This window comes from Protomyctophum bolini (assembly GCF_963924005.1).
Source record: "Protomyctophum bolini genome assembly, chromosome: 13".
In the NCBI taxonomy this organism is placed as follows: Eukaryota; Metazoa; Chordata; class Actinopteri; order Myctophiformes; family Myctophidae; genus Protomyctophum; species Protomyctophum bolini.
In genome coordinates this window covers 29,530,768-29,602,856 of record NC_137874.1, presented here as the reverse complement: position 1 = coordinate 29,602,856, position 72,089 = coordinate 29,530,768, and the positions used below count along the sequence as shown (strand labels likewise).

General features: G+C 42.7%; 3 protein-coding genes across 7 annotated transcripts in view; 2 read left to right on the top strand and 1 right to left on the bottom strand.

Moving 5' to 3' along the window:
- Positions 1-11,391, bottom strand: part of nrg2a (neuregulin 2a) — a 132,405-nt gene extending 121,014 nt beyond the window's left edge. The window contains exon 1 of one of the 2 annotated variants that reach the window (XM_080780846.1): positions 10,329-11,391. In XM_080780846.1, coding sequence (XP_080636972.1) covers positions 10,329-10,737 — 409 coding nt within the window. In that variant the 5' untranslated portion in view covers positions 10,738-11,391. The remainder of the gene's footprint in view (positions 1-10,328) is intronic. The other variant, XM_080780847.1, reaches the window with a different exon arrangement.
- Positions 11,392-13,311: 1,920 nt separating this feature from the next.
- On the top strand, positions 13,312-26,268 carry puraa (purine-rich element binding protein Aa). 2 transcript variants are annotated; one of them, XM_080780147.1, is made up of 3 exons: positions 13,312-13,531; positions 18,760-18,819; positions 22,079-26,268. In XM_080780147.1, the coding sequence occupies exon 3, from the start codon at positions 22,151-22,153 to the stop codon at positions 23,009-23,011; it is 861 nt and encodes a 286-aa protein (XP_080636273.1). In that variant the 5' UTR covers positions 13,312-13,531; positions 18,760-18,819; positions 22,079-22,150; the 3' UTR covers positions 23,012-26,268. The 2 variants fall into 2 exon arrangements, with proteins under 2 accessions (XP_080636273.1, XP_080636272.1); XM_080780146.1 differs by lacking the exon at positions 18,760-18,819.
- An 8,788-nt stretch (positions 26,269-35,056) lies between these two features.
- On the top strand, positions 35,057-68,213 carry LOC308327292 (uncharacterized protein). 3 transcript variants are annotated; one of them, XM_080780603.1, is made up of 7 exons: positions 35,057-35,211; positions 36,255-36,817; positions 46,529-46,679; positions 49,815-49,932; positions 51,898-51,939; positions 53,883-54,240; positions 65,270-68,213. In XM_080780603.1, exons 2-7 carry the CDS (start codon positions 36,643-36,645, stop codon positions 65,491-65,493), a joined length of 1,068 nt encoding a protein of 355 aa, XP_080636729.1. In that variant the 5' UTR covers positions 35,057-35,211; positions 36,255-36,642; the 3' UTR covers positions 65,494-68,213. The 3 variants fall into 3 exon arrangements, with proteins under 3 accessions (XP_080636729.1, XP_080636730.1, XP_080636731.1); XM_080780604.1 differs by lacking the exon at positions 35,057-35,211 and adding an exon at positions 35,935-36,135; XM_080780605.1 differs by lacking the exon at positions 35,057-35,211 and having other exon boundaries at positions 36,144-36,817.
- The last annotated feature ends 3,876 nt before the right edge of the window (positions 68,214-72,089 follow it).

Sequence of the window (72,089 nt, the reverse complement as noted above, 5' to 3'; positions counted from 1 at the left end):
TATCGGCAACCACACCAATTAAAGTTAAATATTTGAAACAATATAAAATATAACTGTGAAAAAGAATTCAGATTGGCAGTCACAAACAGACCCTCTGCTAAAAAAATCATTCAAGTTACATGAAACGGAACTGGGAACTTATTTCTCGACAGAAACAGAAAATAAAAAAACCTATCATTTTACAGCCACGTTATATTACATATTAAATACATTTTGGCTGCCTTTATTCTGGGCAGTACTCTAGTGATCTCATTAATACCAATGGGCCACATTGTTGAACTACAGCATGGAAATGTATAATCATGCTAAGCATTGCTTTGGTGTGTATGAAACCAAAAGGTTATTTTTAACAGACATATGAGATCACGGAAAATATCCTTCACAGAGGAGAAGTTAAACCACTCATAGAGAGCTAAACTGGTGCTTTATGGTGCTGCAAATTAGAGCAGAATTAGTGAAGAATACAAGCGTGACGTTTGAGTTCCAAAGTTGTTCCAGGGCTTGTAGTGCACTGGCAGTATAGAGAAAGATCATACAAACAAACACAATTTTATTATTTTAGTTAGAGATCAGAGGGAAAAATGTTTTCTTAAGAAAGAATGGGTGGTTAACTTCTTGGTATTTTCTGTTGTTGTTGGTGGTGGCATAAGAGATAAGACTCTTCTTTCAATATTGATGGGTACTTTCCCATTTCTTTAAATCCTTTCTGTCTATAGCAGAAACCCTCGGTTTGATCTGCAATGGAACCCAATTTGAAACGGTTTTCGATCGCTGGGATCCCCAGACCCCATGTTGAGAATGCCAAGTGCTGCAGACATCAGACTTTTAAATGTTGGCCTTACTTTATAGACTTACTGTATAAGTCTATGAAATGAAATATTGATTGAACCTTAATTAGAGGCTTGTTTTCCAAGGTTCTTGAAGCAGCAGGCCTCAAGGACGGAAGGATGCAGAGTGTGGAAAACAGGATGAGACCAATGCACTCTTGTGGAAAAGTTAAAAATCCTTTAATAAGTGGCTAATGCATTGCAAGAATAAAGACTGCACCTACGCGTTGTAGCAAAACTGATTTCATCAGGGTGACAGTCAAGTTGAAGGCTTTTTAACTTTTCTACAACAGTGCCTTATAGTCTCATCCTTTTTTGCATCAATTCTGTCACCCAGTTGTACCAAAGAGCACCTTGTTGTAAATATTAACAGGAAGTAAGATCAATCACATGAAGGTCTTAAAAAAAGACTAACTGTACAAAAAAGTCTGAAAATACATGGAATACTAAAGGCAATTGTATTTCAGAGGCAATACATCACTGCAACGGAAAAGAGTCTTTGGACATCTTGGAGTCTGTGCCCTACCTTGCAGTCACATTTCACTATAGCACTTAGTTCAGACAACACATTAATGGACATTTTTAAATAAAGTCATAAATTCATGACTGGAAAAGTACAGAATTGACAAATGTGTAGACACTCTGGATGGCAGAACATGACGGTCTTTGCTGAAACTACTACAAGGACAAATGTTGGTATAGATCAAAGATTGGATTTAAATCAACATCAGGCCTGTGATCCAGACTGCAGATAACACATAACTCCAAACAGCCAACTTACAAAACAAAGTATTCTTGTAAACATTTCACCACTAATCTGCATCAATTCCTGCACAACAAGCCCTGTCTTCCTTTCACTGTCCATTTAGTCAATCTGCTTCTTGGTGATTAAGAATCATTTAATGTGGAATGTTAGCGTCTTACTAAACAAAAAAAGAATGCAATGCTGTTACTACTACTACTCTATAATGCTGGACAAAACAAATATGACAACAATACCATATATACTATGAAGTATTTCTACTATGAAATATGTGCTTTCGTTGCTTGCACTGAATCAGTGTTATTTATTTCTCCTTTTTTGTTTTTTGTTCAGTGTTATTTCAACTATACCAAAAATCCGAGAACAGAATGATGGGGACAAGAATGCAGAAATTTAATTTAGTTTTCGTTTACTTTTGTAGGACTGTTAAAATGCCATTTACAGGACATCACGATCCATTAAACTTTTGAGGAAATTAAACTGGTTTAATTTTGTTTTGATTAAATCTATGAAAGCTCAATGACTGTACCACGCTGGCTTTAATTATACAACAACTCTGTCCATCCACAGTGGCAGGAAACAGCGCTGCGCTCCAATCAGCTGACCAAAAACCTCTAATTAGCCACCTTATCTGTCAAACTTTGCCCGGAAGTAAGAAATATAGGCATACACGAGACTTTACGGTGCCAGCCTCTTTCTATCATCATAATAATAACCTGTATAACTGCATGTCCTCTGAAATGACAGGGAAACTTTTTGGCAAGAAAGAGTATGCCGTAATTGGACAGGTAAATGAGGGAGCAATCACAGAAAATGTCCCTGTACCTATTGTAGTACATCCTCTGCATGTCGTTGCTGTCGGGTGGAAATCTTTTATGTACAAAACCTTAACTTTTCAGGAGATGTAAAGAAATATATATTACCGGTGTTCCAATCGATCCAATGTAGTTATTATGTAGTCACAAGCTCATCTTTAATACTCACTGATTACACCAAAGACACAACTTTCTCAAACTCAACTGCATTCATGCATTCATCATTATCGGCCCCAACTCCCTTACCCGCTCCACCCAGGACTCCCTTGTCACAACCTCCACCCACGTCCGCAACCTAGGTGTCATTTTAGAGTCAGACCCTACCCTTTAACTCCATCTTCACCTCAGGAACATTGCCCTTCTCCGGCCCTCCCTGACATCTTCTGCTGCCGAAACACCTACGGTATCCACGCTTTCATTACATTCCGGTTAGACTACGGCAACAGTATCCTTCATGGCATCACGTCCAAAAGCCCTCAATAGACTCCAATATGTTCAAAACTCAGCTGCCCGTCTATTCAGAGTACATGATAAAGCGCCATATAAATTCTAGGTATTTATTAACCATTTTCACTTCAACCAATAGCCGATCTACGCCAAATTGAGGCATAATAAATGTATGAAGAAATATGAAAAGTTGAAATATGGAGATACAAGATTTGTGTCTGACAGCAACAATACGCATGAAATGTGCCTGTCAGAGCAAAGAGAGAGCACCAGTGACCCAGGGAACAAGGAAAATAATTCAGCCCAATCTCCAGAGAAAAACAAACTGGCCATTGTGCGTTACTGCAAAACCATTGATCCGTTGAATCTCAACGTTTCAAGGCCTTCACACCGGCACCGTTACAAGTAGAGTTGTTCCTTCACACCAGCACCGTTACAAGTAGAGTTGTTCCTTCACACCAGCACCGTTACAAGTAGAGTTGTTCTCATCGGGTGAGTATGCCAGTCTATGTCATTCCGATGCCACACATTTATCACATGATAATGTAATTTACAGTAATCGATTATTTTGTATTTTGAATGCTTCAGTTGATGTTGCACTACTGTTTTTCTTACTGTGCTTATTATTTTGTAAATTGTATCTGCACTTTAACAATTATTAATGGAATGTATATTCATTCCTCATTTTTATTTCAATCAAAGTCCTGTCCCTGTCCTGTCCCTGGACCCCACTTTGAGAACCACTGTCCTAGATTTGTTTTAATTACACACTGGTATATGGGATAAGTACTCTACTCTACGATATGCAGCGGGTATCAGACTTATCGGGAATAAAACCATGACTATGAGTACAACTACTCAGTGCCATTTAAGGTGAGACTGAACATATAGTACTCAACTTGGAAATCTGGGACTGAGTTGACATGGTCTGCATCCACAATTATTTTGGTTTCAATGGTTACGATTCCGCATCAACATTCAATGCATCTTGTGGTTGAGAGAAACATTGTACTCTTGGAGGGTTTTACAGTGAAGATTGGGATCACAGCGTTAAAACAAATCGTACCAAATGGGGGTCTGTGGCCTAATCATTGTGCATATCAAACTGGGAGGTCCTTACATTTTAAATGTGTGTGAACTGATTCTAGCTGGTGTCCCTTATCCACAGTGACTTGCAGTTAATGAGCAGGGAGAGGTTCAGTGTTTTGCTCAGGGACACGATGACAACATAGTGGATGCTGATAGTCACGCATTGTTTGCTGCAAGAGACCGGCATGGACCTCTCAGTTATGGAGCTGTGTCTATAACAAGACCAGACTGTCAAATCCTGAGTGATCATTACACTCAGAGAGTGTAAAAATCTAATTATTTAGCTAGAGGGAGTTCTAGGAGGGTTCTCAAAGTGGGGTCCTTGGGGGATTCTAGGGGTTTAAGCACTAACCCAATGTTAGTGAGATGCGTCGTGAGCTTGTAGATCTGCTATTTTTTTTTTTTATCATTTTAAATATTGTTTATACATTTTAACAACACAAATCTAGGCACATGGTATTTTCAGATGGGGGCCAAATACACAAATGTTGGGGTCCTTGTCATGAAAAGGTTTAAGAACCACTGAGCTAGTAGGGCCCACCTGGAATGCTTCTGGATTTTCCCCACCCGTCAGCCGTCACAGAGCCTGCTGCCGGAGTGTACAGACTCTTTAAAAACACCTCATTGGATATAGCTAATATGAGTTTCATGCAATTCATTTAGTAACACTTTCTACAATGCAGTATAGACTTCAAAGGGTTTTGTGCTTGGTGCTGAGCCAACATAAAAGGAAGGCTACAACATATACAGCACTTTCATCGACCGACATACATATACATATACGTATATACTAAGTGAACTAAAATGAAGCAATACCTGTTTTACATGCTGTGTGGTTGGCTAATCTAGGTTTATGCCCTGCTGTGTGCGACTTGCTAGTAGTAGCTTAGATTTAAAGAGAAAGCTGATCCTTTTAAAACTGCACAGGAAGGAGAAATGAATCTGCCAATACAAAACAGATCACACACTAAATGAAATTGCTGTCACAATGAATTTGACAGTGATGTAGTAACTAATGAATATATTCATCGCTTTTTAAAAGTCTTAAAAATACCATAACACTCTACTTCCGAGCATTCATTGATGTTACCCAATTAGTCAAACAGGCTCCAAAAGTGTCTTGAGGGATTATCTAATTTAACAGATCACAGATAAACAACTTCAATAGAGGAATATTATATTATATTATTTAATAGGTAGTTGTGTTATTTAATATATGTAATCCTGATTTGGGGTTCTCAATTTTAAACATGGTACAGTACCATTTCATGCAGTAATTTAACTAATGACATTGCTCCTCTTTGCAAAATTTAGACTAGAATTTAGACTAACATTCATCTGAAATAGCAGATCTACAAGCTCACACAGTGCATTGAGCTTGTAGTCTGGCTAATTTTGGAGAAGATATTTTGTGTAGAGCGAACCTTTTAGGGATCCTAGATCCTATTAAGTGTAGAGTTCAAGTGGTTAAAAAGCGATATTTGTTCACACAATTAAAATATTGGTCTCCTCCATGGGATCTGTGGACCCCACCATCAAACTGGATTTATTACACAGACTTTTGATCTAGGTTGAACCATATGGGACGAAAACACTATTCTTATGCCAAATAATAAGAGCTAACAGGCAGATGTGACCACAGTCATGAGTATGACGACTCTGATCTCTTGTAAAGCACCATGTCCGCCCAAATAAGAATTTTCTGCACTATTTTATTAAAAGTAGAAACAAGGGTATAAAAGTTAATCAAACTAATCGTTTTTGTTTCTTTCAATTTTTCAAATAGCAAAAATAGCAGATCTACTGTACAAGCTCACAGCGCATCGTGTTTCAACTTTAGTGCAAAACTGTTGTACAATTAAGTATAAAATAGGGCATTCATTTATGAAAAAGAGGAAATAGACAAGATTTCTGCCAAACAACGATGATATGAACCAGTCCTACAAGAAACGAGCTGGACCAGTTTTGACAGAATTCCTCAGGCTAGGCTTGTGAATTGTGTCAAAAGGAGATTTTGTACTGCCTCAAGGGAGGGAATTGAGGGCAGCCTAAAGATGTGGGATGTTGAGGGGGGAGGGGGACGCCTTATCGTTTGTGCCAGTCACCAGAATCTAGAGTCTAAACTCTAGTAACCACTTGGGTGTTTCTAAACCAGTGGGTCGCAACCTAAAAGTGGGTCACAATAACTGAGAGGGTCCCAAGAAAAATATAATTTGAATAGAGGTATACAGTATAACATGTTATGCATTTGGCTTGCCCATGTCAAATCGGCATCCCCCCATTTCTCTCACCCCTAAAATTATCCTTTTGGAAAAAATATGTTTTTTGACTTGTCATTTACTTTTATGGATACGATTAAACATTGTATATCCTGTTTTTAAATAGGCTATACATGTATTGCATGTTGTGTGTCTGCGCGGATTGCTGCAGCCGTGCACAGCTGCACGCAAATGCGCGTGCCTGCACGTGTCTTATGGGGCTTCCCCCCACTCCTAAAAGTAGCATTACAACACTGGTGATATCCAACACCTTCTTCATCCCTGTACTTCTTGAGTATCATGACTTTGTACTTCATTTAAACTCTTTCATGTTTGCACATTGCTATGTACAGTACAACGAAAAGATCTAGACAGATGGAACGAAGTAAAGTCTTGAAGTTATCTCGCGATAACTCTGTTCTCGTTAGATACCTCAATAAAAGTATAAAGTGTGCACATAGAAATCCAAGACAGTATGTCTTATTTAATTTTCCTTAAATGGTTATTTTGCAAAGGTTGCAATCATTCAGAAATAGTGTTTGTTGTCCACCCACCCCACTGACATCCATGCATCCCATCAAATGTTCAGCTCAAGTTTGCCTACCAGTGCAACCAAGAAAGTGACCTAGATGGCCTTGCACAGATCCTAGGTGACACCTCTCAACTGAAAAAAGTGAGGTATAGCTCTGTCATTCACCTCACATTATTACAGTGTTATTGCTAATAGTGGTAGTGCAGAAGGTGGAGCTTTGTAAGACAACACTGTCTCACTCCCTAAAAGGCAAATTGCGCCGAGTGAGCTTAGGCTCGAGTCACCAGCTCGAGTGTTGCGTAGTCTGCCTCGAGCCGACTCAGTGCCGTCCGAGTTATGTCACAGGCACAGAATCTTAAATCATCCATCCATCCATCTTCAACCGCTTATCTGGAATCGGGTTGCGGTGGTAACAGTTCCAACAGAGATTTCCGGTGTTCCCTCTCCTGAACAAAATGATCCACTTCCCCCTTGGGGATCCCCAGGCGTCCATCTGGTCTTTGGTCTGCCAGGGGGTCCGCTAAACCCAGTGGGACGGTCTTTGGTCTGCCAGGGGGTCCGCTAAACCCAGTGGGACGGTCTTTGGTCTGCCAGGGGGTCCGCTAAACCCAGTGGGACGGTCTTTGGTCGTCAACAGTGCAATTCAGCGACTGCAATACCGCTCCTGCTGCTCCGATTCTCCGGCTGATCTCCTGCTCCGTCCTCCCCTTTCTCTCATTCGTGAACAAGACCCCAAGATACCTAAACTCCTTCACAAAATATGCCTTTTTTGTGAGATGACCATATGTTGTAGTGACCAGGTCTAGTTTATTTTAGAAAGGGATAGGTTGTGACAGAGCTAGGTGATGGGGTTGCTGGTGTTGCAGTTGATTGAGAAGAAGAATAGGTGTAGTGCTTAGTGGTCCAGGGATCCTTAGGTTGGCGTTCCTTGGGGGGTTCCAAATGGACACTTGCAGGTCTGTAACTTTGACAGTTATGAGGGACCTTGAAATTAAAAGGTTTGAGAACCACTGGCCTAAAGTATTTGGCTTCGTTCCAGGTGATTCAGAAGGGGAATGGGCCACGCTGTCAATGATCAGGATGAGCAATAGAAATGAAGAGTGCTAGTGTGATGTGTTGTCATGGAGCTCAGAATACAAAATAACTCCCCCATGATGTGTTTGTAATTCTGGAACCACTAGGTGATTTCATTAATTAGCACACCAACTTGGGGGGCCAATTAGTGAAAACACCTGGTGCAGTGTTTGTCTGGTAAGGAAACCTGCATCTCAGCTCTCCATGACACATGGTTCCACAACACTGCAAGGTCTATATTTTCCATTCATCCAACCACTATGCTGTGAGTACCTATCAGCATTTACAAAACTATCATCACCTCCATTCACATCAATTTTCAGATAAATGATGCATTAGTCTAAACTGATCTCTCTCTCCTTTCTCTCCCTCCTTTGCCTCGTCATCAGTGTGTGTGTGTGTGTGTGTGTGTGTGTGTGTGTGTGTGTGTGCGTGTGTGTGTATGTGTGTGTGTGTGTGTGTGTGTGTATGTGTGTGTGTGTGTGTGTGTATAGTACTGCATTGACACTTGCACTGACTGAGGCAACACTGCACTGATCTGTAGCAGCTGATTTGATGGACCTGCGAAGAGATACAGTTTGATTGCGGGTGCAGTACTTAGTTTAGACAGTTTTTGGTTTAGACTAGTCATTGGTTAGACCAGTCATAAGTCCTACAACTACAACCTATCTCAAACCCTCACCCTAAACCTAACCTCCCACAGGGCAGCACACATAAACCTATACCTTAACCTATCTAACCAATGACTAGTCTAAACTAAGTATGCACCCTTTTGATTGCTACTGTATTAATGTGAATATTAGGCTATGTCATGATGATACTCAATGAGAATGCAACATCTGCTGCCCAAAGTGCATTCCCCAGCTAATTGAGTTTTTTTGTATTGGTAATGTTGCAGTCATCCCTGTTGAAAACCAGAAGAAGTATACCGCAATGCAAAAAGTAAAACAAATCCTTGGTATTTTAATCCCCCCTCAAACATTTCCAGTTTAAGATTATCGCATGTAATCCCATGCAGGCCTCCTCCTAAGAGAAGATGCACATGTGCATGAAGAACCTAGCCGACAGAAGAACAGGCTAATGCCAGTGAGGGATTAGACAGCACCATTGAGCCTTTGTATATAGTATAGCCTTCTGGTAATGTGCAGGGTAGCGTGATTACATTAACCACTTGAGTCCCAGTATCCCAATTATTCTTTTGGTTACGAGTGCAGAAAGAAACTAGTACAGTTGCAACTCGGTTTTACTATAAGTCCTAGATCTTACCCGTTTGAATATGATATGAACACCAAATGATGTACAGTCAGTGTGGGTAATGTGCTGTCGGGCAAGTACAGGAAATGGTGAATTCTGGGTTAATTGCAAACTGTGGTTGCCCACGCAGACGCCTTCGGAAATATAGGCCCCTCCCACAGATTTTGCTATAGCCAATTACAATGTCAAGTCACCTCCGCCTAATTTAGGACTATCAAAATGCCTGTGGTGTTTCAATCTAGGTCCAGAGCTCACCAAAATCTGTAGGTGGAAGAGCAAAAAGTGTTTTGAAGAAGATTCAAAATGGTGGAAAATCTTTCTAGACGCAAATGGGCGTGGCCTATATGGGGAGTCACTCATGACCCAATTAATACAGAGAAATTGTTTTATTTTATTGTATGACTTACGGTTCAAGAGTTATAGGGCAAAACGTAAAGTGGGCTGTTATAGCACCAAGTGAGGCCGAATGCTGTAATTATTAATTACAATTATTAATTTTCGTAATCCTCTCCAAGTTTTGTAAATATAGCGCTTACAGCCTCCAAGTATTAAATACTTGGGAGTCTTCGATCTTCCCATTGGAAGTTTTAAAAAAAAGTATTCACTAATAAATGTAATAAACAGCAAAATGTGTTAAATTGAAGAAAGAGCTTTGCATGCCCTATAAAATTAAATGGTCAAATGTCTGTGTGCAAATTCAGATCAACTGGGCAAGCCACACACACACACACACACACACACACGTAATGTTAGATAGAGGGTTTAAGACAAGTGGTTATAGGCTACCCGTCGCAACAGGCCGCTGTCCCTGGTGCTGAAATTGTGCGAGGCCTCGTGTAGTTCAATGCTCGATCATGCCGCGACTCATGGCAACAGCATCCTTCTACAAGTGAAAACTATGTTTCCGAATGGTAAATGGTACCAACGCTGAGATTCAAACGCATAGAGCACAATGCAGATATAGTTCAACACAGGACTCAGACAAAACTGCAATTCCTCAGAAGCAACAGTGCGAGGCGCATGTCTGTTGCAGAGAGAGAGAGAGAGAGAGAGAGAGAGAGAGAGAGAGTTTGATTGATCATGTGAGGCTATGGGAGCTTGCGAGAGTTGTCGAATATTGCTGCATAGACGCCCCGATAGGCCCCCGTGTCTGTTACCCCACTGACTAATACATGCTGTTGCCATTCAAACTATAACCCATGCACCATGGCAATGAAACAGTGGACACATTCATTCTTCCGGGTTCTGCTTCACAAAGAATGAACTTACCGCAGTCCTCACATAAGATCTTCCCAACATCCTTTTTAAGGTTCTTTCCACTCGTATCTAGGGGCGCGAACGATGCCTTGAAAACCAAGGGCTCGTCAGTTGGGTCCATGAAAAAAATGTACTTGTGGTTCTTTTTTACTTTGGTGCACGGAGCCTCCGATCCGAATTCTCCCACGGTGACGAGCTGCTCGCGTTCCAGCCCCCCGCTGTTCAGCGGCCACACGTCCAGCACTCTGACATTCACACGGTACGGCTCCGCGGAGACGTTCAGCGGCGCAGACTGCACCTTCCCCTCGATCACCACGGCGGATTTGTAAGCCTGGTCCTGCAGGGAATTCAAACTCGGGGAGTAGCAGGCGAAGGAGACCCCGATGACCAGCATGGATAAATGCACTGAATCAAGCCTCATGCCGCCTGCTTTGGCTCGGTGGTCGCAGGTCGCGTTGCGGATGCAGGGCTCTTTGGGCTGCGGGGCGATGGCGATGGAGAGACAGCAGAGAGGCTCCAGTAGCACGGCGGCAGCGCGGCAGACCTTGCATAAGTGTCCATGCCATCGGGATCCGCTGCTTTTTTACGAATAATTCTGCAATGGTGTAAATAGCAGCTTGAAACAGGAAACCGGGTGACGATGCCGGGTTTAAAATCCAGTCAAATTAAGTGCTTCGCGCTAATAAGGCATCTTAGATAAGCCAAGACATTCACGGATTCTCCCCTCCAGAATATCCCCCTGTTATGCCATAGTAGCCTAACTGCAAAGACGACGCCACTCTCTATCTTTGCCCCAAAATTGCAGTGGTAAGATAGCAGCCTACTGCTCAGCTGTGATGGTGTTCCACGCTATCATCTGCAGCAGAAGAAAAAGGCGCAAAATGCTGCAGTGAACCATAAGTTTTGTAGTCCAGTCGCAAAACATGCACTATACGATTCATTCCCCAAAAATAAAAACAATATTAGATGTTAGGCGTGTAGGGAAAATACACCGCCTTCCACCACAATCCTCTCTCCGCCTCCCCCAACTCACCACAGACGGAGAGAAAAGATGCCGTTTGCCAGGGGCTCCGTGACTCCGTCACAAAACGCACGACTGGAGCACCGAGAAATAGGCTACAGATGGACCAACGGTCGATCTCCCAACTCCCAAACCCATTGAGCAGATGACAATCACTCCATGGTGTTTGTCAACAGTGATCTCACGTTCGAATGAAATAAACCAGTGTCAGAATCCATCACGGTCCCTCCTCTAAAGCGCCTCTTACAGTAGCCAAGGCATTACTCCCCCAAAAAATCTAATCGGCTTAAATTGGAAATACAGCTGCATACAGTGTAGCAGGCCTGGAGGAATCATGTGGCTGCGATGACTAACCCTGCGAAAGCATTTCAGTGTTCTCCACCAGACTATATTGCCAAGCAATGAGTTTTGCGTCTTATTCCATTAAGTCATGCCCTGCATTCAGCTCACATTCGCTGCTCTGCCTCTTAAAAAAAGAAAAAATAAGAAGAAACACCGCATAAAAATCCACGACTGTGAAAAAAACCCTACAATATCGATTCTAATCAGTGAAGGTGTAGCCTATGACCTATATTGACAGTAAGTTATGTTGTTATAATTGTCTTGAAGTTATGCATTTGTGCCTGAAAAGAAGAATCGGGGAAGCACATAAAACATTTCTGAAATCAAATGAAAAGTATTCGATCTGCTATATAAATGATTCGATGGTTTCAAGTTTTGACATTAAAAGCAACATTCGGTGTAGCCAAATCGCCGAATATATATATAATGCGGATATATTAAGATGTGACTGTGACGCTGAAAGCATCATAAATGGCGACATCTGCTGACCAAAGTGCCTCATCTTCTCAGAGCTCACAAACGCTCTGTAAACATTGTTCTAAAACAGATATGACCTCTTAGCACCAATCTGTTGATTGTGACCAATCAGTTGATTCAACTGATGGACCAGATGGACTAGACCCACAAGATCCGTAACTCTGCATGAGACTGTATATACAAATGGAACCAAATGGACCCACTGCAGGGTTCCATATACACTCTCAGAGTTATGGGGGTCCTTGGAATATAAATGTGTTTAAGAAGCACTGGTTTTATAGAATGGTCCGTGTCCCCAGATCTGGAATAGAGAACAGAGAACCATTGTCGTATACTCGTGCATATTCATTCTGTAGAATATTTATTTTAAAATAAATACAAAATATATGAAATGGTGGCAATAACATTACGGGTGGTATAAATTACTGAAATCATTCTCATGTTTAATTTTTATTTATTTAAAACAAATTAAATAAATAGCGTATATACGTTGACGAGTCGACGACTGATTCCATTATCAGTTTGTCACTGCAGATGAGACCAAATTAACTCGTGTTATAGGTTATGCTCTCTGTGACTCTGTCAAAGTGAAGCATTGAGTCATACCATTAGATGGCATACATTTACAAGTCTATTTAGGAGTCAATGAAGACGTGCGTCTTCTATGGGCTGCTGTCCATGGTGCTGAAAGTAGGAAAAGACGTCGAAAAAGGTTGTACCTCCGACCTAGACTGACTGACTGAGAGTCTATATACAATCTCGGAGCTACAAAAGGGATGTGTGTGTGTGTGTGTGTGTGTGTGTGTGTGTGTGTGTGTGTGTGCGTGTGTGAGAGACTGTGTGTGTGTGCGCGCAACGCGTTAGGCTACTTTCAGTCGACAAGTGACAACCGTGGCGCGCCGGAGTATAGCCTATATAGGCTACATAAAATAGGCATATTATTAGCATATTAAGCCTCATTTTAATAGGATACTTTGTAATGTATGGTCTGCTATACTCGACACCGCCGCTACGACAAAGTACAGTAGCACTAGCAGGCTAGCATAGATCGGGCTTTAGGACTATGTGGAAGAACAGCAGCAATTCCTGGTGGTGAAGCAACAGTGCGATGATGCGCATGTCCGTTAATGGGTTCACTCGGTGCGTGTTGACATCATAGGTGAAGCGTGAGCTCGTGTGCGTGCGTGAGTTCGTCTCTCTCCCTTTCTCTCTCTCTCTCCATGCCACGACGCGCTGTTTCGTTCCATCTTTGAGGTGAATGCGTGTTGACAGACAGCAGGCCCGACGTCGTCATTATTGATCTTTGGAACGTTATTTCTTCTCTCTGCAAGACGGCACCGGGGCTGTAAGGCTTTCCGCGTGCCGTTCCAGCAGGGTAAGATATTATTATTGCGTTCTTCTTGCTTGCCGGGTATAGGCTATATATAGACGACGATGTGTTTTAAACATGTCATTCTCAATGTTACAGTTGCAATCAAAAAGTGTCCTTAAGCTGCAGCCAATCGTGTTTCATTGCTATGCCAGGGTCGCAGGAACATGCCATCGTGTAATAGCAGTGTGTGAACACGGCTGACATTCGACGGCGGAGAGACGCGATAGGCTCGGGCGCTCGGCTATATAGCACAGCACAGCATTCCTGTACCAGGATACGGCGCAATACATAAATAAATAAACAAATCAAACTTTCGGATGTGGTCAAGCTGCAATGACATGACATCTCTGGAAACATGCGTCCGTAGGCTATATGGGGCCAGTGTTTCTCAGCCTTTTCAATATTATTTCAAAGGACATGCACCAGTTGCATTGCGGATGCTTTTTTTTTTTTTTATCTCTGAAAACCTGTGAAACCCCAATGGAACCCATTTGGTTGGCTGACCCATATCAAGTTAATTGGAGTGATTCATATAATAAATAAACACTTTAAACATCATGCCCAATTAGTTATAAGTATATAGGCTACATTTAACTAATTGGTCATATGTTGAAACTGTTGGATAACTGTCAGTATCACGTCTTTGTTCAAAATAAATAAATAGCCTACACACACACACACACACACAGTGACACACACACACACACACACACACACACACACACACACACACACACACACACACACACACACACACACACACACACACACACAATTTAGCCAGGCTATAAGGCTATGAGCTCAAATATGAGCCAGCCAGCCAGTCTAATAGGAGTTAGTTAACTAAATGTATAGCCGCTGCCTATTACAAAAATCAATAACCTCCCCAAACACACCGTTGCAACACGGACCATCAAATTGCAATGAATCTAAAAAGTAGCGGTAGGAAAGTCGCAGCAGGTAACCAACCACGAGGCCCCGTCTCCACATCAACAATCACGCATTCCTGTCAAAACCCCGACCGAAAATGTGTCGAAATTAAAATAATACCATAAATGCTACACGTCCAACAATATATGCACCTATATCCAACAACTCAACGATTCAATGAATGATTGTATATGGTGGCATGGCCTATAGCGCAGTTTTGTGGAAGATTAGGCGTTATATAGAAATACCCGTTATAGGCCAGCCGCCAGCCCTTTGGATCTAAAGTAAGCGTTACAATATACTCGCCCTAATGACAATTTCAGCACAAGACTGTAATTTTATTTTAAATAGGCAAAATTTTACATTTACAGAATATGTATTCTTACAGAAATATTTGCGTCTCTATTGTGTTGCTATTTATATGGCAACGGACATTTTATATTTGTTTATGCCTAATATGCATATAAAAAGTTTTGCGTTAATTCAGAATGTTTGATGTAGACTATATCAATTGAATATAGCCTCAAGGATATAAAATGTAAGTTATGCCTGTCAAGTTTCTTGCTATGGCTTAAGACATAATTTTAATTTCTTTGTGCTATGAATTCGTTTATATATCTTAAAGTAAACCCATGCTTTGAGAAACTTATAAGGCATTAAAAAATATATAAATATAGCTTTCAAAATATGTTTTTATACCGGTAGTTTATATATAGGTTATAGGAAAACGCAGTCAAAGGCCGACATTTTTCACTATAAACTTTGGGATTAACTGTCGGGCCTTTAAGCCTATATCTGACCTTTTAGAAAACGCCAAAGAAAGAAGAAAGTCTTCAATGCTGGTTAAATAGATCAGGATATTAATTAATGATTAATTAACAAACTGTTTTCAACATGCATATGCGTCTAATTTATGGTTTACTATACCCATGCATCTGTTTTCATCAGACCTATAAGAGCCTCCTCACTCAGCAGCCCAACGTCATGGGCGGCGCGGCGGCCACCGGTCTGGTTCATATAGGCCAGCACAGATCGTGAGTCGTGCTTATAATAAAAAAGTACCAATGCATTGTTTTGACCTAAAAAATAATAAATAACGCAAAATTGTTGCTTAAATTTGGCGTAGATTATAGCTGCTGCATGAAATGGTGTGTCTTATTTCCCTGTATAGCCCAGTTGAGAAAACTCGCGGAATTTTGTGTAGGCTATGTGATTTGTGTATATGTTACAAAATGACTTAAATGCTCGTTCGATTTGAATTTCCTATACATTTAGGCAATATAGGATACAATAAATATAGCAATACAAATGGCTATACACTTCGTCTATCCTTAAAACCAATGTACTGTATATATATGCAGGAAATGACAAAGTAGGCATTTCACCGGATTTTTGTGTCATTTCATCTCATGCAGCTCTGAAAACTCAACATTTCTGAATCACACAATACAAGGGAAACAGTATGTTTACCAGACATGTTGCTGGTGAATATATATTATTGCAGTTCACATCAGGATCAATGTGCTGCTCATAGTGATACCACGGAGTTTAAAAGGACTCCAGGAGCTTGTATAGTTTCAATATCAGTTTTAGGCGATATGTTGTGGTGTAATCGTTTCCTAGAAGAGACAGTGGATTTACTGTAGGCTACATCAAACGAAAGACACAGTGACAACATGATTAAAATAAATCATGAAAAAAGAAGAAGAAAAATAAAACGGGGACAAAATGGGAGTTTTGTTTAACAATTTATCTAAATACGGACGGCTATGCATTCAAGTGTATAATAATGCAGCCACAGCAGCCTCACCTGCTGCATGGGGAAATCTTATAGGCCTTTTGGTCAATAGCAGACCCGAATAGTTCTGATGATCCTCATGGGGGCTATCCGCAGCCCCGCCTCCCCCCCCGGCCCCGCCCCCCCCCCCCAGCGGTGAAAAAAAAGAAGTTGATGTTTTCTCGCGTTTACGCTGATATAATGACTTGAAGCTAGCGGAAAGGCATTTACGTGGATTTCATGTGTCCCGACCTAGACCTAGAAATGCCTGTGATCATTTAATTATACTTCGTACTAGTCTATATATATGATATATAAATGCCGAGTGCACTTGCATGCCTATGCATGCATTCTAGAGGCAAGTCCCATAAGGAAACTGCCCCTGCAAGCGACACCTTTTTATTTATTTATTAGGATATTTCTATAGCATGCGCGATTGCGCTGCTCACTTGACAGCCTTCTCTAGGCTACTCGCAGTGCAACGCGTTGTGAGCTTGTAGATCGGCTCCCGTGGACTCGCGCTGCATGTTAAAAAACAAACTCACAATTATAATAAGAACATAGGCCTACACTTATCTGCATTCTGCACTGTACGAATCCAACGTTGTTTAGTGTTGTTTAGTGAGTCAGTTCTCTGACTGTCGGTGTGTGTGTGTGGGGCGGACAGCAGCATGCGGCCGCTGAACCGAGTCCAATCTGGGTGAAATTTACATTGGAAAATTAATATAACGGCGCGGTGAGCCCGGCAAGGACAGAACACGGCGACGGCCCGATAAAAGTGCCGTTGGAATAGTAGCTTCTTCGGCAGGTTTAAGCGGCGACAGGCTGGCATCACTGGAGAACTGTAGCTTCCTCTGTCTGGACGAAGCGACCCTTCTTAGCTGGTGGTGGTTTCATTGTGAATGAAGTAAGCATCACACTGACACAGTGACACTGTACTGTAGGCATATTTATACATACCTGGCTAGGTGAAAACAAAAGAAACCTGATTAGCATTTGAGTACTTGGTGGCCGCACCCAACCCATTTTAACACCTCTGAACAGCCAGTGGAGAGGTTCACATTTTCGGAATGTAACATAGTATGCAGTCTGTGACAGAGTCAGAAAATCTGTAATGTAACTAATGTTAATATAAAATGTCCACGAAAATGTTCATGGGGGCTAAAAGGGGCTATTTAATTCTTCATGGGGGCTATAGCCCCATAGCCCCCACAGACTCTACGTGGCTGGTCAATAGCATATTAAAGCTACTTTGGGAACTTACCATGCAAGGTCATGCTTCATATATTATGGTCAACTGTTTGGCATTTTACCTCAAAAGGTCGGGAAGTTTTAGTCCCCATAGTGTAATGCTATCATCTATAAGTTTCTTATGTCAGTCGGTATAATATATGTTGTTAATTATGCATTAAAACATGCAGGCATAGGCCTTACTATGACATTAAAGACCATGCATTATAGGCTACGGCATAGGCTAGTTTATTTTTGTTACGTAGGCTATAGTCGATATTGCTACATGGGGAAATGTATAGGCCTATAGCTAATATGACAATAGGTTAGGTTATCAATGGCAACACAAGTAATAATTAGGCTATTGCATTTGCGGCCTAATATTTTTTAGTAAACATGACCACATATGACAGCCCACGACCTCAAAGGTTCAATTCAGGCCAGACCTGGTGAATATTGTTTTGTTTCTTTGGGCAAGAGAGGGTTTCATCATATAGACATGAATGGATTCCTTGCTGTGTATATGTTCTTGACTTAAGCCATGTCTTGCGCGAGAATCTTCCACAACGTTTGGATGGGTTTCTTTCACGGCAACCGGTATGAAATGCTCCGTCAAGGCACAACAATTCACAAAATCCGTGACGTCAGACGATTGTAAGCATTTGATTTCCGGTTCAAGCATTTCAAAATAACAGCGTAGTTGACAAAAAACTGATTATCATGTCTCTTTTTTATATATATATATTGCACGTTTATATGTTCCATAACCACAGGTTTAGCTGATGCTGCAAGGAATATGTCTGCAACAAAAATGTGATTTATTTCTCACAGTGTGGCAGAAAATTAGGTGCCAATTGGACCCAAGGTGCAAATTATTACTTTCATGTGAATTTATTACAACACGCATTGAGATCTTTTCACCATTTGTCATGTGAATTAGTAGCCTATAGTGCTATATATGGTAGTAAAGAAAATGAGTCACCCGTTACCTGGCAATCCTCAATATTTTATCAGAATTAATTAGTTGTGTGTTATGATATGAATTAAGATAAGGCATTTCATTTTGAGCTATGACGTTAATTGTGACTTATTATGGTGATTCTGCACTTGCTTAAGACTAATGTGAGAGTTGTGTAAAGTTACTTTTATATGAATGTAGTGGCCCTCATGGTGACCTAACTGTTTTGTTACATAACAACAGCAGAGTGAATTGCAAAAAAAAGAAGACAACAATAATAAAATAAAAAATAAAAGTTTGCCGTGTTGAAACTATATTCTATTTGTTTTTGTGCAGTTCACCCATCAACTCTGTGGCTTTGCTGGGGATACGCTGACACTCAAGGACGTGTAGACGGTACAAACTATCATGATTAGAGAATAGAGATGATGATGTTGATATGCTGTCATGTAAGAGTCTCCCTCTCTCTCCTGAATGTCTGGGGATCATTACTTGCACAAGCAGAGCGCGCAAGTAATATTTTCGCCCGGTCTTCGTTCACCGTGACAGCCAACCCGCCATTTGATGTGTATGCAAAAAAACCCAGCAAATCTGTGCCTGGTTTGCTGGGACCAGATTACATAAATGACCATATGTCTTACGTCATCATTTAGAGCAAGTCATACGTATACTATATACATAATCAGTCAAATAAAATAGCAAATTGTGCCTGATCTGCTGGGACCAGAGTACGTGGTGTGTATATGTATGACTAGCTCTCAATGATGACGTAAGAAATATGGTCATTTATGTAATCTGGTCCCAGCAAACCAGGCACAAATCTGCTGTTTTATTTGCATACGCATCAAATGGCGGGTTGGCTGTCACGGTTTTTGGCGCAAAGTAACCACAGTATACCGCTAATCAACTTACAACTACATACTCTATATAGTATATGTATACGTATGTCTTACGTCATCATTTAGAGCTAGTCATACGTATACTATATACATAATCAGTAGAATAAAATAGCAAATTGTGCCTGATCTGCTGGGACCAGAGTACGTGGTGTGTATATGTATGACTAGCTCTCAATGATGACATAAGAAATATGGTCATTTATGTAATCTGGTCCCAGCAAACCAGGCACAGATCTGCTCTTTTATTTGCATACGCATCAAATGGCGTGTTGGCTGGCACGGTTTTTGGCGCAAAGTAACCACAGTATACCGCTAATCAACTTACAACTACATACTCTATATAGTATATGTATATGTATACAGTATTATACTGTATAACATATTTTAATTCAGTTTATATACCTTTTATTTTCATCACATATCAATGATTTATTTTTCTTCTTACATCGATAAAACTGTATTTCTTATATAGATAGAAACTTGAACCATACTTAATAATACTAGGTGTTTATATGCATAAAGTAGGTAGGTAGCAAATAGTTACACCTAATAATTATACATTTCAAACGTTCCTTCACAGAGATACTGAGATTTGACAGTTTACAGCGTCGAAAGTACTTGCGCGCTCTGCTTGCGCACTAGTTGGCCATTTATGGCCTAGTGTGCAACAAGCAAGTATGCACTCGACAGAGTGCAGTTCTAGTTTATTCTGTGATGCACAACAATTTACAATTTAGGCATTTAGCAGACACTCTTAATCCAGAGTGATTTACAGTATAAGCAAGAACAACCAACACATGGTAATACATCAAATACATAAAAATAGTAATCAAGAACCATACGCTATAAGAACCTAACATCCGTCTATAGTGGAATATCTATGAAACTATGCGTATACACTATAGAGTGCTATGTCTACACAAAATGCTATCCAAATTACATAAATTGAGCCTTTGCATACGCCTAGAGTCATCGACGAAAGTGCTACGGGCTAAAATGGAGTCTGACGTGGTGGGTTTTGAGACTACGGCGGAAGATTGGGAGTGAGTCTGCAGTTCTGATTGCAATGGGAAGTGCGTTCCATATAGTTTGCATGGGACATGGGACTGTGGAGCGTTGTCCCGGCGTTTTTAGTGAAATGTTCTTCTAAATTCCCTGTGTTGGCTGATCTAAGCGCACGTGAGGGTTTGTAGGGTCCGACCAGACTTTGAAGATATGGGGGTGCCATACCTGCACAACCGGTGTGAAGTCACACGCAGAGTGACTCAGTTGGACGTGAGGGTAATGCCACACGTGCAATGGCATCGGAGTGGCCAGCACATGCCCAGGTGGCACCTCGTCAAATAAATACAGAATAAACAAAAGGCTCCAACAACAACGTTTCTCAAGAACACTCCATTATTCCTTAATGAGGTATAACACAAAATATGGTCACACAAGAAAACTCATCCAGCTCCTCAAGGAGGACATAGATATGAGGATATTTGAAAAACTTGCATTTATCTTCATCTAGATGAATATAGTTTGTGAAGGAGTTATTGTATGGTAATAACTCTGTTTCATAGTCCGTTTTTTCTGTGTTGATTGGGATGGGAATAATGCAACAATGTGCCGGCTGGGCATGGCCATACACAGTATGAAATATATGGTACTATTGTATGTTTGTATGTTTATATTTACAGGACTATATTTACATGAGCAATATCCACAATATTTAATTTACTTTTTGGTTTAATTTGAACCACAGACATTTCTTTGACTTTGAGGTCCAAGAGGCAGTGAATGGGCACACCATGACCAATATGACTTTTGTGATAGTAATTAATAATGTTGTTGTTTCCATTTGAAACAACAACGAAACGGTGAAAGAGAGCTTTTTGGGGATTTTCTTTCTTTGCTTCACTTAATTTCCTGCAATGTTAACTTTGTTAAATGATTAAATCTTTACTCCTATATGTCGCATGTCTCCTAATGTGAAGTACTCTTGTTATTTCAGACAGACCACATATTGAGGAATGCTTTATAACAGTTATCTGATGAGTATAACTTTGTGACAGGCATGGTTCTGGAGCTTATAGGAAACCGTCCGTCACCTACAGAAGGGTCAGAATGTTGTAATTTCATATATGCAGTCTGCAGAACATGTATGTACATGTATGTATGTAAAAGTTGTCTCATGAGTATTATGTTTGGAGAAAATGTGGTCCTATCACAATATGAACTGAAATGTACAAAAATGTGTTGTTAATTTGCCACTTAGTGGAAAAGGGTAGGTTATTTATGTGGATTAATTTGCCAGTGGAAAGGGGATTTTTTTTGTGGTCAACATATTCCTTGCAGGGTCAACAGGTACATTTTCCTCAATAACGCTTTGTTATATTTCTATAATTTATTGAAAAGGAAAATCCATAAAAAAAAGTTCATATGACCAGCCTGCAAATTGGGCAAGATTTCAGCCCAATCAAGCCCCGTTGACTTGACTTCTTTAATAAAATACAAGTCAAGTAGGCTATCGTTTAAATATTTCAATGTGTGTGTGCGTGTGCGTGTGTGTAGTGTGCGTGACGTGTGTGTATGCAGAGACCCTAAAAACAATTACTTGAATTGATAATTTCACTATTATTTTGAAATCACTGACCGGAAGTTATAAGCTTACGCTTGTCCCACATGACGCAGTTCTCAAGCCCTATTTATGCTCGCTTGACATAGGTGGGAAAAGCTAGACCGCAATGTTTTTCCTCTATTTCTCTATGCAGATCTCGCGAGAGTTCCCAGCGTGGCTAGCTGACTGGGGTTGCAGCAGACAGAGGGAGAAGGCAAGCAGCATCATGGCGGACAGAGACAGTGGCAGTGAGCAGGGAGGAGCAGCCACGGGCCCAGGCATCGGTCCCATGCACCTGGCGACAGGAGGGGCGGGCTCGGCATCCGGGCTCCAGCATGAGACACAGGAGCTGGCGTCGAAACGGGTTGACATCCAAAACAAACGCTTCTATCTGGACGTAAAGCAGAACGCAAAAGGCCGCTTCTTAAAGATAGCCGAAGTCGGGGCCGGGGGTAACAAGAGCCGCCTCACTCTCTCCATGTCAGTGGCAGTCGAGTTCCGTGACTACTTGGGGGACTTCATCGAACATTATGCCCAGTTAGGTCCAAGCAACCCAGACCTGGTACAAGACGAGCCCCGGCGAGCTCTTAAAAGCGAATTCTTGGTCAGGGAGAATCGTAAATACTACATGGATCTGAAAGAGAACCAGAGAGGACGCTTTCTGAGGATTCGACAGACCGTTAACCGGGGGCCCGGTTTGGGATCCACACAAGGCCAGACGATCGCTCTGCCTGCCCAGGGACTTATTGAGTTTCGCGATGCCTTGGCGAAACTTATTGACGATTACGGCGTGGAGGACGAACCGGCAGAGTTGCCGGAGGGGTCATCACTGACTGTAGACAACAAACGGTTTTTCTTCGACGTCGGATCCAATAAGTATGGGGTGTTCATGAGGGTAAGCGAGGTGAAGCCCACGTACCGCAACTCAATTACGGTGCCATACAAAGTGTGGTCCAAATTTGGGAATACTTTCAGTAAATACGCTGAGGAGATGAAGAAGATCCAGGAGAAGCAGAGAGAAAAACGGGCATGCGAGATGCAGCAGCAACAAGAGGAGATGCAGGCAGATGATGGAGACGAGGATTGATATATATATAGTGCAAAAAAAAAAGAAACATGCAAAAAGTAATCAAAATAACAAGAGAATTATAATTAAAAAACTCTACTGTATAAAAGAAATCTAAAGATTTAACTGTAATGTTTCTAACTCCAAGGGAGCATCACCCACGATATAATGAAACCAACACAAACAGACAGATACGACATGTTGTCACCCATCGCTGGATGTTACACCACTATTCACCATTAATACAGTTAACAGGCTGCTAAACAAAGTAATAACATATTTGAATCTTGTTTCCTACTTGACAAACTATTGAACTGAGTGTTTATTTCCCTTATTAACTTTTGTACAAGTCAAAGCTATTATAAAAGTGTTTGCAATGTTCAAATGGAATTATTGTGGAGCTCCGAGGAAAAAAGTCCTTTTCATGTAAGCTAATGACTTCAGCACAAATCAGATATTTTAATTTTTAACCAAAATTCAAAAGAAAAAAAAACTTTGTAAGAAGTTGTCACAGTGTACTTGCCATCCTATTTACCTGTGAGTAGAGATGTGTTTACACGTAAATCATATGAGGGCTAGGCCTGCTTTGGAAAACTGGTTTAGATGTCATGCAGTATAAAAAGGAACATATAGGCAATTTCATTAAATGAAATTAAGTGCTCTATCTATTGTGCAATATGCATTGCATAGGAAGAAAAAAAGTCAAATATATTGAACTGGTCAATGGATGTTGACATGACCTTTGCCAGAGGCATTCAAAGAATTATGAATATTGTAACTTTTTGTTTCAATTGAAATCGTTGCCATGCAGATGAGTATATTATAGACTACCTTTGTGTCTCGTTGTTATGCAATGTGTTTTTTGTTTTGTTAAAGGTACTCAATGCATATTCGGTAAAGGTGGTGCAGTGGCAACATGTAGCAAATGGCCTAAGTTGCAGATTTTTAACACAAAGCACTTAAGACAAGCACCCGAAGGTGGTGATTGGCTTAGTCTGGAACTACAGACACAAATAAGCATGATCGGTTAGCACTTTTTGAACAGAAGAAACAATGTTATGTGTACCTGTTAAAGTCATCTAAACCAAAACGGTGCCAAGGAGTGCTATTGCTGCATGTTTACCTGCACTAAAAGCTCGATTTGATGTTGGTCTCCCAAATTTGTGGCTCAAGGACCCTTCCATACCAATTTCTATCTGCCTCTATTCTAGTCAAAATTATTTGAGTTTGATTAATTCTCCCATCCAAAAGGCAATGGTCAATGTGGTTTAAATGTTTATGAGTGAGCTTGTCCCTTACCTTGAGTCCTGTAATAATCATAAAATGACCATCACACCCGGATTTAATTCCCCGGTTGGTCAGATGCTACGTTCAATGACAAGGATAGGCCATTCCTTCGAGGTACAGAGCAAAAGGGGTGAAGTTTATTGAGAATATTCTGGGCACATGATTGCTCACCTGATAATTTAGCCCTGTTGCACTTGACTCGTAAGCCCGAGCATCAACCTTGGATACATGAGATTCCCTCTTGGTCTTAATTGTTAGACATGTTGGGCTTGACGCACAGACACCAGCTGGTTCTAATCCAGTACAGTCGCATCTCATAGATGTGTTTGCAGTTTTATAAACTTTAGCCAGCTGACTCCAGAGTACACTGGCAACAATCAGATAATGGTCAGATTTACCTCAGCATTCGATTAAATGATTGCTCCCGTATTTGGATTGACTGGAAACCAGCAGACTAGACTGTCCTTGACCACCTATTTTTGGAGCCAATGGTATAGCCTAAATGATACCCGACTGGGAGCGTCCTCTTCAGCATAATAAACAACCTGGTGCCTTACACACTTCCGCATGCTTACACGCTGGCCTGGTGCTTTGGATCGCAGTTTGGGTTCTTATTATTGCCTCTTTTAGTTTTTTTTATGTATTTTGTCATTTTTGTCTTGGCCCCCTAGTATGTCCCCTTGTGTGCTAGTGCACAACTTGTGGTGCTATTTAAAGGGTTTATTATAAACCTTTTAGTAAAAAAAAAACTAAAAAAACAGGAGCAGAATTATTTTCTCCTACCTCCTTCCCTAACCTCATTGCCATCCCCATTTCCCCCAAGTCATCCAAGTATCAGCCGACTTGTAAACATGGAAGGGGGGGTGGTCACCTAGATGCGAGTTGATGCAGAAGAGTCTGCTCTGCACAAGCCACACGTGGCTGGAGGGAAAGCAGTGGCTGACGGAAAACATCACTGTGGCCCTGAACTATTCAAACTCTTTGTTGGAGCCCCCTTAAAATGCTAGTTCTATGGCTTGGGTAGTCAATGTGTAATTTGTAAGTCGCTCAACTAATGGGGAGTAGCATGTATTTTATTTGTTTTTTGTTTTACCTTTTCAGCGTTATTCCACATTATTTGTAATATTGGAATGTTTTTGCCCATAAAGAATATATAAATATATATTTTTTCTGTGCAACATTTCATCACTGTGTGCAATATCGTATGTGCCAATGGTGGCAATATATGTATATCAATTAAATATATGATTACTATTTGAAAGCATGTGGCTGAATTCCATGTTTATTTCTCTTAAAAGGGTTGTACCCTTATCTGCACTCAAAAGCTCCGACTACTAGGAGATACAGAATTTAAAATAAGTATAGCTAACCAAGCTCCCGATCTGCCTTATCGGCATATAAATTCACCTTTTAACTATTTTAACTTGAAAGAGAACACTGTCAACAACTTAGCCATAATATGTATGTCTCTCTTGGAAGTGGGGATATGTCATATGGTTGATGTTGAAGAAATGTGAAGAGCATATACCAGAACTGTTAACCACTTAAACCCTATATATCCCCCAGAGGTCTATGGTAGACCCTTTCATTTACCCCTTTACACCAAATCGCTTCACTGAAAATAGCTGACCTGCAAACTCACAACACATCGCTACGAGTTGTGAGCTTGTAGATCTGCTATTTTTGCCAAATGTTCACCCATGGTTCAAGTGGTTATGAAAGAAAAAAGAAGTATAATCTCCCTGAAGCAGTTTTCCGTTTTAATTTCTTTTATCGTTTTGCTTTAACAAAGAAAGGTGCTTTGGTCCAATCCCCATGAAGGTGTCTGGTGAACTGTCTTTGGTGGTTGTTGTTTGTAGCACCTTGCTTTCCCAGGTGAATGAAATGCCTGACCAATACTTCTCTAAATGATCTCAACAAAGAATGTCATTCTTCTCTTTTATGTTGCCTCCAATTTCTTGTAAAAGAAAAAAATAAACATTTTAATTTGGTTATGCATTAAAATATAATTTCATGTACATTTTAAAATTTTAAAAATAAATAGAATTTATCTATATCTGGGGGGGAAGATTATATTATATATGTACTGTATGTGATTTCCATGCGGTTTGTGTTCTTGTTGAAAAGAAGTGAAAACATCAGATAATCTTGTCTGTGATGGAAGTGGAAGTCTTGAGAGAACATTGTTTAGAAAACATATACTGTATAAGGTTATATTTGGATTGATAGTGATTGTACTTATTTTCTGAAAGACAATCTGATGACGTAAAACACATTGTCATAACTCAGCTTATTTTACACCTTGAAAGATGTGCTTTTTGCAACAAGAAATACAGAATGATGATTTTTAACATTCCATTCCAACAACTAGTACATGCTGAAGAATAAAGTGTTGCTTTGCTCTCTGTTCATCTGGACTATGCAATATGTAATCAACTTTTTGGAATTACACAATATTCCCGTATGTTTATTTGAAAAACATGCCTCTCTCGGATATAGTAATTCAGGTATTCATAGTGAATACATACATTAATACATATAATACCATGTTGCTATTGAGCTAATTATCTAAGTATTAGTTTTGTAAGTTCTGAGCAGGAGTGCTGAGTTGGATGATTGAAAGCCCTATTAGCTATTATCTTCCTACTCAACAAATGGAAAGAGGACTGCTGATTAGTGATTATGCCTTTGGCCCAGGTTCTATGGTAACGGGATGGTTAGAGCAGCAGTCACTAACACCAACACCGTGTCACTAGAGGGCTCACATTAAAGGACCAATGAAATATCTTAATACATCTATTGGATTTGCTAAAATAGTGGTTCTCAAACTATAAGAATTAGGTTTATCTGCTATGCATCCTCACATAAAAAAAATAACTTGTATCTTAAAAAACACACTTGTGTGAAGTGAGGGGCGCTCTTATCATCATACATCACATTCCGTGCTCAGCCAATCAAATTTGTCATTGGCGGCCGGAAATCACTTTTGACGTCTTCATTTTTCTGCCCTCACTTTTATCCTCAATAAGTACTTTGCTCAGCTAATCAAATTATCACTATGGGGTGATCGGCCAATGTTTGTGTTCACACAAACCCTCAAAGCTGAGCATAGGAGGGGCCAGCACCCCTCAAAAGGTACGTATAAACGCTTACATAAATGTACCGAAATAGGACAATGTTTACACTATCAGTTGATTTAACAGTCCAGAGTTTGCTGGGAACAGTCAGATACACTGTTATATAATAGTGTGTATTGTGTACAGTATATTCTTTTAATTTAGTGTTGTTTATTATGTTTATTATATCTGAACTGTTCGTAGTCCACCAATGAGATGCATAGTGAGAAGCCTAAAATTGTGCCATTTTATAATGAACATTAGTGAGGATTGGACACAACACACATGTTGCATCATGCACATGAAAGCAAGTGTTTGTCTTCATCTATGTCTGTAAGTAAGTAAATAAGTGATAAGTTAATGTGATTGATTTAATGTTTGTGAGAACAATTCACCACCTTTCTCTTTCTGATAGTGTGTGCTTCCCTGTTCTGTGATTTAGTGTTATACTTATATGGCATAATGATAGAATATGTTGTTTCCTAGCTAACATTTTTACAGGCATTCTACCTTTTAACCACTAGGGGGTACTATTTACTAATAAATATGAAGCTCAAGTGCCAGGTGAGTACCACAGTTTGTGTCCCAAAAGCTTTTCAATATTTGCAGAAAATGTCTATGGCTATAGAGTTTCACATTTTGTTCTAAAATATAAGTGCCACCCGTTAATATACCCACCATGAACGTAGAAGCCGATAGGTAGGCTATGCAATTTTTTTTTTTGCCATGCTAGTTGATCTGTCTATTCATCCGTCTGTCCGTTAACCACATTGGTCTTAAACAATATAAGCAAAATAAAAGGAAGTGCAATGCATGTACAGTATTTCCCCCAAAGCCTGATGGCTTCCCAATGCAGGCCATGTCCTCAGAGAATGTGCAGACCAGCTGGCAGGAGTGTTTGCTTTTGTTATTTTCAACCTCTCCCTCTCCCAGGCTGTGCTTCAAGATGACCACCCCAAGAAGAACCCAAGATACCGTAACATGTCTCAACGACTGGAGACATGTCACCCTGACCCATACCTCTGCTTTAAGAGGTTGGTGAGGGACTGCATTTGCTCCTCTCTGCCTGCCACACTGGACCCATGGCAATTTACATAGTGTCAAACTAGATCCACTAACGATGCAATTGCCATGGCTCTTCACACCACCCTTTCGCACCTGGAGGTGAGGAATAGTTGGACATGAATGTTGTGCTCCGTGCACTACAGCTCGGCATTGAACAAAATAGTTCCTGCCAAGCTTGACACTAAGCTAAGACATGCAAGTCTGCGACTCTGCGACACCTGACCATGTGCAGCTGGATACTGTCTGGATAGTACTGTCAGAATGGACAACATCAGACACACTGACCTGAACAGGGATGCCATCAAGGATACTCATCCGTGCCACTGCAGTCAGACAGGGTAGGCAAGTGATACATGTAACAAAAGCCCTATGACCAGAGTCAGAGACTATGGAACAGTTTCTACCCGTCAGGCTGTCACATGAACGAGCACTAAGCGACATAGGCCGCCATAGAGGCATTAGCACTTCATTTATGCAGTACATGTCTTTGATTACACTCCACTGCTGCAGCACTGGCAATATGACTTGGAGACTGTGATATTATTCTATATCTGCTATCTGCTGCCAAGTGGTGTCTATTACTCGCACAAGTGTGTGTGTGTGTGTGTGTGTGTGTGTGTGTGTGTGTGTGTGTTTGTTTGGGGGGTAGGTTCCTGCCAGTTCTAAATGCCATGCACATGAGCACAAGTTTGTCCGTTCCCCCACTTTTGGCCAAAATCAACCATTCATGGCACGCTATCTGACAGGAACAATCACCCTCCCTCAGGCTTGGTGGTCTGAATTTGAAACCCAATGAGAGACACGCCGTGAGTTAACAAGGCTGGCCCGGCTGCATATAAATGGGGTGTGTAACCTGTTGTTGAGGGGCGCTAGGTTTAATGTTTGTTTTTAGTTAAACAAACATTAAAAACGCCATCGACAATGGACAGAGTTGTTAATGTTTGTTTAGTCGCTAACACAAATATTAAATGCCATTAACAATAAAGAGTTTATTTTGTCTGCGTCTGTTTTACATCACCATTACCTAATCATAGCAACATGCGCCCCTCACTTCACACGGGTGTGATTTTTGTCTCAGTAAGACAGCCCTCCCCCTATCCACAAGGAGGAGCAGTGCACCAAAGCATTATGGGAATTGTATTCCAGGAAGGAAGTGAGCCCAGTGTCTGTGACATCATGGACACTGCTAAAATCTAAAATATCTAAAACCACATATTGCACACATAAAGACCCCAGGAAAGTGTTCGAAATCTTCTAAACGTCAATAACATGTATTGTTTTGCAAAAAGGGTGAAGTGTCCATTTAAGTAGCCTACTGCTACTGCTAACGAGATATGACAAGACAATAGTATTTGACAATGACTTCAGGAAGAGACGCAAATACAGGAACACGCTGACAGAGATACTGAATAAACAGAATTTACAGCTGCGATATCTTTCGCACATCATCGTCATACTGCCAGAAGATCATAAGCGCATACCTCCCCAGGCCACTTCAGAATATTATAATTGCATAAAGACTGTTTTGTCAGTTGATGTCAATTAAGACAAGTCAACAGGATGGAATGATTTAACACACAAAGTTACTATGTTTACCCAGGGTAACTGGACTAAGCTCAAGAACTTGTTTACAGCCAGACCCTGCTCATTTCAACAGACCCTGAACATTTCATGGTAGGGGTTCAATGCCTTGCTCAAGGGCACTTCAGCGGTGGTAATTTTAACTTGCCGGTCCGGGGATACGAACTAGCGACCTTCCAATATCAAGACCGCTCCGCAAACCGTTCGGCCACCGCTGCCATATCAAACAGACTGAACTAAAGTACTGCAAAAGTTACACATATATCTCCGTACCACACAGTCTAAAACAAAATTCACAGAACTTACATTTAGGGGTGTAACAGTTAATCGGACTAAACATTTGATCAATTATAAAATATCGGTAATTTAATAAAATAATCAATTACTAATCTATTTCCATTTTGGGCTTGTCATTATTTGTGAAACGTTTAATAAAATATCAAAAATAGTAAAAATCTCACAAGCTCACTATGTGGCTTGTGCAAGAGCACAAACAGAAGGCATTATATATCTTTAGCAGCAGTGTCAAACGTGCATAGAAGCAGAATCCTTTCTCAATTTGACTTGTCCATGTACATTGTGCAAATAACATTTGTCGTTTTATTTCGTCATTTGTATTCTTTAACATGTCTGCATTCAGGGCTCCGACAGCCGCAGGGAAAACAAAACAGTTTCTGAGCCTTGAGCCCCGGGCTGTGAGACCCCTCCAGGGATTTACATTTTGCATTTTACATTTTGACAAACAAATAGTTTGTCCTTCATTATTCGTTTTGCCCTACTCAAGCAATTTGCTGTCGTACAGTATGAGACTATGCACCCTCTAGGGACAGGAGAGAGCTCCCTGTGGAACGCAGGCGACCACCCCACCTTCTGCAGCACTCTCAGATCATTGGGACCTTCTTGGGCAAAACGTTGTTTGTCACTTTGTCACCTCACAGGTTTACAGGTGTTAAGGAAGTGGGTGAAAAATAAAGCACAGGAGAGCAAATACTGTGTACCCAGCATTCAGACCCAGTTCTGCCAGCTTGCTAGCCAGCCTAGTTGTGGGGGGGGGGGGGTGTAAAGGTCAGAGTTGTAATCAATAAATAAATAAAAGCCTAATGTCTCCTCTCTAACATAGCCTTCTTTGTTGTTGTCAAGGTGATATAGGGCATAGAAGCTAGTGGTGGCCATTTTGTGGTGCCACGGATCAAAATGCCATTCATTTCCTCATATCGATTTCCGAAAGATATTTATATTAATAATTTTAAGCCTGGAACCAAGTCATCCAGGCTCCTGGTGAATCACGACCATAAAACATTTCTCAAAACATTTGAAAACCGCAAAAAGAATATTATGAAATGTATTTACTATTTAAATACTACTTATTTAAAACCTGTGTTCTTACACTCACTGTTCTGCCTGATTTGCTGCCGTTTTATGTTCTTTGCTATTGTTTTATTGTCTTGTCTTGTTTTCGCTGGTTTTAATGCAATTTCACGTTTTAGTTTTTCTCTTAAGCACTTTGCGCTGCATTTTGTCATGAAATGTGCTATATAAATAAAGTTTATTATTATTATTTATTATGATTGACCAGCAGCCTGGATGGCTTGGTTTCAGGCTTAAAATAATTTATATAAATTTGTTTGGAAAGGGAAATTAATGGGCTTTCGATATGTGGAACGATAAAATGGCCGCCATTGCTATGATGTTGACCCCATAGAGTTATATTGACCCCCACTGTTGTCCTGGGGAGGTCTTTTTAGACAACCAATACCCACCATGTTTGTAGTCCGATACACACAAATATACCACCTCAGTTCCGCTGCCCTCTCAACAAGAACCCGGTCCGGCCAAGCACAGGCTATAAGTAGACCTGTCCTGCACTCATTCCCTCATGCTCATATCCTCTCCAACATTCTACCTGCTGCCTCCTCACTTCCCACCTCCTGACACTACAACCACCAATTCTCTACTTCTCTGCTTGTGTGCGTCTACTGCTAACTGCCAGCGTAAGTCCCAAAAGACACTTATGTACGCTTTTCCGTGGACCGCCAACTGTTTTTTCGTTGCCATCATCATCTATTATGGACTCTCTGCACTGCCCATGTGCTTTGTAGTTTGGCTTTTGTTTGTTTTATAAGATTACCAGCATGCAGTTCTTTGAGTTTATTTCCTCTTTGGTTTCTTGGAATTTAAATGTCTGGACAAATTAGACCTAGAGTGTTTGGCCTGCCTAAACTGCATCATATATATATATATATATATATATATATAGTTTGATGTATAGATACTTGAACTTGATGCTCATTTAGCTATGAATTATTCCATGATCTGAAGATGGTTTATTATTATTATTGGAGTAATCTGGATTGAGCTGCTATTTATGATTTGTTTATTGGAAATGCTTATTATTATTATTGAAACAGAATTCAATATGTTTCTTTCATGTACAGCAAATACCACAAGTAAACTGCCACATTGTGGCATTCCTATATGGTCAGCCTGGCCGGTGGCCTGGCCTGCTCACCTCTGTCAATCACTATACCTGAACTATTTCCAAGAGACAATCTTTCAACCGACATACGCAGCCGATTACAGTACTTGCATGCTCTGCTTGCTCAAATAATAATTAAACACAAAGGCTTTCTACATAAAATAAACTATATGGGGTGTGTAGCTGTTCTTGAGTTTGTGATCTGTCCCCGACATGGCATGATACTTGCTGAAAGCTGCAATTAGGTTCCGTGTTCCGGGCTAGTGTTGTTCACTGATTGGAGACTGGAGATGACGTTAGCTTTATTTGTTATGCAGTTTGGCTGAAGAGGTTTGTGTCAACATTGTAGTCCAGACTCGTATGAATGGAAATGCGATTTCAAGGGTAGTGGTTACCAAGGCCACAAAATGCTTTGACATCATTTTTGGACGTCCGAAAAAGTGGATCGAGCTAATCATAAAATTGATTCATTGGGAGATCTAAAGGTCAGAGGTCCTTCCTGAGGGACCCTCTACCATATTGCCGAATTTCATAGAAAATGACAACACAGAACAGCCCAAAAAGCAAAAAATGGAAGAAGCCATACGGAAGAAATAAGGGGTCTACGCAGTTTAAAGATAGTTGGGGCAGAGGTTCCCATGCCTTCTGCCTGGTGGAGACAATAATGACTATGGTCGTGTGTGTGTGTGTGTGTGTGTGTGTGTGTGTGTGTGTGTGTGTGAGCATGAATGGGTGTGTGGCCGTGTACGTGTTCCTTGTTTGGTAAGAGCAACTCTCACAAGTGGAAACTTGTGAGAGCATGACAGCATGTAAGGACAATGTTTCAGTGGTTGTTCCATTTATTCATGCTCATTCTTTCAATGTTTTTGCATATACAACTGTGAGCATCAAATAGCTATAACACCTGTGAATGAGCACATTATCATCATTAAAGGTGTACTTTTGATTGTTTTGTGTGGAGGAACAATCCGTAGCAAATAGCAATGATGGTGGCTCACCATCATTATTTACAGTAAGCAAGGTAACCGTGTTGTGTTGTGTTTGGGAGTTTAAAGAACAAACAACAAAGCAGCATGCTATGTAAAGTTAAAAATCACACTCGTGTGAATTGAGTGGTGCCTTTTATCATGATGATTATGTATGATGATGAGAACGTCATCATGCATCAGACAATCAAATCAAATCATTCAGTGCTACAAACACATTCCGTGCTCAAACGGACACACACACACAAAGCTGTGCATAGGAGCGGCACCGCTCAAAAACACTACAGCCAGCACCCCCTATGGACACCAATCCTAATTCAGGTGCCCAGTCTTCCTGGCGCCCACATTTCCCTAGTATCGACTCTTCTCCAACCCACAGTGCCCACTATTATGGGTACCCACTGCCCACACAGCGAGGGCAGTATTTATATCAGCCAGATGACGTCATTTATGCTGATAAGTAATTTAACTCATGTAAAATGAAACCAAATGGACTCATAAGGGTCCATTTGGTTTACTCCCTCAAGAGTTAAAGATCTATAAAGGGTCCATTTGGTTACCAACTCTCCATTTAGCTGGGGACGACCTGGAACCCTCTCAAGGACCACTGGTGGTCCCCGGAGGTTTGTGAGAGTAGCCTTTTCTGGACGCCATGCCTCCTACATAACCATGCCATAAACATCCCCCTCTCTCTCCCACCCAGATGGCACTAGATTTAGTGCACTGTGGGATCCGTGGACCAGCCAGGGGTCCTTGAGGAGGTTCCAAGGGGTCCCCAGCTATTTCATTTTTTGGCTGTTAGAAAATAACCAATCAACAATCTCATATAGGTCGCATCGCAAAAAAAAAGTATTTTCAGGTTGGGGGAGTTCCTGGTACAAAATCTTGTCAAATATGAATTTGGGGGTCCTTGACATTCTTTTGTTTTGATAACCACTTTATATAGATTCTAGATAATCTGTTAATTGTTGTCCTATTTACTTGGTAGCACTTTATCCCTAAACGTTTGCCACATTTGACTATTTTGAAAAACATTTTAAACTAGTTCAACTAGCCGATCTACATCGACACGTTAGATAGATAGGTAGATCAGCTTTTTGAAATAGTTTTTCATATAGTAAAAAATGAAAATAAGTTTATGGATAAGGGGTAAGGAGTGGCGCAAGATATAGCCCATAATCTTCTTAGTGCTCTAACTCTTCTATCTAAGCTATAACTTTGTCGTTTATCGGGTAGGCTATATACAGTTGTTTTGATAATACAAACATGATGTTTTGATAATGTGTGGTGGTGAGTGAGCATGGGAAAAAAAACGGAGTTAGAGTTTCTTCTATTGGCCAAGTTCCTTTGCACATACATGGACTTTTACTTAGTCATTGAAAGCATCAACACATGACAGAAAAAAAGATTTAAAGATCAGGTTCTCTTTTGGTGTGTTCCTTTTTGAGAACGAGAGGGAGAGAGCTTGAGAGAGCTTGAGAGAGAGAGAGAGAGAGAGAGAGAGAGAGGGAGAGGGAGAGAGAGAGAGAGAGAGAGAGAGAGAGAGAGGGAGAGGGAGAGAGAGAGCTGAGAGTTGAGAGTTTATGGAATGCTGTGATGTCATCAGTGCAGTCAAACACACACAAAAGACAAGGAGGAACCCACAAGCAGCCCTCTAGTTAGCATACATAGTCTGCTGCTGCTGTGAGGAACGGAGCTCTACATCCCACTGTGAGTACTTCCTCCTTTTCACAAAATTCTACCCTTCTCACTTCACACCCCCCCCCCCCCTGTGTTATCTATCACTCGCTTTCTCTCCCCCGTTCCCCCGTGACTGTACTTCTTTGTTTATATTTTGTACGCTTCGTCATTAGGAGAATGTATTCCGTATTCCATCAGTGTGATAGTTTCTGTCTCAAGACAAGCCCTGCCCCCCCCCCCCTCCTCAAGTGCTGCCTGCCATAGATGTATGTCTATGCTGCCTGCTGCCTGTGGGGGAAGCCATTGTTGTGCCTCTAGCTACTGCGATTGGAGGAATCCACTGAGCCCCCACCACCACCACCACCCATCACCCTTGGGCTGAGACGCAATCTGACTCATGTTGCCCAGGGTTTTCTGCAGACCCTTGTTGATTGGTCACAACAACCAGCGAATGACCGTGTTAAAGCAAAGAGCGACAGCTAGCAACCTCATGCATGGGCGTTTAAGGAAAGGCAACGGGGGGGGGGGGCTGGACAGTGATGTGTGTTGAGGAGGAGGAGGAGGCAGGGAGGGAGGGAGAGGAGGCAATGATGACAGAAGCAGTCCCATTCCTTTGGAATCTCCTCCCATTATGGGCCAGTCAGTCTGACAGTTTGAAATGAGAGAGAGAGAGCTGAGAGAGAGAGAGACAGACAGACAGACAGACAGACAGACAGACAGACAGACAGACAGACAGACAGACAGACAGACAGAGAGAGAGAGAGAGAGAGAGAGAGAGAGAGAGAGAGAGCTCTTGAGCTCTTCTTCCGTATTCTTTAAGTGGGGAACGACAAAACTGCCTGCTAGGAAATAGGGGGCTTACGTGCCGAAAGAATCCGAAGAGACAAACTTCCTGCATGTAGGAACGGAAGGCCAGGGGGATAGAATGTTCAGAGGAGGACAACGCATATTTGTGTGAGAAACAGAAGTGGGATACTAGGATGGGCTCATCAACTTTAGATTGTTTTGTTGTTTAACTTTGATATCAGAGGGAACCAACTTTTGGTCTATTTTGTTTTGTGTTTTTTTTTTAGAGTGACCTAGTGATGGCCTCCAGAGACTCAAGACACTGACGTCTACAGAGGAAGGAGGGACTGAGGGGAAATAAACGCATGGGAAATGCAGCGTAAATGTATGAGTGTGAGCATGACTGCCTGCATTTGATTCAGCCAAAACACAGTAGGCATGTATGTACATGTGTGTGTGTGCTGGATATGGATAACGCAGCAATGATCAACTTCCTCTGATGACGCGTCAACGACTCAACCTCAGAGGAACAACAAACCCCAGCTACACATACAGGAGAGAGCGCCTTCTCCCTCCTTCTACTGCTTGCACTGGTGGTACCTAAGTTCTCCCATCCTCCATCTATCCATCCATCCATCCAGCACAGCCAGCCAAACAACCCACCAGGCCTCCAACATGCTGCAACAGATTCTTAAGGACATGTACATCGACCCTGATGTGCTGGAAGCCCTCAGTGAAGACCAGAAGAAGACTCTGTTCCGAAAAATGCGAGAGGAGCAGGTCCGCCGCTGGAAGGAACGCGAGGAGAAAGTCGAGGGAGAAGAGCCCCTGAGAACGAAGCCAAACTCAGGTAAAACTCATCCCACACATGCAGCCACCACCAGCCGGTGTTCTGTTGGTTTTAAAGCTTTTCTATTTCTTCAGGTTTTGTGGCTTGGTTTCACTTTTGGCCTTTTCACCATCTACAATGTTTTACACTAGCCATGTTTAGTCCATTTAGACACGATGGTACATGTTCTCTCTCTCTGTGTGTGTGTGTGTGTGTGTGTGTGTGTGTGTGTGTGTGTGTGTGTGTGTGTGTGTGTGTGTGTGTGTGTGTGTGTGCGCGCGCGCGCGCCTGCATGCCTGTGTGCAGGCACTTACAGAACTGTTGCTTAAGTGACAGCCCTTTAAAATAGGAAAAGTCCCAGGTTTCATATGCACTGCCACTACATGTCTTTGAACAAGACACTGATCTCGTACCTATACTCAGTCCAGTCTCTGGATGAGGGCAACAGCCACTAAAAAGTAAAACAATGTGCTGTACAGAAGGTTAGCATTATAGTTAACAGTACTACTGCATACTACTACAGAAGGTTAGCATTATAGTTAACAGTACTACTGCATACTACTGCAACATTGTGCTGCACAGAAGGTTAGCATTATAGTTAACAGTGCTACTGCATACTACTACAGAAGGTTAGCATTATAGTTAACAGTACTACTGCATACTACTGCAACATTGAACACATTGAGCTGCAAGGCAACTGTGGTTTTGGTTAGTTCTTCTGACAGACATCCTGTGCTGTTGAGAGACATCCTGTGTCTGTTGTAGCTCGTCACCCCAACAGCTGTTTGCTATAGCACGGCCACAGTGAAATGGTAGTCTATAAACTAGGTTGCGCTGTTTACATGACGTCAATTTGGCCCAGCTCGAGTGGAAAGTTTCCTAAAAGATAAGTATAGTGTTAAAAATAAGCTGCCCTACATTACCAAGTCCATCGCCGTCTCAGAACTTGAGCCCAGACATTAATAGGGACATTAATGACACATAATCAGATTTATGAAGATGGTACAGTCAAAACATATGCTATAATTGTCAGATAACACAATTAATTGGGTGGCATCTTATAGTTTAATGGCTGTGAAATACCTTTCATTACAATAGACCTTTTTTAATGGTACACGGTACAAGATTTGTGTGTGAGTGTGAGTGTGTGTGTGTGTGTGTGTGTGTGTGTGTGTGTGTGTGTGTGTGTGTGTGCATGCGTGCCTGCGCATGCATGTGTTTGTATTTCTACCCCTTGGCTTGGGTTGAAATCAGCTTGTTTACTTTCACCCAAGCACAGCGTATCTACAGGCCGTAGCAAGGCACAGGAATTTTCACTGGGACCAAGATGTCTGAACAGCATGGACCTAGAATGAGACGTCAGGGCTACGATGAACTAAAACAGCTCCAACTAGAGAAGACAAAAGCAAAATGGATCATGAAGGGGATTCATGAGAGAATGTTACACTGCGTGTAGGACTAAAGCCACAATCTGTAACCAATATTGTTGTACCAATATTGAACCCGGGTCTCCCACACAAGAGACCAAACCTTTTCCACTTGACCTGGGAAGATATAGTACTTTAGAACTTTGTTTTTCACTATGCATGCAGATTCCAGAAAAAAACTATCAGAAACCCAGTTCAGTCAGTGTATCCATCCTTAAAACTGGTTTGACTACAGAATCTCACCCATCTGCATTTTCTCCTTGCTGGTTGAATGTGTGAGTCATCAGTGACGCAAAGGGGCTTGTGTTGTACAATGTGATAAGGGGTGGCCCGTCTCACAGAGGTGTGTGGGTGAGATATGATGGCGTTACGGTGAACACCAGCCCCCTAAATGTGACTGAAGGCTAATTATGTCCAGTTGGTGCATCGCTTCTGCTTGACGCAGTCATTTGATCTGGAACTGAGTCTTCTCATTGCGCTAATAACAAAGCACTTATTATTGACTGTGTAGGGGAACAGTGCACTCTCTATCTATCGCCTAATGACTGGGGCAGCTGTCTCTATAAGTCACCACCCTATTCCCTTAAAACACTGTTCCACACTGTTGAGGCTGCAGATTTCAGGCATAGTCTATAGATCACATGTCTGCAGCTCACTGCCCCAGACTTTGCTGGTCTGGGGTAGGGGGAAACAGTGGATAGTTGCACATCGAGTGTTCCTGTGTCAAATAGGAAGTGAGTCAAGTCCTGATTCCTTCAAACAATGAATTAACCGAGGGGGCAAAACAGGAAGCATGCAGGAAATGTATGCGTTTGGAACACAAAAGGGAGAGTTTGATTGCATCTGGATGGCTGTTTGTGAGAGCCGACATGCTTGCTAGAAGGCAGAGTAGTGGCAGTTTGTGGTGCAACAAGTTGCTGTTCCTGTCACAAATCAAGGAATATCCTCTTGAGTAGTTTGTTATATGAACTTGAACTTGTTTATTTTGAGCAAACACACAACAGCAGTCTACCTAGAGAAATGGACGAGTTTCGGCTTTCCTCAGCATTTCCAACATTGTGTTGCGCTGAGGAAGGCCAACGTGCCGAAATGCGCCTGTCAGGTCTAGGTAGACTGCTGCTGTGTGTTTGCTCAAAATAAACAAGTTCGGGGCGGCGGTGGCTCAGGGGTAGAGTGGCTGGATGGTAACCGCAAGGTTGCCAGTTTGAACCCAGGCTCCCCCAGAGTTAGTGTCGAAGTGAACCCCTAATTGCTCCTGATGTGCTGGTTGGTGCCTTGCATGGTTTCCGCCGCCATCAGTGTATGCATGTGTGTGTGTGTGTGTGTGTGTGTGTGTGTGTGTGTGTGTGTGTGTGTGTGTGTGTGTGGGTGAATGTAATGCACAATCTATGTAAAGTGCCTTGGATAAAGGCGCTAAATAAATGCACCATTTACCATAACAAACTACTCAAGAGTGTGCAGATTATCCTTTCTCTATGTATCTTCAAGAATTTCCCCCCAGCTATTGAGACTACTCCTGAAGACTCCCCCCCGAGTAGATTTTTGATCCGGTGGGAGAGTTGTCCTGAATCCTGTCACAAATAACACAGAAGCTTTTGTGATCATGAGGCCATGCTGTGGTAAATTCAGCATGTGCTTGGAGTTAACTATATGTTGTTGAACATGTTAAACTGATGATGTGGATATACATACTGTAGACACATATGTTTATGCCAAAGTGTGTGTGCGTGTGCACGTGCGTGAGCGTGTGTGAGTGTGCGTTTGTGCACACGTCACTCACGTGTGCATTATTTCAAAAGTATGCCTTGATAACAATTAATGAACAATAACAAAAATTGAAAATAGCAGATCTACATGCTCATAACTTGATGACAAGAGCTATTTGTGAGCTATTTGCTACTTATATAGCTGTATGCAGCTATTTTAGATATATTTTATAGGTTGGTTAATCAGACTAATAGATTTAGTCAATTACAATACAGAACGTTTTCGTATTCATTTGTTACTATACGAAATAAAATAAAATAAATATATAAATAATTTTCAGTTAATTGCACAGCCCTACTCTGGAGTCATGTTCAAAAATGTCAAGTTTAAATTTACTTCCTGGTCTTGCCATGCTATGAAGAGCACAGCTGTCACTCGATCCTGTAGGTTTACAACATTCGACAAATCAGACCCTTCCTCACCCAGGAGTCAGCACAGCTCCTTATACAGACATCACATGTCAAAACTTGACTATTGTAACTCCCTCCTTACTGGCCTCCCGGCATGCGCACATAAGCCTCTCCAATTGATCCAAAATGCCACCGCTTGCCTGGTTTTTAACCAGCCAAAAGTCTCACAGGTCACTCCCCTTCTCCACTCCCTCCATTGGCTCCAGAGTACAAAACTCTGATGCTGGCATTCACAGCAACTAAAGGTACATATGGCACCGCCATAGATCGCATGCTACAAACCCTCTTGAGCGCTCAGATCAGCCGACGCAGGAAAGCTGGAAGTACCTTCGCTAAAAACGCCGGGACAACACTCCACGCGTCCCAAACTCTTCTCCCTTCTGGCTCCAAAACTATGGAATGCACTTCCCATTACAATCAGAACTGCAGATTCACTCCCAATCTTCCCAATGCACCTCTTTAGACTCCATCTTAGCCCATAGCACTTGCCGTAGTACTTGCCCTGGCCTCGACCTCCTACAGGCGTATGCACAGGCTCAACTTATGTAACTTAAATAGCACTTTATGTACCGGTAGACATAACACTCTATAGTGTATACACACTAGAATTTCGCCCCCCTTCGGGGGGCTCAATCCTAGTGTCGTTGCAGCGCAATATGGGAAGAAGGAAATTGCGGGAGTTGACAGACTCAGAACCGAATAGTTCTGATGATCCTCATGGGGGCTACCCGCAGCCCCGCCTCCCCGCAGGCCCCCCCCCCACAGCGGTGGAAAAAAATAAGTTGATGTTTTCACTGGTACTTTGGGTAGGCTACAGCAGTGATACTCAACCTCAGGCCCGCGGGCCACATCAGGCCCGCGGGACCATTATGACTGGGCCACCAATGAAAATCTAAATAAAAGAAAAAAGAAAATCTGGAAAATGAAATAAAAATAAATAAATCTGAATGAAGTTATCTTTAATTACATTATTATAAGTAATACTATTAGAGTTGTACTATTACTCGAACGAAAATAAAAGTTTGGGGCGGGGGGGGGGGGGGAGATGCAATGCAAATGAAAGACATATACTGTGTATCCCTATTCCCTGACATAATTTTATAGCTAAACGGACAGAATTCTATTTTATTTGAATGATGAAACCCAGCTGCCATTAATAGTTCTTCACTTATAGCTATCTATTTTCAGGTAGATTGTTTTATTTTACTCAGTCAGCCATATCACTACTACATTTTTTTCATGAAAAAGGTCATAGCTGGGTAATCTATTTTCAGGCAAATTGTGTTTATTGTATTTTATTTTACTCAGCCATAACAATTTATTTTCTGTTAACCAACTTGCTGGCTGGCAGGCAGGCAGACAGCTACTCATAGACAGGCAGACAGACAGCTACTCATGGATAATTGGACAGGCAGGCAGTCAGACAGCTACTCATAGACAGGCAGACAGACAGCTACTCATGGAGAATTGGACAGGCAGGCAGACAGCTACTCATAGACAGGCAGACAGACAGCTACTCATGGAGAATTGGACAGGCAGGCAGGCAGACAGCTACTCATAGACAGGCAGACAGACAGCTACTCATGGAGAATTGGACAGGCAGGCAGGCAGACAGCTACTCATAGACAGGCAGACAGACAGCTACTCATGGACAATTGGACAGGCAGGCATGAAGGCAGACAGCTACTCATAGACAGACAGACAGCTACTCATGGACAATTGGACAGGCAGGAAGGCAGACAGCTACTCATAGACAGACAGACAGCTACTCATGGACAATTGGACAGGCAGGCAGGCAGACAGCTACTCATAGACAGACAGACAGCTACTCATGGACAATTGGACAGGCAGGAAGGCAGACAGCTACTCATAGACAGGCAGACAGACAGCTACTCATGGACAATTAGGCAGGCAGGCAGGCAGACAGCTACTCATAGACAGGCAGACAGACAGCTACTCATGGACAATTAGGCAGGCAGGCAGACAGCTACTCAGACAGGCAGACAGACAGCTACTCATGGACAATTGGACAGACAGGCAGGCAGGCAGACAGCTATTCATAGACAGGCAGGCAGACAGCTACTCATAGACAGGCAGACAGTAAGACAGCTACTCATTGACAGACAGACAAATAACTACTCATGGACAGACAGACAGGCAGGCAGGCAAAGAGCTACTCATGTTATGTTATTATGTTATTATAACAGCTACTCATGTTATGTGCAATAATTTGTGCAGTTATGGAAACAGCTCTTTGTGTTTATGCAAGAAAATACATTTATTTATTTACATATTGTGTGCATGCACATTGTACTTTCCGCCGCGGATTTATTTATTTCCCAAATGGTCTAAAATTGAGTTATTTAGCATACTTTTACCAATGAATTAGTATACACAGACAACGACTGATTAGCCTATTTTGGACGATATGGGTCTTTTCTCGAGTCACTCCGCTGAAAGTGTCAGTGTTGCTGCCTTACACACCCGCCGCCTATGGGCACTGTACTGTAGGCATATAATACCTGGCTAGGTGAAAACAAAAGAAACCCGATTAGCATTTGAGTACTTTTAACACCTCTGAACAGCCGGCGGAATTCCAGAGCATGTGTAAATACGCTAGTATGCAGTCTGTGACAGAGTCACAGAGTGTCAATAATTCCCAGAAAATCTGTAATGTTAATATAAAATGTCCACGAAAATCCTCATGGGGGCTAAAAGGGGCTATTTAATTCTTCATATAGCCCCCACAGACTCGACGTCGTTGGACAGACTCCACTTCATGTTTCAGCTGTGTTTTTAAACTCAGTAGTGTGCCCTGCACACAGCGCACACTCGCAATTGCAGCTGGAGGGCGACGCGACACACACCCCCCCCCCCCCCCCCCCCACACACACACACACACACGCACACTTTTTTTCGCTCGAAATTCTTATTCACAATGACATCGAGTTGAGGTGTTTGTTTTAAGGGTAATTGTTGCATAAGCGCTATTTCGCACTATTTCTCCCTCCCCTCCCCTGTGTCTGAAGCAGCTAGCATGGAAGCTATATGGATTATGGAAGCTTTCCCGATTGCACACAACCATGCCGTTATCCACGCGTCCATCCGATTGCTTTTAATGTAAATGTCCCATCCACTGAGCAAAAGCGATATAAGCGCCTTATTCATTCATTCGATTCATTTGGGTGTGGGGCTGTGCAGTGGTGTGGGCAGCCTTTCTGACGGAGGCTCGGAGCTGCTGCTAGCCTGCTGCTGACGCTGTTCGAGTCGCATGGACCAGTATAGAGTAGGCGTGGCGCAGCATTAGAAGGGCGCAGCAAATGCACGACATTGAGGGGTAGAAACCATCCCGGTCGCGTGGTTCATCTAACGCGTGTGTCACTGTGAAGGACTGGCCCCATTAAGTGAACGTAGTTGAGCCCAATATTGGCGTTACGCATTTCACTTGAATAATGTTGTGTGCGCACGTGCGCACGCTGAGAAAGACAGTTATTTAATGAAACTGAAAATTATAACTCTGCACTGCTGTCTCGCCGCCGTATAGCCATTCCTGTGTGTGTGTGTGTGTGTGTGTGTGTGTGTGTGTGTGTGTGTGTGTGTGTGTGTGTGTGTGTGTGTGTGCAGGCGTGTGTAGTCGGCATTGGCTGGCAGGCGAAAATAGCAAAAGCTATACGTGTAATGTAAATATTTCGGCACAATCCAAGTAGTGACAATGAACAATGTTGATTTAACTAAGGGATTCGCTGAGTGTTTTATTTTGTAAATACAGGGATTTAGAAGTGATAAGCAAAATAGTGAGCCAATAATTTCTCCCCTTCCTTCTGTCTGTTATCCTGCGAGAGCCCTAAAAAGCAAGATGGCTGATTGTGAGAGTGTGAAAGGTAGTGTGGGGGCGGGCCTGGTGGGCCTATGAGAACGCAGTGTTGCCAGGTTTGCGAATTGTAAGTGAGTTGTAGTGTGTGTAAGTAGCCTGGTTAAAAGGCCTTGTTTCTGCCCCTGTGGGGCAACAGCAGTTTCTGTCGACCAGTTTCTGTCCACCGCTTTTGGCACGTGACCAACTTAACAAATGTTAAAATAGATAGTTTCCTTAGATAGATTTGTTCTTGCTTATTGCAAATCACTCTAGATTAAGAGACTCTGCTAAATGCCTAAATTGTAATTGTAGCACAGGAGTTTGCTCAATTCAGTGGGTCGCGGGTAAACTATTGGACCTTAGCCGCGCTGAGACGTGTTGTGAGCTTGCAGATCAGTGATTTTCAGCATTAGTATAGCCCTTGGCAATCCAAGCAAGGGCCCATGGAAATACAGTCAACTAAGTATAGGGCTCATGATTGATTGGGGTGCAGTACGATGCAATGTGTCCAACATGCTCAGGAAAAAAAGAACAACTGTAGTCTAGCGACCTCATGTCACTGAACACAGCGAGTCATTTACATAATGTGGCAGGTATATTTGAATCTATCCCCATGCACCTGACTGCACCCATGTTCAAGCGCCTTACTTTATATGTGGGTGCTTTCCACATCTTGTTTTCTCTCCCATGGCTTGTTTACCAGAGTGTGCACTGACTGGTCCTTGGTATGCAGGCTTGTCATCCTAGTTTTGCCCCACTGGAATGCTATCTGCCGGACAAGCTGGCAAAACCAGTTCACTATGATAATATGTGTCCCTGGTTTCAGCCCAACAAGACCTCACCTCCTGAATCTGTCAGCTGCCTCTGTGTGCTCTCTGTGTTCCCAGACATAGTTGGTACAATGGTACTAAGATATTTACATGTACAGTACATGTATTTGTACAGAATGTACAAGATCTCTCTCTCTCTCTCTGTGTGTGTGTGTGTGTGTGTGTGTGTGTGTGTGTGTGTGTGTGTGTGTGTGTGTGTGTGTGTGTGTGTGTGTGTGTGTGTGTGTGTGTGTGTGTGTGTGTGTGTGTGCCCTCCTCCCTTCTCAGTAAAGATAGAAACAAGAGGAAGTAAAGAACAGCGGAGGTATGGACAACGAACACTTGTTCTTGTCAAACTCTCATGATATATTAAGAAAAGATACAACTTTGATCATTTCAGCATGTGGTCTACCAAGGTCTGTTAGCAGTGTGGATGGACACAAACACAAACAGAGCCACGAGATAGAAAACCCATTGGACTAAACCAAATTATAAAACAGCAAAGGGAAAACTATCTGACACATTGGAAAGAAGCAACACAAAAGCACAGTAAACTAGAATGCTATCTGGCCCTAAACAGAGAATACACAGTGGCAGAATACCTGAGCACCGTGACCGACCCAAAACAAAGAAAAATCTTAACTAGGTACAGACTCAGTGAGCACAGTCTCGCGATCGAGAAAGGCCGTCATAGGCAGACCTGTATCCCGAGAGAAGACAGACTATGCACCCACTGCACACTAAACGAAGTGGAAACCGAGCTACACTTCCTCACCATCTGTCCATTGTACCAAGACATCAGAGACACATACTTCCCACAGATTACAACCACACACGGAGATTTTGAAAACATGACCAATGACAAAAAACTCCCATATCTGCTGGGCGAAGTACAACAATGTGCAAACACAGCAGCAAGATTTGTGAGTTGCTGTGATAGGAGAAGGATATCAAATGGAACACAACCACCCTAAAGACTAATCATTGTGTATATTCCTGCACTATACCTGCATAGAGTTATCTTGGTACACAGAAGTTGATCTATTGAAGATTCTGACCTTCAAAGTAGATAATTTTTGTTTTGATTGTATTGCTGTATTGTTGTATTGTTCTTTCTGCTTTGGCAATGTAAACGTATGTTTTCTCATGCCAATAAAGCCCTTTGAATTGAATTGGATGGAAAGTGCATCCTAATTCAGCATCAGTTAAGTCTGATGTATTCGTCTTTGTGTCTCAGTGTTTCGCACGAATAGTCGATTTATGAGCTAGGAGTATAAACCAGTAGGACGCCTGAGGTCGTGTGCACGCATCGGCCTGGGTGACAGCAGACTACTGGGCGAGCGCTGGTGCTTTGGAATGGGGGGTCAGATCAACATATCCGCCTGGGTGACAGCAGACTGCTGGGTGAGCGCAATTAATCATACATGTGTGTGTGTGTGTGTGTGTGTGTGTGTGTGTACTTACAGCCAAAGTCAAAAGTGTGAACTGGCTCTTGGGTCGAGATGGAGATATAGAGGTCATCGTGATCGGAGAAGTGGATGAGTTCAAGGTCACCTCCAAAGTCATCTGCTCAGGGTTTGCAGAGAAGAAGGCCCCAAGCCTACACAATAATGCAAGGTATTATTACATTTAAATACAAATATTATTAGGCCTGCCGCCTATTATCCAAAAGGCATTTCACATGTATTCAGTGTGTGTCGTGCGTGAGTGTGTGTGAATAAATATATATACATTAAATCACTTTCAAGCATTTTGCAATGATAATAAAAGGTCACTCATTTGCATGTTGACAAATGTCACATTTATAAGGGATGGAGGTGGGAGTTTTCAAAGGAACAACTTTAAAGGGGATCTCATGGGGGTAAAGTTTTAATACCACTGTGAGGGGGTGGGGGGGCCCAAATTGAATCCTTGCATGTCCCAATTAGATTTAAACCCACACTGTGTTGCTCGCTATTCACGCTTGTCATGCCACTAGGGCAAATCTCTTCCTCTTTAATACTCTCCCGTTAGATTGACAGAGCAGGATTTAATTATGATTGGTTAGGATTGCACCTAATTATTTAAATTGTACAACTAATGTGTCTGGAGGTTGATAATGCCGTCATATACGATGATACTTTCGTAGCTGGTTACTATGTAAATACATCTGTAGCTGAAATATGAGCGGAGATAATGTTGACTCACATTTGTAGTACTTTTTATGCTATGTTTATATAGTGTACTGTATGATTTCATTCTATTTTATTTACCTGTGCATCTAAACTGTTTTATCAATTCAGTAGCACAGGGGTAGTGTGGGCTGGATGGGAACCACAAGGTTCCCAGTTCCATCCCGGGCTCCCCCAGAGTTAGTGTTGAAGTGTCCTTGAGCAAGACTCTGAACCCCTAATTGCTCCCGATGTGCAGGTTGGTGCCTTGCATGGTGTCCTCTGAACATCGGTGTGTGAATGTGTGTGTGAATGTAATGCACAATCTATGTAAAGCGCCTTGAATAAATGCACCATTTACCAAAGCACTTGCTTATAACTTAGTGTTTTGATAGCGTATGTGCCATATTTACGCTTTACTGTTATTTGCAAATACAGAATGAGCATACATAATGTTATCGTGTATCTGCAGTTCAAGACCATATGGTAACTTACAAGCAACTGCGTCTGGAGTAATTAACTCCAGAATTGTATTTAACTGCTTAAATTATATACTTAAACGCTTCAGAATAACTTGGCATCACTCATTATCATTTGCATTATCTGATTACATCTCTGAACCCACATGTGTACTAGGTTTTGTCTGGAGATGAATATCTCGCTATCACCTTATTCCCTGTGTGCCTGTTGCTTTTAGTGGGCTCCCCCCAGCTTCCCTCCTATTTGGCTCAATACAGCAAATAATTAAAGGTGGTGTAGTTAAAATCATCATTGCTATACAGTGTTTGTTGTGTAGCAGGGGTCTCCCTGTCTCTCCAGCACTTAAAGTAAACAGAAAATACATTTCCAGATGGGTCATCAATTCCATCCAGTCAGGAGACCATTTATCATCTTAAATGTTCCAGTTCTAATCATCCTATGATTAATTAAAGCTATAATTTGATATAAAAAAAAATACAATCAAGCATGGTAGAGCACGTTAATACAATAAATATACTGCTAAATACATCTGCTGTGGTCGGAGAGGTTGGAGGCTGACTGTACAAATCATCTCTGTCAGGTGGAAACCTCATTATGTCCGTAACTGTTAACCCATTCTGACCGGGCACCCATTTTGGTGTTGGCATCATGTTATGCTTTAGCTATTGAAAAATAGCAGATCTACAAGCTCATAGCGCGCCACCGAGTGGCGCGATACGAGCTTGTAGGTCTGCTATTTTTGAAAAATTCGAAGAACGACTGACATTTTTTTAATCTGATCTCAGGTCAGAATGGGTTAATCAGACCAGTGTGTGTCCAGTGGAAACCTCGTAATGAATCTGATCTCAGGTCAGAATGGGTTAATTGTCAGGATAAAAAAAAAGAAAGAAGCAAAAGTAGCAGATGGACAAGCCCCAAACACACCACTTCTAGCTACATTTCCATCTTGTGGATCTGCTACCTCTGATGCCTTTGTGTGACCCTGTAGTTACTAGTGTAGTATTGTTTTGTGGTAACTTCAGGTCAAGAAAGGCACATACTCAGTCTTTATCTTTGATTCCTTATCTCCAGATTTGCAGAACATACACAGAACACTGGGGGTTCACCAAAAGAGGAAGTGAACCCTTTTTAACCTGTGACCATAGGACAACTGTGCCAGCAGTTCCATCTACTGGTGGACTAATAATATGGCATGACCATTTATGGCACATCAAGTAGGGCATTCATTTGAAAACACAAAAAGAAAGAATGTGGATAAGATGTTTCTGCCCGACAGCAACGAAATGCTTTCTAAAAAAAAAAACGTATGTTGATATATAGCTAAAATTTAAAAGGACACAGACGCTTTCCCAGTTTGAATGGGTTAATTAAGACATAGACCCTGGTGTTGGGTAGGAGTAGAACACCTACTGGTTCACATGTGTTACTGCATGAAGCTCATAAGCCCAATGTTTCCCCTGGCCAACAAAGTATTTCGTTTCAGCTATCAGCGGTCTTCATGCGGGACACCCAGGTCCAAATCCCGGGTAGGACAGCCCCGATACGTTCCCTTAGTCCCTGCACTCATTCTGTAACACCGAGATGACCACCAGAGATTCTCAACCTGGTGTGCTGTTAAGGAAATGTGGAATACCTAAGTTGAGGAGGTCGTATCTGAACGAACAGAGGCACCACTAAATTCACTACACTAGCCCAACCATTCAATACAGTAGTAAGAGCAAGTTTGAGCTGTGCAGTCGTCATTTAAATAAGTAAATAAATAAGGATATGAGCAGGAAGAGGAAAAAGACACTGACATCAGGGCAAGAAGTGCCATAAGGGTATTGCAAGTGGGCCACCAAATAATTGGCATAATAATGAAATGATAATGAAAATCTCATTCAAACTATCATGCTCTGAGAATGCGTGCGGCCCACCCATCTGTCCACTAACATGTAAGCCTAAGTGGCGGTAAGTGGCCATGTATGTGAGTGGGCCGCAAACACGGTTTGGGAACCAATGATTTAAGCTATAAGGCTATACTTTATCCTACGGTGAATTTGTGGCAATTTTGTCACAATAGGTATGCCAGGTTTAAAGTGGTTAACGATCTTAACAGAAATAATTATGTTATGTGTTGCAGCAACCAGGAATCTATCTTGAAAAGCAACTTGGTACACAGAGCAACAGCTGAATCTGGCAGGACAACAAAGAAGAACCTCCCTCCTAAATCACAACCTGGAATACCACTTGATCTGAAGGTGTGTGTATAGATCTGTCATTTTGTGGTGCTGAGGGCCAATGCTATCCAAATTAACATCATATAGAAGATATATTCTCTGTCAAGCCCTTACATTTCCCCCACAAAATTGTGATAATCCCCCCAACAGTCTGTGTCATTAATTAGTATTGGCAAAATGTACTTGTTTTTAAGTCATGGCTGGTTGAGATTTATTCTAGGAGGTACAGTATATTATCAAGATATTAGATATACAGTAGGCTATATTGGGCATGTTCCCCCTCTCTCTCTCTCGCTTGGCTTTGTGCGTGTGTATGTATGTGTGTGTGCGTGTGCGTGTGCGTGTGCGTGTGCGTGTGTGTGTGTGTGTGTGTGTGTGGGGGGGTGGTGACTGTGTGATGTGTGTAGTTGTGTGTGCATGCGATGTGAGCTTGTTGATTTTGGGGTGGTGGTGGTGTGGGCGAAGCAGCCTCCTTTTTCACGCCGTCGTTAAAAGAGATTTGCTGTGTTGTCATGGCAACCGGGCACACGCGAGCGAGAGCGAAGCAGGGTGGACAGCACTCTCCTCGAGCCTGACCACACTGATTCGCTGCTCTAAAAGCTGCAGGCTGGCCGTTCGGTCTACACAGCTACCATGCTGTCTCCCAGAAAAACACCTATCTCCATAAAAGCTAGACTGTGTAGGGTATTTAGGGTATTGGTTCTCAAATTGGGGTCCTGGGGGGGGGGTCATAATATAGCATCACAATAATTTATACCACTTTTTAACCATTTACATGTTGGCTATTTTTTTCTCTCTTTTTTTTATATAGTTTTAGTCACATTTTAGCCACCTGGAATGTTTTAGTGTTAGTCGACTACAGTTGATTTAGTCGACTAAAATGTATTTTGACCGATCTATTTTCAGCATGCAACCAAGTGTAAATTGACTTAGGCTATACTGGATCAGTGGATCTCTTGTCCACTAGTCTAGTTTTTATTTGTTGACGAAATTGTCAAATCAACACTGCCCTGCATGGCACAGAACCTTTTCAGATGGGGGTCCGCAGTCAAATACATTTTGAACCACTGGTGTATAGGGAGAAGAATACTGAGGTGAAAAAGGACCTATTATCGCTGAGCAAGGCAGCAGAGGTTAGAACCAATGCGTACCTCCAAAAGCCAACATTTAATGTTTTTCGTAAATGAATGCTATGCAAGAGTGTCGCTCAAAAGTAGCGAAAATAGCCGATCTACAAACTCAGCTTGTGTGCCTGTAGATCTGTTCACATCCACATGAAAATGTGAATGTGACGACAGCAACATTTCACTCTTCACATGTGAAATGTTCCCGACTTCTCCACACTTATCTGCAATGAGGAGGTCACATCTAAAATACAGATATTTACTAATAGTGTTAGTTTTTAAAATGATTTACGTGACACAGAATTTCACTCTCGACACACTACAACCTAATCATGCAGACAAACAGAGCAATTTCGACACGACTGGATCAATAGAGGATATGCGCATGCATAAAGTGAGTGGCAAATCGAGTTGCAGAATGAGTGTCAAAGTGAGTTCAACGTTGTTTAATGCCAAGGCCAGAAAGTAGTTTTTGATGACGTCATATATATATATATGACGTACCCTCTATAGTTGTGATTTTATCAAAAGCAGATATATCCGACCAGTTGGTATCAGAGTCATAATAAAATATACACAATAATACTGCAACAATAATACGGAATAATAAACGGAAGCAGGATAATGGTTGAACCCAAAAGATAGTCAAAACAGGTCAGAGAACCAAGTCAAACTTAAGTTAGATGACATGTCGTATCACTTAACATGGCATTGTCTATCTCAACATGGTTGAGTGCTGTGCTCCCTCTACAGGTGTGTTTGTGTAACTGACTACAATGTTTTACTGACACTGTCTAGTATTGTGCTCTGTCAGTCGGCTTCGGCTAGTAATATATGTGTAATGTCTTTGTTCAACCCACAGGTGTCAGTAAGTGAACACACGTCTCCTCCAGCAGTCGAAAAGGTAGGCTATGTCAGTCCATCCACACACAGTGTTGTTGAGCCATCCAGCAATGGAAATTTGCCTGCAATGTCTTTTGTGTCTTTTTAAAACATTATAGTACTTGCACTTTATGTATTATCCTGTATCCACTCTCTGTGTTTTGTTCCAATGTACTCTTAACTGCTTTTTACAATGTTTGAGTTGAGATAATTAATGAATTACTAACTGCTGACACGCTGTACGTGGGCTGGTATACCCTTCAGTTCCTCTTCCCTATAGTTATATCTAAATCCATTCGCAGGTCTGAAACTGCTTCCTCAAATGTCCCTGCAATGTTTGATTCCCAGAGCAGTAATCCGTGCTCCAGCCCTCAGTAACGTGGCTCTGTTTGGTATCCCCTGCACGCTACACCGCCACTACCCCACCCTCCCTGAGTAACAGGAAATGGTGGTTAAGGCCAGCTGTCCCCTTACTCTCAGCCCACCAGATCCTCTTTCTCCCAGCATTCTGATTCTGTGTTCCAAGCTTGTCTGGACGGCACAGCCTCTCTCTCTCTCTCTCTCTGTCTCTCTCTGTCTCTGGGGAAGAGCTACAGTGAGCTGTCCTCCTGTTGGCTCCCTCATCAATCCAGCCACAGGCTGCATGGGGACTTGGGCTAGGGTTTTTCTGGGAGTTTTGAGAACTCTCTCTATCTTCCTTTCCCTCTCCACAACTCTCTCTCTCTGACTCTCTTTTTCACTATCTTTCTATCCCCCTTTGTCTCTCCTCTGTCACTTTCTCTCTTTCTGTGTGTGTGTGCGTGCGCGCGTGCAAGCATGCCTGCGTGCGTGCATTCAGGTGACACGTACTGTGAGAACAGCTGAATCACTGAGGCTAGGCGGGGGGATTTCTGGACTGCCCTAGAACAGATGGTTGATGAACTTGATCAGGGAATTAAAACGCCGGAGACGGAGAATGCGTCAGCGTCGGGCGCAGATGGATAGGATTGTGGTATAGTCTCCGGAGATTTAGGCGAGCGAGTTTCTATCTTTGCTCCCTCCGCCCAGAAAGATACTGCCCTTTCCCTCCACATGCGTCTATGCAAGACTCGCCCTTTGTGCGGGCCCCTGCATGTCGCTAGCCAGCCCATACACGTGGGACGCACGCAACCAGCGTCCCCACCTTATGACATTTGGCTGAACGGAAGCAGCCAAGAATTCCTCCCTAAGCCTTCCCTTTCAGAGATTCATTATTTCACAGCGATGGAAATACACAGTGAAATCCAGAGTATTAATCTAGCTCTGAAGGTAAAAATGGACCTGTGAGAATCCCTCATGCACCAATGAGGGTCCATTGTTACAGTTAACTAAAGCTCCCGATTTTACTGTGTAGGAAGGGGATGATTTGGTGCTGCTGCAGATGTCATGGCTGTGCCTGTTGCCACCGTGTTTTTCCCCCATGCTGATTGGAAAGGAGGTAGACATAGACAGAGATTGTTGATTAGCAAGGCATGAGATTAGAAAAGGAGATTAGAAGCCATTTGTGGGTCACGGACCAATGTTTATGGGTCACGACTTGAATAAAAATGTCGTACATAATTTCTATATAAATGATTTAACAACAAATAAAATAATACAAAAGCGTATGCTTGTAGATGGGCTAATTTCACTAGGTTGGGTACCAGGCAAAGTAGTCATTTCTGTTTTGGATCACGGGCTAAAACATTTGGTATTGGGAACCACTGATCTAAGCCCTTCCCTGGGCTTTGACCCGGGAAGAATGTATACTGTTTGTGACCCACTTTCAAGATCACATCCCACTGCTTCAGAACCACTGATGCAGTCTACTGGAGAGAGCAATGTACTAAATCGCACGTCTTGAGGATTCGATCGAACATGGCGGAACTTCTGACGCATGTGAATTAGCTGTCAACACGAATATTGATCTGTTCCGTCCTCTTCCTCCGTCACCCATTTCCTTCACAGCCTGAGATGAAGTTGACGGGTGCTGCCGAGGAGAACCCAGTTCCCCAGGCGGATGTCTGTCACAGGGCTCCCCTGAGAGCCTGTGCTATCAAAGTGAGACCGGCCGCGGCGGGCGTGAGGCCAGGCCCCATCAACGTGAGAGGCGGCCCAACCAGTCTGAGGCCGGCGACCGCCAGAGAGCCATCCCCCGTCTCCATAACCGCCAGAGAGCCATCCCCCGTCTCCATCAGAGAGCCATCCCCCGTCTCCATCAGCGTTGCCAAAGCAGACTCTGGTCTAACGTCGCACACCATCACAGCTGGCATACACCAAAAGGAGACGCAGGGCCTGCTAGCGCAAAGGCAGCAGATTGGCAAAGGTGAGTAATACCACCACAGCAGCAACACTATACGGTTCCTGGAACTCTCTGGTATAGATTTCCGAAGGAAAGTAAACGCCTATGATGATGTTTCCAATGAATGCTGTAATGCCCAAAGAAGTTTGGCTCAACCCGTATGGGTTAGCATGGATGTAGATATTACACTCTGGACGAGGTATCACACCGCTTACAGCCATGTTCCACTTTACGTTCTTTCGAAAATCTACCTTAGAAAATGTTATTATGAACGTTGTGAATACAATTATGCTATTTTTAAACATTGACTAACTCTAGAATCTAGAGTCTAGATTGTGGTGTTATTGTTCATAACTGTGACTTTCTTGAATTGTACAATTCCCAAGACACACAACCGTATGAGCCTGCTGATTTAGTTTTCAGTTTCTGGTTAATAACTACAGTAGGGTCAGGTCAGGCTGAATAAGACGGACCTTATAGCACACCAGCTAATAAGATGAATAACGGAAGTGTTTTAGGTGTGTGTATACCAAAATCTAATACACGCATTATTAATTGGGTGCGTTACTTACTAGCCTGACATGTTTTTAATCTGCTGTCGTTTTTAACCGTTTAAAACATCTAAATCAGCCTAGGGTTCCATGCCCCTTTATTAAGGGCCCTAGATCTTTTTCTTCTTCTTCTTAGATGTAATGCTTCCACTGAATTACAATATTTTAATATATACATATATACATATACTCATCCTAAACTGTCTTTTTGGAACCACCAGAGAATATTTCATCACTTTTCTAAACTATTATTGTATTTATATTACTGTTGTATTAGCAAGGATAAGGTGGCAAAAGACAGGAGAATGGGGGTTTGACGTGTGACAAGTTTGTGAGCTGGATTTGAGTGCCACAATACTGAGTTAGCCAGCATGACAACCCTCAGCCCAGTGCGCCAACACGACAACTCCTTTCTCTTCACCACTTCTACTCGGGAGTCTAATAATGTCTGAGCGGAGTTGAGTGGGCCTAGTCCGAACCGAGTCCCCAGAAGAGAGGTTTCTCACTGCAGCAGTCAGAGAAAGAGAGAGAGAGAGAGTGAGAGGAAAAGAGAGATGGATTTATTTTCCCAAGGACAGTCGCCTTGCCAAATAGTGCCTCAGCCTGCTGGAATCTTTATGGATTGGCAGAGTAAAAGAGGCCAGCCTTGAGGGGAACAAGCTTCTGTGACTATGTGGATTGTGTCACGGTCCCATATTGCTACTCCTCACCTGCCTGTTTGCTAGCCTCACTATTGTCTCCGCTGGAACACTGGTATGTGTCGGCAGCAACAATTAAAATTTTACAATGGACGGCACCTGGGCGTTTTAGTTAGTCGAACACAGGTGGGCCATCCTTGTAAAACGGATCATTTTGGAGGTCTATGTAACACATAACTTCTCTAATAATTCATTGTAAGTTCCACTTTCAATCATACCCGTATCACATTACCATACATTGGCACAGAAGTAGCATGGGGACCCATTAGTCTCTCCCTTCCGTCTAACGTAGGAGACATACTAATGAGATGGTATTGCTATTATGGTAAATCATGGGGTTTTACAGTTTTACATGCAATACTATAACAATCGGCCAGAGTGAATCATGACCATAAAACCTTTGATATTGTGGAGAACAAGAAGGAAAAAAACACTAAACAAAGCATATTTATTAAATGTAGTATATCATATAATTCAATATATATAATAATATTTATATCAATATTTATATAAAATATATATTTCACATATTCAAAGGTTTTATGGTCATGAATCACCAGGATCCTTGATGGCTTGATTCTAGGCTTAAAATAATCTATATACATTTCTATGGGAAAAATTATTATGAATGGCAGATTTTTCAGTTGTGCCAGATAACCACGGCCACTGCTATGCCCTATAGGGCTAGTCTCCCATTGGTTTATACAGACCAGTCAATCATGAATATCTCACCACTAGACCACGTGACTAGACTAGAAAGTCTCGTCATTGGTCAGCTCTGCAAGCTGATAAAAGTGTGGAAGGTTGTCATACAAAACAGGTTCTGAGCCATACCCCATACAATTTAGGCTAATTTCAATTCAATTCAATGGGCTTTATTGGCATGAGAAAATATACGTTTACATTGCCAAAGCAAAAACAATTACAATCAAAACAAAATGTATGAAAGTCAGAATCTCCAAAAAATCTATTTCTATATAACCCGGAATGTTTCACGAGCTGCATCTTAACTGGTTGAGCCACAGCACTACACATTGTAAACCCATTACGACCAATTCTACAAATTCTTTCTAAACCAGCAGTTGTCACACTTTCAAAGATTTTTTTTTTTAATTGTCAAAAATAGCAGATGTACAAGCTCACAGTGAGCTTGTATCATCTGCTATTTTAGAATAGACAGACACAGTTATAATGGATTAAATCAATTTAGCTTCATTTAAACAATTAATTTGCATGAATGAATAGATCATGCTTGTACCAATAAAAGGATATACCAACACAGTGATTACCAGGCAGTGTGACAGCATGTACAGTAGTAGCGCTTAAGTAGCACTATAGTGACTCATACTGGTTGCAGTGCTAACCAATTAGCTATGTCTTCTACAAAGCATTACATTTTAAAAGTAGAACAAAGGTTAGCAATGGACTGACCCTAATGACCAAAGTTAACAAAGCCAAGAAATGCCACATTTATACTCCTTCCTACGACGGTCCATCCTACGACGGTGTTCAACGCCAAAAATAGCAGATCTACAAGCTCAGTCGCAGACAAGCTTGTATAGACATTAGACTGGCTATATTCACTGCAAGACCACTATAAGGCTTAAGACAGAATGAGGATTATCATGTTCTCAGCTAAATTCCAATTATACTCGTTTGAAATTGTCGTCCTGGCTTTGCTTTGTTGCTCGTTATTTCTTATTGTGTACTGTCTGTAGTCAACCTTGCATTCCTATCGTTCGCCTGTTTGTATAGTGTTGGTGATCTAAGAAGCTTATTCAACCATTATTACTACTAGTTACTCATGGTAACTTGTCATAGATGGGAATGTGTGCTAATGGCCTGAAATGGCTGTGTAAGAAGTTATATTTTAAGCTTCTACCTGTCTGAATAATTTTCTGTTGTTGAATCTTAAGTATTGTATTTGTAAATCTTGCAATACTTTAATAACTTTAAGAATAACTATTTAAACAACTATGACGGTGTTTCCCCATGAAGTCCCCTTGGCTGAACAGATCACTCAGCTCAACAACACACAAACCCATTAACCACACAGTGACCCAGTTACACAGACAGGGGAAGGTTATATCAGCACCATCTAGTGGTTATGCACTTATACTGTAGGAAGACCAGTCACATCCCCCTACTGGAAAAATGGCCACAGTACAAGAAAGCAGAAGTTTGTCCTGGAGGAGATATTTAGTTGAACAAGGCTCAGAATTTAGGAGGGTTTCAAGGGGCCTGTGCAGACGGGCCCTCCAACATGCCGCAGTTTGTAGATTTTATTATTATTATATATACTTGGGCATAATGATGTGTTGTCATTGTCACTGGGGTTGTGATATGTAGCATTTAAAAAGAAGAGACACAGTGACCATGGAGTTGTCTCAACTAAGAGTTCTAAACAAAACATAGATTTTCACTCATGGGTGATTGGGCCAATATCTCAAAACAGAATCAGGCCCATTCCAAACAAAATGAGGGGAAAAACTTGCGCAGTAATTCTCATGGTTATTCCCACATTGTACGGCCAAAGTGTTTGTGAGAAGTTAGCACATAAACAGTATTGTGGTGTTTTTACAGCCTTACATTGGGTTAGCATTATCGGAGTTCTTCAACATTTTTCAGGCCAAAGCTTTGAAGGCTCCATAGATTTGTTTGACAGCACTATCATCAGTGCTGTGCAAATTAAAACTTTATGGTTTGTTGTTTGTTTACTTAGTCATTATCTTTGCGAAACATAATGTTGGATTCATGTTAATGTGTATTTTCAGATTTTGTTTTAAACAAAACCAAATGTTCTCATCACACCAAAATGTGGCGGCCCCTTTTAAAGAACCATGCATTCGATTAGTATTAATTATCTGATAACGTTATCAATTGTGATTCATTGTTTTGTGTGGATGAGCATCAGTCGACAGACCGTGCTCAGTGTGTGTGCTGTACATGGGATGCACATATTATGTGTTCATGACAGAGCAGCCATAAGTCAATGTGCACATCTTTTTGATCAGGGTCAGTTCATGCTATTGGCCTGTCAATACAGGGTCAGTCTATGTTTGTGTGTGTGTGTGTGTGTGTGCATACTTCTGTGTACATTTCATGTGTGTCTCTGCATGTGCTTGCAAGGACGTGTGTGTGTGTGTGTGTGTGTGTGTGTGTGTGTGTGTGTGTGTGTGTGTGTGTGTGTGTGTGCGTGTGTGTGCTCGTGCGTGCGCGTGTGCGCGCGTGCGCGTGTGCGTGCGCGTGCGTGTGTCTGTACAGGGATATGTGTGTGTTTCTGTACAGGCATATGCGTGTGTGTGACTGTGTGTGTGTCTCTGCAGGGGTATGCGTGTGTGACTGTATGTGTCTGTATGAGGTATGTGTGCGTCTGTACGGTGTGTGTGTGTGTGTGTGTAATGTGTATGTGTGTAGTGTACGGGGTATGTGTGTGTCTGTACAGGGTATGTGTGTGTGCGTGTGCGTGTGCGTGTGCGTGTGTGTGTGTGTGTGTGTGCGCGTGTGTGTGCGTGTGTGTGTAGTGTAGTGTACGGGGTATGTGTGTGTCTGTACAGGGTATGTATGTGTGCGTGCGTGTGTGTGCGTGTGTGTGTAGTGTAGTGTAGTGTACGGGGTATGTGTGTGTCTGTACAGGGTATGTATGTGTGCGTGTGTGTGTGTGTGTGTGTGTGTGTGTGTGTGTGTGTGTGTGTGTGTGTGTGTGTGCATCAGCCTCTCTTTCTCTCGGCTTTCCTCTCCTCTCTTCACCTTCAGAGGGAAGGACACACATTCCACCACTGCTTCCCTGCTCTGGCCCTGGGCGACGCTCGGCCCAAGCTGATAAGTGACAGGGGCCCCAGACCGCCCCCCCGCACCCCCCCCCATCCCTTCCCGTACGCACACACACATGCACGCATGCACGCTATACTGCATTACTATACTTGTGAGGTTATAAGCATTTTAGGATTTTACGAATGCCGTTTTTAGCATTTTATCACCAACCCTGGAGCTGAAAATATCTACACACACACAACGTGTCACATTATTATGAGCTTGTAGATCAGCTATATGTTTTGGTGTGCAAATCAGAAAATAAATCACGCATAACTCTAAACCCTAAACAATAAATCCAACCTCTAACTGTCTAATCCCAAACCTAAACCCAACCTGAATCTTTTCAGGTTGGATCCCCGCAATGTCTATTTCTCTCTTGTGGACGTTTGGCCCTCAAGTATAGGAATACAAGCGCACGCACAAACGCACACACAGCCGCTCCCCTCCCTCCTGTCCTTCCAACGCACAGACGTGCTGCTCCGGAATTCTGCCCTCTGCCCCACTTCTGCCCCCCCCCCCCCCCCTCTCCCCCCCTCCTCACCCCCCATCTCCTCCCACCTCTCTTTCTACCAGAGAAGAGGAGCCGAGCTCTTTGAAGCAGCAGGCTTTAAAAATGTTGGTGTGGTGCTGCAGCCCTGGCCGGTGACACGCTCTGCCCCCCTCCCCACTACACCCCACTGCCCCCCTCCCCACTACACCCCCATCTCTCTCTCTCTGTGGTGGAAGAAGCACTACATTGCTATACTTAAGTAAAAGTATCAATACTGCAATGTAGAAATACTGTGTTCCAAGTAAAAGTCCGGTATCAAAATTTACTTGAGTAAAAGTACAAAAAGACATTTGGCATCAAAATATAGGTCTACTTAAAGGAGCATTCAGTGATTTGGGTGATTTGGAAAACCACCCAGTCCGCCCCGGTAACAAAATGTGCACATGCACACGCTCTACAGTGGTGGGAAGTGCAACAGGCCAACAGCATGTGCACCAAGGCCCACCCCCACTCCATCATAATTGGAGGAAGGCCTCTCTCATCCTGATTGGATGAAGGCTTTGTCACCCGCCACCAAAACTGAAACTAGGGTTTTTTTGTCCCCAGGGGCTCACTGGGGACAGGGAGGAACTCCTTATATGGTCAGCACACTCTATAGTAGGGAGGATTATCCCCCAAAAAAAGAAAAAATAAGTGATATTTGAATTAAGTGAAATCACTGAATATACCTTTAAGTACCAAAAGTGAAAGTACTCCTTATGAAGACTGTCCCCAGATTCCAAAGTTTCCAAATGTGTAAAATGTATAAAGATCTTTTGTGAGCTTGTAGATCTGCTATTTTCAAATGGCCAAAATGTATATATAGGCTTAAGTGGTACGTTTTGAAATAATAATCTGAATCTACAAAGTATCCACCACTGCTGGATGGTGGCTGACTGAGTATTAATTAATACACATGTAATGAATGTATTCATAAAACTAATTACATTATTCTAATATGAATATCTATATATAGGGTATATATCTATAATAACTATATATAGTGTATATATATACATATGCCTACTACAAAAAGTTAGGTTTCTGAACTTAGGCAACATGCCTAAGTTCAGAAACCTAACTTTTTGTATTTTATTTCACCGCTTAACGTCAGATCAGGGGTTTTGTCGGCGAGCGCCAAAAATGCTCCCCGACAGCATAATCGGAGAAAATACCGGGCAGTGTGTAGGAGCCATAACGTGTTGACTACACTACACTAAAGGACACATAATAATAACTAATAACCCATCCGTTACTACATGTGGAGTCAACTCCCGCAATTTCCTTCTTCCCATAGTGCGCCAAATTGGTATTGCATTTTATATTATTTTTCACCTTTAAAACGAGGTACAGCTTTTAATGACCAGGCATTGGTAGAATGAGCAACACAGCTAAATGTGTGGGTAGCACCCCTAACATATTTGCCAAAATGGCAAATGGGTTGGTATTCACCCTTGCTTTGAGTTGCTTAGTGGATTGGATGCTTGCACTTTTTATTTCTTTTCTGTTTTGTTAGGCGACCTTGAGTGACCTGAAAGGCGCCATATAAATAAAATGTATTATTATTATTATTACTCTCACACAGTAATAATACACTATTGTTAGGGAACTCAGTCAGTAGCGTGTGGGAGATCCATACACAGCCACAAGAGCTGGGCAACTCCTCCTCATGGTGGTCACCAACATAGCCACATTCAGTCTAGCACGTACAGCACGCCCAAGCTGATCCAAAAAGTGTTCAATTGGTTTGAGGTCTGGACTCACGGAAGGCCATTCCATCCTCTCCACTCACACATTCTGGAGGTACTCTGTGATGATCCTGGCTCTGTTGGGCGGAGCGTTGTCATCCTGGAGGATGGAGTTAGGTCCCATGGGATCGCCACTGGCTCTAGAATATCATCCCAATAATTCATATTGCCTTCAATGATAAGTTCTGTCTTGTGAGAGCAATAACGCCCCATACCATGCCAAGGTGTTGTGGCTGCTTATGGATCTTCCACACGCTACTGAGTTCCCTTATTAATAGTGTAAAACTCATTATAAATAAAATGTTCTCTTACCATCTCTGTTCTTAGCTGCTGCCCATCAATTCTGGCTGTGACATTATTCTGCGTGTCACGAATATTATCCACACAGTCAAATATGTAAACATGTAGCCTAAGTGTTCATTAGATTTTCAATTCTTACAGCGTAACACTTTTTTTGTTGTGTCGGCACTTCTACCCGCTGTACAACTGCAGTATTCATCACTGGTAGTGCTCATTCAAGAACGGAAGCTTATTCTGTTCAATTGCCGTGGATAACAACTACATTTATAACGTGTCAGTGTAATGTGAAACGTAATTGGTCACAGCCTGTAGTTTTAAGATGCTATTTCTGCTTCAGGTAGAACGCCATGCTGGGTTGTGAGGTGTTTGGATTTGTTGTGACATGTTGGTAAGAATGTGTAGAGTGCTAGTGTGTGCACGTGCATACAGTATGTGAATTTGTAGTGGCCAGAGTGTAGGCAGTGTGATTGACTGATTTTTACTGTAAGGGAGTTTAAAAATAACTAATATTTTTTGATACCTCGAGTCTTCACCACAAACACTGTCTCTCTTATTCTCTCTCCCTTTCCTTCTCCCTATATCTCTCTCCCTTTCCTTCTCCCTCCTCTCTCTCCATCTCTCCCTCTCTCCCCCCCCCCTCTCTCTCTCTCTCTCTCTCTATTAAGCATTCTACTCAGACCAGCACCAAGGCTCCATGCTTAAAAACTCAGAACACCAAAAAGCCTCTGACCATGACCATGATGTATGTGTGTGTGTGTGTGTGCGCGCGCGTGTGTGTGTGTACACATGCGTGCGCTGAAGCCTGCGTTTGCAAGTATATTCATGTCTATGTGTGTGCTCGCCCGTATGTGTGCTCGCATGTGTGTATGTGTGTGTGTGTGTGTGTGTGCGCGCGTGCGTTGGTGCAGTTGCGTGCTCACATGTATGCCTGCCTCAATCGCTGGAGCCTGTCCAAGGTTTCCGTGGTGACCGCACAACACAACGCAACGAGACAATCAGAGGCGAGCCCACGCAGCGCGGCGAGAGGACATTAACACAGGAACTGCGGGTCAGGGGGCAGAGGAAGGGGTGTGCATGTGTGTGTGTGGGGGGAGCTGTGTGTGTGTGTGTCTGTAGGGGGGGGGGGGGGGGGGGGTGGCGGGGGGAGGGGGGTTCACAGCCACAGGCAAGAACGGGGAGAGAGAGAACATGGCGTAAACAACAATAGACCCGATAGGAGAACCTCAAAGTGTAAGGCCTGGTTTATACATCCTTTCGGTGTCGCGTTGTATAAGCTCACGCCGTGGAGCGTCGGCGCTGCCGCCAGCTTGTAGAGTGGCTATTTCCCGGTGCGGGACACCGTCATACGACGCAGTATAAAGCAGACATTACTGTATATATAGGCCCCTGACTGTCTTCTGTGAGTCCCAGACATCAAGGGTTTTAAAGGTCCCTCGGCCCCGGCAGCCGCCGTGTGCTTTTCGTTTGTTGTTGAGGCGGTATTTCCTACACGCGTGCGTGTGTGCGTGTGTGTGCGTGTGTGTGTGTGTGATGCTGTACTACACTGTTAGTCAGACATGGCCTTATGCGTGCCTGAATCCATGAACAGTAGAGGGCTGCACAAAGCAGACAGCTACACAGTGAGAGTGAGAGAGAGAGAGTGTGTGCGTGCATGTGTGTGTGTGTGTGTGTGTGTGTGTGTGTGTGTGCGTGGGCCTGAATGTAATGTGAGAATCTGCTCTTTTGAAATTCAACAGTTAGAAAATGACGTGTGTGAAAGTGCATGTGTTCATGCGTACGGCGGTGGAGGGGGGGTGGGGACTGTGGCGTAAGCTGTGTTTGTGCATAATTGTGTGCGCGTAGTACATTCTGTGTGTGTGTGTGTGTGTATGCGCATGTACTCATGCCCCTGTGTGTTTGTATATAAGAGTGTGTGTATGTGTGTGTGTGTGTGCACGCGCACACGCATGTGTGTCCGTAGGTCTGTGCGTATTTGGCTCTCGTGTGCGCGCCGCGCATGCTCTCACGTATCTCTGTCCCCCAGGGACGATGCTAAAAATATGTGGCTCCTCAAGCCTTCTGGTGTCTGAGCTGCGTCTGCCCCCCTCCCTCGCCATCCATCCATTCCTCCCTCAATTACACCCTCTTCCAAACACGGAGAGACGTGTCACGAGCGTGCACACAAACCCTCCTAGCCACATAGACGCGTGTCAGCGTGCGTGCCTACGCCCGACGCAGCCTTCAGCCACATAATACGTAAACACGCAAGCCACGCAATGCGGTCCCTAACAGCATAGGCGTGCACGAGTGTACACGCGCGTGCGACACAGCCAGCCACGACCACATACACAGGCCAGCACACGTATGTATACTGTAGCGTGCACATTAAGTGTGTTCATGCGGTAAAGTGGAAAGACAGGAACGCATACGAAACGCGCAAAAATGCACACACGGACGGACAAAGGATATGTTCCTTTGTCTGTCTGTGTGCGCATTTTTTTACGTGTTTCGTATGCGTTCCTGTCTTTCCGCTTTACTGCACGAACATGCACGGCACGCATGCACACACATCAACTGCACCCAGCTGTGTCTCTGCCACACATCCACGGAGGTTGACCTCTGTTCTGTGGCAGCCAGAGACGGCTATGGGGAGGCGAAAGGCATGAAAAAAAAGAGAGGAAAAACAAGGTAGGCAACAGTGAGCAGTAGCTCGGGCCAAGCACAGAATGTGCCTGGGGAGGAGGAGGAGGACCAGGGAACTTTCACAAACAACAGTACGTGTGGAGGGAAGGTTTCTCTTGATGGCATCCACATACCTTGCCGTTGGAGCCACGCCCTGCTGGACTTAAATCCCCTCGTTCCAGCTTTCACCGTTTCACTCTCCTAAAAAACACAAAAAAATAAGTTTCAGGTTGAGGTAGATACAAATTCTGTTTTCAGAGCTGTCACTGAGCTCTGACCACCTGATGCCTTATCCTTGATCAATGATACTCACCCTTTTTCATTTCAATGGCCCCCATGCAGTGTCATATGCAATAGGCCACTGACACCCACTTATAAAATCCTGTAAAATCCTGTTAATTTAACTCTGAGAGCGTACAAATGGAACCAAATTGACAAAGTGACAAGTCCCTTTAGTTCCATTTGTTCACTCTCTGACTTACAGACCCGTAAGAGCATTTGGTTCCAAACTATAAATCATTTAGCTGGGGACTGCCTGGAAATTTCTTTTTAGGATTTGTCTCAATATCACCTTTGTGTGCGATTCTGCACAAAAACATGAATGTTGTTTTTTCTGAACTTGTTGCTTGACATCTACCTCGTCCGATGTCGGCTATATAGGTTACCAAGTTGAATTCCTTGAACACGCAAACACGCTTCATCATGAGATGCAGATTCTGATTCCAAAACCTCTTGTCTCCCCGTCCATAGATGCCCCCGTGGTCGAAGCAGCCCAGAAAGCCGCGTCGGAGGAGAAGGAAGCCGGAGCCGAGGCGAGCAGACCGGTCTGTTCGGGCCGTGGCCGAGTGGCCCAGCTCACCAAAACATTCAACGCCCAGAGCCCTACAGACACGCAGACCCCTCCTCGCGGTAACAGACCCGCCATCCCCACCAAACCTAGCCACTTGTGTGTATCCTCACCCTCCGTGAGGTAATTCACAGCCGGTTCATGAGCCGACGACCACTAGCCCAGTTATATGTGCCAACAGCGCTAATGTCATGTCAGTGGTTACACTCTGGTTGCCACGCACGATTTAGCATTTACCATGAAATCAGGACGTAATATATTAAAACGACACCATGCCCATGGAGTAGTTGTGCCATTGTCCACATTCTCCACCGTAACTTCTCATGACCCACTTTCTGCCCTGACGCTCTGGGTGAGAGACTGTCCCATGCCCAAATAAAGCTGTATAGGACACACTGTTGGGCGCGCAGTCAGGGGTCGAAGCCAAAGGACATTAATGGGACAGGCTTCTCCACGGGGTGGTTCCCAAAATAGTACATTTTCACACCATCGCTCCCATTCCAAAAGAAAAAAACAACAAAAAGTTTGTGTAATGCTTGAAAGTTGAATGGTTTTTCCTCTTTTTATTTGTATTTTTTTTATTACAGTGCAGTACTGTAAATGATCTGTGTGGGAAAGAATTTCCAAAACAACTGATTGTAATTGAAATATGCTTTACTATACGACTACCTTTGATGTACTTTTAAGGGTATTTATAATTCATATCACATTATGTATTCACTTGGTGTTGTTGCTATCCACATTTTGTGTTACATGAGGATAAATCTGACCTGCTGTACCAAATCTAGTTAGAGATAGCTGAGAACACACTTTGAGTTTTGTTCACTGCATGAAATAGCAGATTGTTTGCTTGATATCTGATATGATATATTGTTATTGTTCTCTAAGTGAGCAAGAGCAAGGTATGTCACATTGCACAGTGAAATCTGGACCCCTACAGGTCCATGTTTACATTCTCAGAGTTAAATTAACTCCATGCACCACTTTGGTCACAACACAAACAGGCTTGAATCGCATTGCTATGGAATTTGCTGTACACCTTCATGTCCCCTGCAGTTCATTGGAGCGACCTGTATCACAGGGAGTCACAGCAGGGAAGGCAAAGTGCGGACGCTTCCACTCAAGTGAGTACTATAGTCAATCACACCTTGCCTTTTCCGGGACTTAAATTCAATTCAATTGTTTATTGGCATGAGGAAACAAACATTTACATTGCCAAAGCAAGTGCCTCTGGGAAAGATGGAGTCCCGCCTCTGATTGGCCTACCGAACGTCCGCTCTGTGACGCACGCGGAAACTGCCTTCCCTGTAAGATGGCACCCGAGATACAGACGCCCCAGAGCCAGAGGAGGCGTCTACCTTTCCTGTCTATGGTCTTGTACTGACCCCCCAGAGCCGGAGGAGGTCTACCTTTCCTGTCTATGGTCTTGTACAGACGCTCAAGAGCCGGAGGAGGTCTACCTTTCCTGTCTATGGTCTTGATTCTCCAAATTAGCTTTTCCATTCTCTGACTGAGTTTGGTAGAGCAGGTCACAAATACCACTTAATTTTAATTGAAATGTTTTAAATGTTTTCAGGTATATTTGCAAAGCCTGAGCAATGCACTCGCTTATGTTTTTTTATCACGTGCCATAATCTAAGTGTTCTGCATTACCTCATGTAGACCCACGTTTGGCTTAGTGTTTTATTTTGTTTTCTTATGAATCTTGGGACAAAGTCATTGTTTTGTACAGCAGCCATAATAGAAGTAAATACATTGAATCATCTAATGAGTCACTGATATGAATCTGATTAATGTCACAAATCAATCAGTCTCAGATACTGTATGTATCAAATTGTGTTTTTTCTTCTCAAAGTCTATACTATAGCCTTTAGAAACAGGGATTGCCATAATGACAGTATCAATTGTTGAGCCAAAGAACGGCCATGTGCCTGTCTGTCCATGACTCAACATATTGATACTGTCATAACGGGACTGCATTAGGTCCTCATCGTGCCGTCTACTCTCTAGGGAATCACCTGAACTTGTTTACCTGTCAGAGAACATCGTGCTCGCTCTCTCTCTCTCTCTCTCTCTCTCTCTCTCTCTCTCTCTCCCCCCCTCTCTCTCTCTCTCTCTCTCTCCCTCTCTCCCCCTCTCTCCCTCCCTCTCCCTCTCTCTCTGCCACCTGGTCAAATCCTCAAGACGAGTCAAGAGCTACCTGGTGTGGACCAGTGACAGTGCCAAAATGCCATAATGCCAGACCCTGGTGGAGACAGACAGTTACTGCCAGTTCTTTCTTGTCCAAGAGTAGTTGACCTATAAGCTCACAACACATCACTACGTGTTGTGAGATTGTAAATCGGTTATTTTCTGTGATTGAAACCTTCGTAGGTTTCCTCAGTGTAGCTTGCTGATATGTCTGGTTTGGGTGCCTATTCATTTTTGTTCTCGTTTATATTAGCATTTTTTAAGGGAGTAATGGGGATAATTAACACTACCAAGATGCTGGCATTTTCTTTTTTTTACAGCTTGTTTCCAGTCAAGTAGTTATATCCCCCATGTAAATTATGGTGTGTTTCATTTGAAAGGCTGAATGGCAATAGCAAATTTCAATGAAATTTCCTATTGAGTATGCCCAGAAAAAGAAAAAAAGGTTTTGTGTTCACTAGAGGTGTAAAGTTTCTTTTTTATTATTATTAGTAAAATAAAATACATTTTCAAATGAAGACATTTGAAAGGGTTGCTTAAAATTCTGCTGAGAATTGGATGGAAACATTTCTAGAGATATTCAGACATGTCACGCTTGCACTGTGCAATCAAAGAGGAACAATAAAGTTATAAACAGATGATGTTTTTTTAAGCAAAGTATGTTTCCAAAGTATTTTAATGCGGAAAGATTTGTAAAAGTGTATGTGAGTGACATGAGTGAGTGAGTGAGCACGCGCGCGCACACACACACACACACACACACACACACACACACACACACACGTGCATGTGTGCGTGCATAGTATGTGCAAGCTACGTCTGAATAATATTGTATGCTACACTTGCAGCTTCATTTATTTATTTATTTATTTACTTCAAAGCAACATCCACTCCTGCTAAGAATCCATGAATCTGAGTTAAATGAAGGAAAACTCCAAGTTGTCCATCCTTCATCGATTTATCTTTGTCTTGTTAAAATAAAACAATTGGCTTGTTTAACCTCTTTTGGCTGCATGTTTGCTATAATATTTAAGCGATATGTTGCAGCTCCAAGGAGCAACAAGACCAAATAGGACCCAAAGGGACGAGAGAGACACTATTAAAGAGTATTATCTGGAGTATTAGATCAAAGGTATCAAATAAACTAATTTAGGACTGCAGAGACCAGATTCTACAAAATGTCTTCCAAATCCTGACAGTTTTCTGAAAAACCTACAGTATGTTTCTGTATCAGAAATGGCCGCCGACCACCATCTGAAAATATGTTGTTCCAGGGACCCCCTAGAAGAAAAGGTTTGAGATAAAAACGTCCGCTCTGAAAGAACATACATTCAAAGATTTGTGCCACATTTTTACGATTTTTCAAAAATAGCAGATCTACAAGCTCGTAGAGTGGCACTCGGTGCTGTGCTATGAGTTTGTAGATTTGCTATTTTTCAATAGCTAAAGTAGGTCTATAACATAACACTTAAAACACCAAAAGAGGTTCCCATCCTGAATTTGTTAATATTAATAACATACTGTGAAGACAAAATACACAGTTCGTTCAAACTGCACCAACACCAGTAGACCTGGTTCTATAAACATAGCATACCGGAAACTTTGATAATGGAAACGGCCACTATATTTCTACACTCACTCCAGAGGGCAACATTGCATACTGTCAGGCAGAAACCTCAACAAAACATCTAATTGTGACTGTAGGTCACAGATTACTATGAAAACCTGAAAACCGGACAGTCTGTCACGCCACCATATATGGTCGCCAGTCCGTCACGCCTCGTGACACGTCACACCACCATATATGGTCGTCACGCCTCGTGACCCACTCCATATATGTCCGTCTTCATAAATGAAGATCACAACACTGACGTCATCAAAACCTGGATAGCCATACATGGAGAAGACTGGATCATCACCTAGATCTGCATATATGGAGCCGGCCAACAATTCTACATCTGACCTCAAACCTCAAACCCTTAGATCTCCATATATGGAGCTGACCTGTTCTGACGTTCCATATGTTGACCCTCCCCATCCGTCCATGTCTCTCTTTTGACTGTCTGATACCAGAGTTCTCAACAGGCCCGGCCCTACCTGGGCCCTCATTAAACCATGTACTGTACACTCAAGACACTGTCCCCGTGCCACCCTTAGATCACCATATATGGAGCTGACCTGTTCCGACATTCCATTTGTTGATCTGACCTCATCAAACCCTGTACATATATATATATATGGCCAGTACATAATTCATTCCATATGTTGATCTGACCGCCCCAAGCCAAAGCGCCAGCGCTCGCCCAGCAGTCTTCCGTCACCCAGGCGGACAAGACGGAGGTAGGAATCAAACCTGGGTCCTCGCATCACCCTTGTCAGATTTCTCAATAAAGAAAGTATTTTTGTCCATCCATCATCTGCACTAGTCACCCTGAGACATATCTGAATAGAATTGTGCATACACAGCGTCACAAATATTTCAAATATACCCTTGTATTTAGTAACAAATATATAAAAAAGTGTTATTACCATTATTATAGTTATGATGATTATTACTAATACAATTGTTTTATTATAGAAAGAGAACCAATAAATAAATAAATAAAGTGGGATATGAACTGACGGACTAAATAACAGATTAAAACAGCAGGATCAGGATTCAGAGGCTCGATGCCTCCAGCAGTACTAATAATGTACTGTTCCTCAGAGTGTCCTGGAGCCAAGCAGCAATTAGTAGCTAAACTCAGATCACTGCAAGTGATCAACAGGTCTGTGAGATTGTTAGACTCACTTTATTCACCAAGGTGATATGATAACAAAACAAAAACCATACTGTATGGAGCACATTGTGTCTTGACCACCGAATATATTGTCCACAGTGATCTATGCCCGCGATAGGCTATCATTTGTTGCAGTGTGTTCCTATGCACGCACGCACGCACGGACACACACACACACGAGATGATACCTAGACACCAACAGTCTCTCTCTCCCTCCCATTAGTCTCTCTTACAATGGCTCCAACTTTTTCTGCAATGCTTTGAGACGCCGCCGTATGGTTTCCATCCGAGAGCGAGTGTCCCTCGTTATGCCCTCGTACCACCTCCCACGATCAGCACGCACACACACACACACACACACACACCCACCCACCCACCCCTTGTTGGCCGCTGTTGCTGGCGTCAGGGCCCCTAGCTCCGAAAAGATAAAAAAGGGGGCTGTTGTTGTTGCTGCTTCACAGACGGATGTGCTGTTTCTCTCCCTTTTGGTGCCTCTGACGCTCGCCCAAAGAAAGGGATATTGAGGGTGGAAACACATTGAAAGAGCAGGGAAAGGAAAGCGCAAGCTACTGCTAACATTTATGTTATCCTTCCACCCCCCCAAATCACCACCTCTATATACCGGCTCCTAATAACAATGCAGGGTCTGGCAGCTGGACCCAACCAAGTGCAAAAACCCGGATGAGTCAGCCGGAGCGTGTAGAGAGTGGTATTCCGATGCACCGCCATTCCGACTACGTGGCTAGGGTTAGTAATGCTGCGCGTCGGAATGGCGATGCATCTGAACAGCAGGCTTCGTATTGCCAGTGGTACTAGACAGACAGACAGCTATATGCAGTGGGTGGGTAGACAGACAGACAGCTATGTGCAGTGGGTGGGTAGACCGACAGACAGCTATATGCAGTGGGTGGGTAGACAGACAGACAGCTATATGCAGTGGGTGGGTAGACAGACAGACAGCTATATGCAGTGGGTGGGTAGACAGACAGACAGCTATATGCAGTGGGTGGGTAGACAGACAGACAGCTATATGCAGTGGGTGGGTAGACAGACAGACAGCTATGCAGTGGGTGGGTAGACAGACAGACAGCTATGCAGCTGATTAATTGGCGAACCCACCGTCAGTGTGCCGCGACCTCATGCGGGGTCCGGACCCCAACGTTGGGAACCCCTGAGCTAGATAATGACACCCATACAACATTTGAAGAATGGACAAGGTTCTGCAAGATATATCTGCACAAGACTGACGTCATCTTGATGACATCAATCATCAATGAGGTCTGTCACATGGGCTACAACCTATATATTATATACAAATATTGCTGGGCGACACAGCCGGCTTCGTGGGAATTCATCCCACGAAGCCGGCGGTTCCGTTGTGGCTACGTCATAGCTACCATCGTCAAAGGAACCATAGAATATACCTCCCCTGTTCTCTCCCACCATGCATCACCTCCCTCCGCTCTCACACCTATACCTCCCTCACATCACCACCTCACCCCCCCCACCTATACCTCCCTCACATCACCACCTCACCCCCCCCACCTATACCTCCCTCACATCACCACCTCACCCCCCCCCACCTATACCTCCCTCACATCACCACCTCTCACCCCCCCCCCCCCACCAGCACCTATAGCCTATCTCCTGTTATCCCACCTCCACCTCTCCTCGCTCCCCCTCCCTTCTAACCCCCCAACCCCCCCCCCCCCCCAGACTATAGCCCCTAACCCAGCAAGCATAGCAGTTCTCC

Bases quoted from the DNA above. Each gene is read 5' to 3' on its own strand.
- puraa (XM_080780146.1), top strand. From the start codon at position 22,151: ATGGCGGACAGAGACAGTGGCAGTGAGCAGGGAGGAGCAGCCACGGGC.
- LOC308327292 (XM_080780603.1), top strand. From the start codon at position 36,643: ATGCTGCAACAGATTCTTAAGGACATGTACATCGACCCTGATGTGCTG. The intron at 36,818-46,528 runs GTAAAACTCATC...GTGTACTTACAG, and splicing joins GAGAACGAAGCCAAACTCAG to CCAAAGTCAAAAGTGTGAAC. The intron at 51,940-53,882 runs GTAGGCTATGTC...TTTCCTTCACAG, and splicing joins CTCCTCCAGCAGTCGAAAAG to CCTGAGATGAAGTTGACGGG.